At 41.5% G+C, this 60,948-nt stretch overlaps 1 protein-coding gene across 1 annotated transcript; it reads right to left on the bottom strand.

The window, feature by feature from the left end:
* Nucleotides 1–550: 550 nt before the first annotated feature.
* LOC148118487 (carboxylesterase 1E-like) lies at nucleotides 551–30,698 on the bottom strand. The gene is made up of 14 exons (XM_087900217.1): nucleotides 30,568–30,698; nucleotides 20,548–20,752; nucleotides 17,774–17,924; nucleotides 14,954–15,087; nucleotides 13,527–13,680; nucleotides 11,664–11,768; nucleotides 10,959–11,063; nucleotides 10,214–10,252; nucleotides 8,008–8,148; nucleotides 6,319–6,399; nucleotides 5,557–5,704; nucleotides 2,221–2,352; nucleotides 1,148–1,220; nucleotides 551–914 (listed from the first exon to the last, which is right to left on the bottom strand). Exons 1-14 carry the CDS (start codon nucleotides 30,620–30,622, stop codon nucleotides 743–745), a joined length of 1,695 nt encoding a protein of 564 aa, XP_087756343.1. The 5' UTR covers nucleotides 30,623–30,698; the 3' UTR covers nucleotides 551–742.
* Between the last annotated feature and the right edge of the window lie 30,250 nt (nucleotides 30,699–60,948).

Raw genomic sequence — 60,948 nt, 5'->3', positions numbered from 1 at the left:
ACTCTTAACCAGGGCCCTGAAGTAGAGAATGGTGTGTTTTCTCAAGTGGTTGAAAAGCTGCATTCATTAGAGTAGGCATCTGAGCAGGGCTGCATACATGCACAGCTGGAGATGGGCTTTCTAAGGTCTTAAAACCTGTATCCCGTTTTTCCATGAGCACCTGACATACATCCACAGAGAATTCAGTGGTGGGAGTAAACTCCTCCGTAAGTATGTGGTTCCTGGGGATTTTAAACAACTCTAACACTTTATTTAGTAAGCCCTCACGCTGGCCACAAACTACCTGACACTTTCGTAAACTCTCATTCTGGCCACAGACCACCTCTGACGCTTTAGTAAACCCTCATGCGTCCTCCTTCTGTGTTTGATGATCTCTCCCAGCAGGAGGTGGAAGATGAGTCGAAGTTCACATTGTATTCTTCTTGAAAAATATTTCTTCCTAAATTTGGGGGTAAGCATTTGCCAAACTACACCCCTACACAGAGGCATCTTCCTACAATAGTCTCTATTTGTCTTTCTCGATCTAAGGTAGGTGGAGACAGACACTGAGTTGGTCTTAAAATGGACATTTATCCTCCAAATTGAGGCCACAGGTACAACCATTCCCCTCCCTATCCCCTGCCCGTCCCCATAACAAAATTCTCCAATCTTCTCAATGATTCATCTTTGGCCATGAAGCATCTTCTATGGAGTAGCTTTACCTCGACTTTCCTGGGCTCCTGAGGCTGGAAGAGTTTCCCACTCACAGCTCAGTGTGTACTGTCTGTGGTGACTTCCTGGCCCTGAGCTCAGTCCAGAAGGTCACCTCCTTATCTTTCAGTCTCTGAGCTTGCTGGGTGGTGGCTCCAATGTGCAGGTACCCTTCCTTCTGGTCATACTCTGGCCAATATGGCAGCCCCTTCCCATTGGGGTTCCTGGAAACAGAATTTCTTAAAAGTTACTGTGTGGTCCCACATTCATATGACATTTCTAGGGATTCCTGGTTTATCTCTGCCAAAGGCTTGTGCACAACAAGAAATTGGAGTGCACCGTTGTCAGAGAACTGTGGCTACAGGGTGAGAATTGATTGCTTATACCTTAAAATCCACCTCTTCCCAACAGTCACATCCTGCCCAATAACTTGGCAATATCTTTGTACTGTTCTTACCCATTCCGAGCAAAGTTGGCCCAGAATTTCATCACCATCTTGCTGAGGTTGGTCTCCTCTTCTGAGGAATTACCTGTGGGAAATATGATTATTTATATATAATATTATATTACTTATATATAATATATATAATATTACTTATATCTATATAATATATATAATATAATTACATAATATTAAAACTCAATATGCAGTTCATGATCCAGCAACAGCTTGTTATAAATGCAGAACATGGCTTCTAACTCAACAATTGCTGAGTCCAATTATTCATTGCAGGAAGGCCATAGTCAGCTGGTGTGCACTTTCAGTTTGAGAATGAATGATCCAGGACTCAGTAACAGTCATGCTCTTCATTCCTAGCTGGCTTTGTTTTCCGAACTCACCATCCAGTTCTTCCCTACTCTGGCTGCAGATGCTGCAGTTCAATCATGTCTTGTATGAAAGCATTTCTGGTATGTTGTCTTTTCTCAAGATTCCCTTCAAACTTCCATAGTCACAGTTTGAAAAAGATATTTGAATATAAAAACATCCTAAGACATACCAAATTGGGAGATGCCCAGAGTGTGTTATCAGCAGCCATTGAAATGGAACAAATCACACGAACTACTGAGAATTAATGTATTAAAGATGTTCATGAAAGTGTTTTTAAAATATTATATTATTTGCTATAATATAAGTACAAGACAAATTTTAGACAATAGGTAAGCATATAGACAGATGCACATGAGATCAGACTCATGATCAGCAACTGCTTGACATCTTCTTAACTCACATTCTGATATGCCATTTTAAGTGGGAAATCAAGCAGCAGAATTCTTATCTTCAGGTGGGGGAATTTGGAAGACACATCTCTGTTAGTTATATTAGTGGTCAACAACCTGATATAAAGCATGATACCTTCCCTGTGGTGTGCTGGAGTGGGAGAAAGCCTCGGCACCTGACAGTTTAGCTCATTCCTGTTACCCTGAGTTGGGAAATAAATTTTAATAGAGGAGAAAGGTGCTCAAGGCCACAGAAGCAAAACCGGAACCCAGATCTTAACCGCCAGCACACAGGGAGCGAAGCACTGTTACCTCTTAAAATCGGGGCTCCGAAGACGGAGTAGAGTTCATCTCCATGGTCTCCCATCACTGTCTTTGGTTTCGAATCTGATGAGAAGCTTGGGTGATATTGAAACTCGTACATGTAGGTGGTGGCTCCAGCATCTGGGGAGACATGGATTCATGCACAGTTCATGTTACCAGGCGTGTCCTTGGATGGTGTCATGTGAAGGAAGCCCTGCTCTGCAGCGGAGCAGAAGACATCTTACATCACCTGGACGCGCTCAGCTGTCATGAAGGGGAAGTGGAGGTGGTACTTGAGTCAGGCGTTCATGGACTTTGAAACTAGTGAATAAAATACACTCCCCCAAAAAAACCAGATAGGAATTCACGGTAATGTTCTGGTGCAGGTTCATTCCAGGAAGACTCACAACCACGAAGCGTCTTCTAGTCAGACTGGTGTTGAACACTTCCCCATGTTTCACTCACTCATTTCCAGGAGTCCAAAGCAAATCCAAGTACTTGCCGAAAGTGCTATTTATGTTTTTAATTAATGTTTTAAATTAGCATAAAAGTAGTGGGTTCCATTATAATATTTCCACATATATTTTGTTTTATTTGTATCTTTACCACATTGCCCTTCACACCTAATCCTACCACTTGCTTGAGCCTTTCCTTGTAACCACACCCTGCTATTCTACCTTTAGAACAATACCTAACATTGCCCTCTTTCCTCTACCCTCTCCCTGAGGTTTGCCTCTATTCTCATTGTCCTCTTTCTAGTTTATCTCCTCCATGCACATATACATACAATCTTAAGTCTAAACTCCACATATGAGGGATTCTCATCATATTTATCTTCCTAAGTCAAGTTTATTTTACTTAAACATGATTTCTCAGTTTATTTTCTTGCAAATATGATAATTATTTTCTTTATAAAATTCCACTTTGTATATACCACATTTTATACCACGTCCATCCATTTGTGAAGATCTAGGCTAGTTCTACTTCTTCACGATTGTGAATAGTGCAGTACTGAACATGGGTATGCAAGTATCTCTGTGATATTATTATTATTATTAACATTTACATTATGCAGATAGTGAATATAAGTCTTTTATGCATCAGGAATAACACAATGTATAAAGCTGCCATTCAGAAGAATAAAAATAAACAAAAACTTACTGATTAATTAATTGATTATGAGTAGACACATCTTATAGAAATTAGTAGAGCTTTTTAAGGTGAAGTAAAGAGATACTAATGAATAACATGAAACCTGTTAGCACAAATGTCAAAGATATAACTAGAGCTGTAATGATCTTGCATGTGGCAAGTGAATTCCAAGTCCTAAAGTTGAAAGTCAAAAATAGCACTAACAGCTATAACTAATACAAATATTCTATGACTAAAATAAACTGTCCTTACAGAGTGATGTGATTTCTGACATAAAAGACATAAAGTATGTGGAATGGGGATAGGAAGTAGAAAAACAAACCAAGCCTAAAGCTAGAGAAGGGAACAAACAAAGGTCAGACAGAGATGACCTGTGAGGGCTGGGAATGCAGTCCAGTGACAGAGTTCTCACCGAGAATGGTTTGGAAACTGAGTTAAATAGCCAGAAAGAAAAGGTGGGGGTGGGCAGGGAAAGAGACAGAGAGATTTGTGAGAGCATAAAGGGTTAAAAGGTTTTGAGGATAAAAATGAAAAATCTTACACTAGTTGCCACAGGAATTCAAAAGCTCATAAGAGATTATTACAAACAACTGTATGAACACAGACTGGATCGCCTTGAAGAAGAAGATGAACTTCTAGTTCAATAAATATTACCAAAACTGAACTAAGAAGAAACAGACAATCTGGAGATCAATAATGAATGAACTTGAGTTAGTGATTCATGTTTTTCATCCAAGAAAAGGAATGTTTTCCCTGAAGGATCACGGCTAATATTTAAAGAACTGGGAACCATGTATCTCAAATTCTTACCAAGATTCATCAAAAGTCAATGGAATATTTCTAGCTTCTTTTCCATGAGGACAGAAACACACAGATATGAAAATAAGACAAGGCACTACAAGAAAAGAAAACTAAACCAAGTTCCTTAATGAATACAGATGGGAAAATACTCAACAGAACACCAGCAAACCAATTCAGTGACATATTGGACAGATAATTTACCACGGTCAAACAGTACTTAGACTTGTGAGTTTAACGCACATGGAGACTATGCTACATCATGTTACAGTAGAGGACAAAAACAGGCACCTTGTTGTATGCAGAAAAATATTTGATAAAACTTAACTTTCATGATTAAAAAGTTGACCAAATAAAAGAGATGGAACACATTTTTTTTTGAGACACACACATTTTTTTTGAGACAGGGTTTCTCTGTGTTGGAACTCTGTAGACCAAGCTGGACTTGAGCTCCCAGAGATCAGCCTGTCTCCACCTCCTTGAGTGCTGGGATTAAAGGCATGCGCCCCCACAACCTGGTGTGAGATGGAGTATATTTTGACACAATAAAGGTCATGTGTCTGGGGTCAACATAATCTCCCAAAGTACCTACAAATAATAAGTAAATAGAATAAAATTACAGCAGAGGAAATCAACAAACGAAAATCAGATAATGTTTCCTCATACTAAAACTAAATTGTCTCACTAGGAAGATGTCTTTCCTGACCTCTTCCTGCACTTTTCTCCTTACGTGTTGTGAAGTGAGCATATTTGCTCCACTATGCGCCCCAAAATGATGAATCTCACCTCAGGGACACAGCAGAAGAGTCTTCTCTTCACATACTGAATCCATGACTAAAATCTCTTCCCTCACAATGTTTACGGCAGCCATCTTGTCTGGGCAAAGAAGCCTGACTTCTACCCCCAGTCCTGGTAACACTAGGAGCCCTTTGCCTCAAGGTTTTCTCTGGTTACTGTAAACTGCTCTTCCCATATGCAGCAGATCAGAGCACACCAATGACAAATGAGCAATGGTAGATAAATATCCTTTCCTCTTGCTCAGAAGCAATAACCCTAAAATCACTCGTCTGATTATTCTCAGAGTTCCCCAGTGCCAACTGCCCACAGTAGGCAAGTGCTTAGCTGTGCATCACTGACTGACCTCCATCTCCTTCCTGCGTTACTCTTCATCGCCCTCAGTGATGTTCCCTGGGATCAACTTGAAAATTAACTGCTTATAATTGCAACCTGCCTGAAGAGCCTGCTACTGCCAAGAACTAAACAGACAGAAATCTTTCTGTACCAAACTTTGAGGCCTCACCACAAGGAGCTTCCACATCTGCCGAACCTCAGAGGTTGGCAGGTTAGAGACCAAATCTGGGCAGTGTGTTGCCCCCATTCCACTGCTGAACTCACCTCTGTAGTCACGAGACACAATCACAGATGGTACACCAAACATCACATCCGCAATCAACTCTGAGAACAAGGCTCTATTTCTGATTGGGTCATCTGTGTCCATTGAATACTCCTCCATGGCAGCAGGAATCCCACCTTCCGGTATGTTCTGAAATGGATGAGCAAAGTGACCAACTCCAGTTGAGCAGTGTGGCTTTTCCAGCCAGTTGAGAACATTTCATTGGTTGTGAGTTTTCTGTATTCTGTATAGATCCCCCCTGAGGTGACAAAATCATAAAGTTGGAAAACATGGGTACAGAGCCCGAGTGAGTCTCAATTCTTTCTTTGCTAAGACTGAAGTGACGATCGTGAACCTGTGTTAGTCCAAGTTATGTCCTCTGCGTAAACACTATGGTTGTTTAGCTTGAGGTTCTTGTGAGACTCCTCACAGTGGGAGTGGGGCTGTCTCTGACTTTTTGGCCTGCTCTGGACCTTTTTCTCCTACTGGATTGCCTCATGTGGCCTTGATATAAAGGCTTGTGTCTCATCTTATTGTAACTTGTTATGCCATGTTTACTTGCTATTCCTGTGCAGGCTGAGGCCTGATCTTTCTTTGAGGGGAAGTGGAGGAGGAGTGGACAAGGTGGGGGTGATTGGAGGAGTGGAGGGAGGGGAAACTGCAGTCAGGATGTAATGCATGAGAGAAGAAAAAGAAAAAAAAAGAAATGGTTGGTAATTTGGGCCAGTCCCTCAGCCAGTTACCGTGGACTGTAGGATGCTTACAAAGAAATAAGCAGTCTTTGTCAGGAGCCATGTGACCATCTTCCTGTCCAGTTTTACATCAGTTGGTGGGAATTCCATTAGCTGTTTAAAAAATAGTTAAGTGTTTGTGAATTCTCAGGAATAAACAGGAAGAGACAACCAGGAAAACCATCCTGCCCACTGGGAGATGACGGCTCTAGCTCCTCATCCCTGGGTACTTGTTGACAGAGATTTCTGTCCCACCAGGTCCCACAGTCATTCAGTCCTGAAGAAATACACAGAGGCCTACTACATTAACTATAAACTGGTTGGTCTATTAGCTCAGGCTTCTTATTAACTAATTCTTACATCCTACATTAATCCATTATTCTTGTCTGCGTTAGCCATGTGGTTTGGTGTCGTTCATCAGCGAGGCATTCTCTTCTTGCTTCCTCTCTGTCTGGGTGACGACTGAAGACTGAACTTTTCCTCTTCCCAGAATTCTCCCATTCTCATTGCCCTGCCTCTACTTCCTGCCTGGTCGCCCCACCTATACTTCCTGCCTGGCTACTAGCCTATCAGCATTTTATTAAACAAGTACAAGAAACAAATCTTGACAGGGTAAAACCATTGTCTCCCAGCAGGTACGAGTCTCCCATGAGTTTAACAAAGATCAATAAAACAAGGAGATTTGTCTACAGAGACTGAAGGAGTGAGATAAAGACACTTACATACTTATTTATCAGTCTAGGGGAACTATGCTCCCCTAGGCAATGGGAGAACATGTAGACAGGGGTTAAAGTAGAAGCAGAAAGCCCAGTGACAGAGCAAAGGGCTGGGCGCTCACCATCCCCCCTTACAGTCTTTATAGCTGGGTTCTTCAATTACATCTGAAATTCCCCAGTAAGGGTTGCACTCTCAGCATGCGCTGACCCCATCAAGAACTCTACTCTTGGAACCCAGATTCCAGCATGGTTTCAGCAACTTAAGGCACTATGAGCCCCTGCTATGCCTCCCTGAGAAAGTCCAATGCTTTCAAGCAGACATTACACTTTCTCTAAGGACAACCCACTGACAGGAAGACTGGTTTCTGGCATCTTTCTTACATAAGTCACTATTGAAAGTGGCAATTATATTCCATCTTACTGAAAACATCCCCAGTCTTGGTGTCAGGAGTCTGAGTCCAGGTCATCTTTAATCCTTCCCTCCCTGTTATCTATTACTGGGTAAAACCTGCCCTGTTTCAACCACTGTTAGCGAGTTCTGAATCTCTAAGGAAGAAAACCTCTTCTTACCTATTAGAAACAAATCAGTCAGATCACCTTTCTGAACACTGTCCACAGGCACCGAGAGGACCCATGGGATCCATGAGACTTGAGGCGCCGAGTACAAGTGGGTCATTCTGTGCCCAAGCCTGATGCTCCTGAACTCTCAACTGCTTTCTTGATTTATTTTGGTTATTTCACTGGCACAGTTACTGCCTCTCCAGGCCCAACAGGCCTGGGAAAAACAATGACAACATGCTCCCAGGCCAGCACTTCTCAGATGACAGGTGACAGGTAACTGACAGATGAGACCCAGGAACGTTACCATGGAAGACGACACTCATATCAACAGGGACAGTTGCCCTAGACACCAAACAAGACTTGAACAAAGACCTTATGGGTGCACAGTTGGATGGATACTCGGAAGGGGGAGGGGCGCCTGTCAAACAGTTTTATTCATGCTCACGGTTGGCAGGATCCAGGCAAACTCTTGCTTGTTGATTCCCACTATAAAGGGGACAGTGTTGAAATTCTTCTCAGCCAGAATCTTTTCTGGGGCCTTGGGCAGCACCACTCCATCGATCACAGTTGGTGTAAAGGGATAGTACTGGGGAAAGAGCAGAACAGTGTCCAAAATAAATCACCAGCATCTTCTGCTCTGCCTATCTAAGGGGGCAGCTGTAACATAGACCTCATGACTGTAGAGAGTGGCCACAGACACTCAGGATCCTTAGAAGGGAGCTAGAATCTAGAGTTACAAAGGCCTGATTAGGGACGTCTATCTATATCAGGGTAATGGTGGCAAGGAAGGGGTAGAGGGGCTCCTTGACTCAAATTAATCCTGTGTCAGGTATGATATATTTCAACTGTAGCATATTGCCCTAGAATTAATATTTGTTGTTTCTGACACTATTATAGTGAGCTATTCTGCACTATTCCTTAGGTCTGTAAGGTTGTCCTGAATGTTGAATCAGTGGCTCCTAAACCTTTGCTTCAGGGGAAATGCAGAATGCAATTCCCCTGAGCCTCTCACCACAATGCCAACACCCTTATATGATGTGTGAAGTCCCATTTAAAGACACATTATATATCACATAGTTTTTTAAAAAATAATTAGTTGACATAGGATTTAGTGAAACACCAAGTGGGCAGGACTTATTATTTCTCCCATCCTCGGTGACATGACACCACATCTCTTCAGGTTCTCAATTATGCTCTACACTACAAGTTCTTCAAGGCTGTCATCCTTATGTGAAGTTTAAATTCATATATCCAAGAATTTACATGGTTCCTTACCTTTTCTAAAGTGTCATCACACAGTGTAGGTGACACATGACAACTGCCCAGAATGGCCTCTTCTGCAAATATCTTCCCCCTCTTTTGGGTGCTGTTTCATCAACACTGACTTCCTGCAGGTCTAATCCCAGGACTGTCTGACCCATGGGGCAGAACACCACAGAGTGAGAATTCTGTCCCCATTTTTCACTTTCTCTTTTATCGTAACCATGACAAAGACCCAGGACATAGTGCAATATTTTTTCTACAGTACCTTCATCCTCCAGGATGGAATTTCCCAAGAGGGACAGAGCTATGTTCCAGCTCAAAATCATATCCTGCCTCATAGCAAAGTACTTTTTAAAATTTTGTTAAATAACTAAACCAGTCTAATCCTGGCCTCAGAGACATCTAAGGGAAGTGATGGGTTTCTTGGTGAGGGAGTGACCAGGACAGGAGTGTAGGACGCTGATTTCACCATAACTGATTTCACCAGACTCTGGGCATTGCTGGGGGATGCAAGGACAGGAGGCCTGAGATGGAAGAATCTGCTGGAGCTTCCATGCTATAAGACACAGTGTGGTCTTCAGGATTGACATCTCGGGCTCCTACCTACCTACCCCCTGAGCCTTTGTCATGCTAAGAGGTTTGTGCTCAACAATGGCTCCCAGACTCTTCACTATAATCTCATCCTTCTGCTAGTGGGAAGTTCTAGGGTCATCCCTTCTCACAGGGCCACTCTTTGATCAAGAAATGTAATAAGAGAAGGATAAGAAATTGTTGAAATGCAGTGTGGCTCTGAGGGCTTCATCTGTGCTAGTCACATAGCTGATAGGTTGCAAAGCTGGTATTCTGGTTTCTCTGGGCTTTTGATGTTTTGTTTGTTTGCTTGTTTGTTTTGGTAGTAGGTGCAGGGTTGTACTAGAGATCAAACCTAGGGCCTTGTGCACATTAGGCAAAGTGTTCTAGTACTGAGATGAAGCCCAAGTCTGCATTTTGATCTCTTTGAAAGGCAGAAGCATCTCTCCTGGGTACTGTAATCCAGCATTACAGTACTAACTGCTCCTGAGACATCCTGACAACACTGTCAATTTCACGCTCTCATGCCAACATCAAGACCAGAGCAACCAGGAGAAATTTACAAGTCGCTTCAGCTAGATACCCAATACCTTGAGTTAGTCAGAATGGTAACAGTGTGGGAAATGCAATGAATAAAATATTCGAGGAAATTGCTGCGCCAAATGTTTCTGGGGCTGTACTAACGATCCAGTGGCTTTGCTGCTCTTGGCCTCAACAGCACACACAGAAATCCGTACGATTCCACCGAGGGCAATTTTACCAACTGTAGTTAACTGAAGACTAACACTGTAAGGGAGCAAGCTTTAAAACTTCCTTACCTCTTGGGTATCTTCTTGTAAATCAAACTTCCAGAAGTTCTGTGGAAATAAAGGCACATTATGGTGGTCAGCTTTCCTGATATAAAATCTGATCATTTAGTCTGTGCTCCTAGTTCCTCCTTGGCTGATGTAAGAGAACCCAGAATGGGATCCTTTCTGCCAGGAAACAGGCACAGAAGAGCAAGTCACAGAAGAGAAAGCTTAGGAATAGATTCTCAGTAATACCTCCAGAGCCCCCAGATCCAGGCACATATTAAGACATTAACTACTTAAGGATTCTATTCCAATCCATCTATTTTCCTGTCCAAAGCTTCAAAGAATAGTGTGCTCTAACAACAGAAAACTCTGACTCCTAGAAGCTCACGGACACTCATTTTCAGCATGTGTGCATGTGCACACACACACACACACACACACACACACATACACACACACACCAACAACTAAAGAAAGAGAGGTCAAGAATTTGAGAGAAAGCAAGAGAGAGGAGGGGCATGAGGAATGAAAGGAAAGGGAGAAATGATGTAATTATATTTTAACTTCAAAAGCTAAAAAATTATTTTAAAAAAGAAAGCACAAAATTTGTAGGTGGCACCATTGGCTGATACTGCTCCCAAATAGGTAAAAATAAACAAATAATTAAAAGTTAACAAAAACCCCTGTGTCTGGCACTTTAGAGTCAGATGAGAGAAGGCTGGATGAAGCCTGGGTTGAAGCCTGCAGAGAACGTTCACTACTCACTCACCATTTTCAGCGTGACCTCCATGAGTTCATCCTCCGTCTTCTGGCGCAGGCAGTGCACAAGGACAGCAGATGTGGTGGTTTTGCACCCAGCAGTGACAGCAACTTTCTGTAAGAGATTTCAGGCAACCGCAGAGGTCAAGAGCAGCATCAGTATCCAGCATTTGTGTAGACAGTGGGCTCTAACCTAAGTCCCATCTCTAAAGACAGCGAAGTGTTCTTGAAAACACCCTAGAGCAGCTGCTGTGATCTCTGGGGCCCATGAGCTGCTTTTTCTGGCCTAATTACATATCTAATTCTGGTTCCTTGTCTTCAAAATGAACAAAATATCTCAAGGAAAGCATCAACAGACAGTTGAAGAGCCAGGACCCAGGATTCCACCGTTTAGTTCAGACCCGTTCCCTCACTTAGTGATCATTTGACTTCAGCTTCTGGCACCCAGTGTACAGGAACTAACACAGGTGACTTGCACCCTGGCTCAACATGCAACCCGTGCAGAACTGCAGGCCATCTGAGTAACACGATTCAGAGGGAGACTGGCCAGGCACCAGCAGAATGTGGCTTAGGTAAGGCTCTAAAAGCTCCTCCTGTTCAACCAGTCATACTTCAGGAATCCCTTGGGTTGAATCTCATAGGCAGAAAGACAACCCTGCCCAGACCCCAGGAAATCAGGAGAAAGGAGACGAGAGTTGTCCAGTGCGGAGCTTACTTTAGTCAGTGAAGAGACATCCTTCATAAATAAACCAGAAGTGAAGACCACACTGCTCTCAGAAATGGCTCTATGGAAGAGGTTCTTGGCCAGAGGAGACAGCACCTGTGGGGAAAGAGGAGAGGAGGAAAAACTTTATACACACAAGAGAGTCAGCTTATCCTTTTTATAATCATTTTTGAGATTATAGTTAGATAAATTTTCCCCTTCCCCTTCCTCCCTCCAGCCTCTTTCACGTACCCATCCCTTGCTGAACTCTCTGATTCGTGGCTTCTAGTTCTTTACTTAATGCCATTTAAGTCTCCTTCTCTACCCCCTTCCTTCCCCTGCCCACTCATCGAGGGACTGCAGCGCTCAGTGGGAAGGAGGGAACCTCATCTATCCTTGCCTGCTTCTGCGACCTCGGATTGGAGATCCCAAACAAAACCTCAGTGTAGTGGAAGCAGAGTGTCCACTTAGAAACAAAACAGAAAGTGTACAGGTGCCGACACGATGATCAAAACCACCTGAAAGATAGTTTGGGCAATTCCTAGCTGCAAATTCTGCAATAGAATATTTATTACTCAGAACTTACCCTAAAAAAAGGTGTCCTGATAAAAAGGACTGAGGATATAGCTTATGGAACAATGAACAGAAAAGTGAAAGAGAGAGGGGCAGGGAAGTGTGAAATGATCAGAGGTGCAGAGGACATTTAATTAATATTGTACTTATTATAATAGAAACATTTGAAATACTTCAATACCCATATATTACAACATTAGGTAAATAAGCAACTTCTCACTTTTGATGTGGAATAGTGTGAAATTATAAATCAGAATGTTATGTAAGAATGTTTAATGTTTGGGGAGATATTTATACAACATTACATTATTAAGGAAAGTGTCGCTGTAATAAAGAAATATAACTAGACTGTATGAATCAGAGAATGGATAGAGATATGATGAAGAGATGATGAGCGATGGATTGATAGATTATGGGCAGATGCATAGATCAAAGGACACATGATAGGTGTGTATATAGATGTTGTAGATAGATTATATAGATAGACACATACATTGGTTTTTAGATGATCAATAGATGCAGATAGATCATAGATTAGTAAATGTATGGGTTGAATGAGGGGGAAGGGAGAGAGAGCGAGAGAGAGAATAGCAACAGATACCTTTGCTTAACTGTGAGTTAGCGCTTAGTAGTGTTTTTATGGGCCACAGAAATTTTCTATTTCTAAGCTTCTCCTAGAGTTTCCCTAAATTCCATTCCCCACATCAGCAAAGCATTTATATCTCCATGAATTTGTGCCCCACATCCCCTGTCAGGGCTTACTCGTCTCACTTCCACCCACTCTACTTCTCACCAACCCTCCAAGCAAAACCCGTCCCTCTGCTCCAGAGCCAGCTGCCCTGCCTCTTGGGTACTGGAATGTCAGAAGAACCCCTTGGAGTTCCCTGCTGACTTTTGGCACTTGAGGCCATATCCTGTAGACCTGTCTTGGAACCTAGAAACTGCTTCCTGTTTGTGGTTTTTACTCAACTCTATTTCCTATGAGAAGTGGGGAGTCTTAATGTTAAATGATTAACAAGGTGGAAAATCAACCAAGAGAGAAGACTAAGATTGTCGCTGTCCAAGGTTGTAACTGGACTGGCTTATGGCTTTGGAAAACAAAGTTGGATAGTAAACTTTTGAGATGACAAAGACTTAGTTTTTTTTTTCCTTAGCTCCTCCCCATCTAGTGTTCTGTAACGAATATATTCCTGAAATTCTATACTGAAAGGAAAGATGCTCTGATCCTTGGAGATGGCTGACCTCCAAGAGTACCCATAGCAAATTCACAAAAACTAAGTATGGATTGGCAGGGACACTTACAAGAACAGAGACGCTTTCACTTCCTGCCGACTCTCCAAAGATGGTCACAGAGCCAGGGTCCCCTCCAAAACTGGCAATGTTGGTCTGGATCCACCTCAGTGCAGCCACCTGATCCAAGTGACCCCAGTTCCCCCGACTGTGTTCATCCCCTGTGCTACAAGAAAATAAAGGGGGACATAAATAGAAAAGCAAGGCGCCCGGGTCCTTGTATTGTTGGGGAATATTATTCTAAGATGTGTTACTTGTGTTTATGTTGTGTTTGTTTAACTTTGTGAAGCGTGTTACTGTGCCTGTCTAAAATACCTGATGGTCTAATAAAGAACTGAATGGCCCATAGCGAGACAAGAGAGAGAAATAGCTGGGGCTGGCAGGCAGAAAGGATAAATATGAAAAGAAATCTGGGAGAATAGGGATCTGGGAATGAGAAAGGAAGGAGGAAGACTTCAGGGGCCAGCTACACAGCCAGACATTGAGTAAAAGAAAAGAAAAGGTATATAGGAACAGAGAAAGATAAAAGCCTAGAGACCAAAAATAGGATAATTTAAGCTAAGAAAATTTGACAAGAAACAAACCAAACCAAGGCCGAGCATTCAAAAGTAAGAATAAGACTCCATGTGTGATTTATTTGGGAGCCGGGTGGCACCCCTTCCAAACCAAATGAGTAAAACAACCAACAATATCAGATAGACTGGGGGTCCTCAGTGAACCTTCCAGAATTCGGCTATGCTTTAATGCCTGATGTAGAGGATTTCCCCTGCCTCCCATCCCTACACTGACCTTTGTGAGGCTCTCACTGTTTCTTTTAGCTATGGTGTACTGAGTATCCATCATCCATCCCACTGCCCTTAGGGATATAAAAAGACAAACTCTGACTATGTTCATTTTGCACTGCAGAACACAAGCTAATAGATTCAAGGGGTATATGATGCCACTAGGAAAAGGCAGTCACAAGGAAAGAGGCAAAGGTAAAATCATGAGGCAGTAAGAAGCATCCCTCCATGGTCTCTGTTTCAGTTCTTTTCTCAAATCCCTGCCATAACTCCCCTTAATGATCAGCTATGATTGGGATGTAAAAGCCAAATAAACCCATCCTTTCCTAAACTGCCTTTGGCTATGATATTTTCATCACAACAATGAAAAGAAAACCAAGACCATAACCCACCCCTCACTTCTCTCCAGCTTACTGTCTTCCCATGTGCTTTGCCCTTTTATCCTACAGATTTAAGTTCATTTCCTCCACTAACGCATTGTAAAGTGGAGCCATTCATCGCCCGACTCTGCTGAAGTGTCTATTGCTGGCTTTGGGCCACCCAGATTCCGAGCCTAATACTTCTGTCTTCTTTATCATCAATCAGTTTCAGAGATGTTGCTATTTTTTAAAGACCAAGGCAGGTCAAATAAGTCAGGAAAAGAAGTCCAAACCCTACCTGAAGAATCCCCAGATGCCCAGGCGGTACTGAATGGCCACCACCACCACGTTTTCATGTGCAGAGAGGGCCAGTCCATCATAGGTGGATGCCCCACCCACTACTAGTCCTCCTCCATGGATCCACATCATCACCTGGACAACAAGAAAAGAACCATCCTGGTCACAGGAAGTAGAACTGGGGAGGAGCTCATGTGTTTTCTGGCTTAGTTTTCTTGGCCAGACCATGGCTCTGGGAAACCACCACTCAGCTTCCAGGAGTGGCAGCTGGTTGCAGAAGGAGTCTCTGTCCTCATCTCGTGTGGCTAGGCCCGCGAGGCCATCAAAGTCACCATCCTCGACTTTCCTTCACGGGCCTGCCCTTTACAGTGTGTATCCAGGTCTTCCCAAAGTAAGAAGCACTATTACAGGAAACAGAGCGGGCCAGGGATGTCACGTGCTCTCAACCACTGCACCATCCTGACACCTAAAAATTAGCAAGGAGCGGTATTCAAATTTTACTTTCAGCTCTGATAATGCTAGCATATGTGAGGATTGTCTCAAGATCCACACACATCCTCAATGGTACCCCTTCCCAAAGTTTCCTTTCTCTGTCGTCTCTGCACACTCAAGTTCTACCCCACCCTGCTAAACCCAGTTCACATACACATCCTCTATGAAGTCTTTAGTCATTTAAGTACGTAGTGCCTAGAACACATCAAAGACTGCGAGAAGACTTGAGACAGAGGGAGAATACAATAATAATTCACAATTTCTGCATTTAAAAAACTCACGTGACAGAGAACTGAGAGAGGATAAAGTTTATAATGTTGCATAACATTATATATGTTATATATTTATATAACATTACTGTTAAGTTGGGAGCATAGTCCCCAGACCCTGGCATCCATCCCAGACTCCCTGCCCTGGGAGTTGCTTTGGTCTGAACTCCAAATCCCAGCATGCCAGAGGGTATTTAAGTGAGCTCCCAGAGGAGAAACACGTGGTTTGGGGTTTTCATGGGCTTCCTGCTGTCCTGTCTCCCTGCCATGTGCTTGGCCACCCGAGAGCGTCTTACTTAATAAAACGATGGGCATTTAGATTTGGTTTGATTTGACCTAATTGGATTTCTTGTGCCAGCAGAGCTGCCTTTTTTCTTATCAATTACTAATAAAAATAACACAAAATATTCAGTGAGAGTATTCTGGGTAATTTAAAATGACTACCTACAATGTAGTTACTTATACGGTCCACCTTGACAGATAGGAAAATAGATAAACATGAAAGATCACCCCAATGAAAGTTGGAGATGGGACCTGGAAGCTGTCTGGCCCCAGTGACTTCACACTGAGTTCCCATCTCCAGCAATGGTTCATGGTCACAATCCAGTAATATGCTGCTGGACTGAACTGGGGCTCCTGAAACTCTATGGCATTAACAAAGAGTAAGGCCATAATCCCTTCTCTCTGATACATCGCTGCTGCTGTCCTACCTACTGAACCAGGACTGGCTAGACAGTCACATCAAGTGGTCACAGGGATAACTCCTATGTGAGGAGAGGAAACTAAGAAGGTAAGACACGGTTTGGTCTTTCAGCAAGTGAAATGTAGACCACAGATTCAAACCCAGACCCTGAGGTCAAGGTCTTTTGTGCATTGCTGGGGCAGGGGCCTACCCAATACCCCCAGGCTCCCAAAGGTCCCATTTCTCCTCCTATAGAACTTATTATGTCCAAGGAAGGACTGAGTCAAACTCATCTTGAGTAAAACCTGAGGTCAATGACTGGTGGGCAATGACATGCTCAAGATATTATGATGTGTATGTATGTGCAGACCACAGGACAAGTCTCTCCATAATGGTCGGTGTTCCTATTTCCTATGACCCAGAGACTGACTGTGTAGACACACTGAGTCCACAATAGAGGCAAATGATCGAGCGGAGTGAGACTAATTCTCACTGCCTCATGCGAACTACACATGTTGAGGACCAAACACTATTCTCGCGATTACAGCTTCTTCCTTCACCTCTGAGTTCTATCCTAGAGGATTCTGGGAGACGGGGTGGGTTCTCACACCCTGTCTAATTCCACTTCCAGAATCATCTCTTTTACAGCAGTCCTCCCTAGGACTCTGGCCTACAACTGGCAGCCTGCCCTATCCCTGCCTCTTCATGTTTCTATAGGACGTGCTGACTCACTAGGCCATCAGCACCTGCCAAAGGCAACGAGGGAGGGGAGAGAGAAATCATAAAATCACAGGGAGTTGGCAACAGACAAGAAGAGTGCTAATGAGATTGCCAGAGTCCTCCCTCCCTACTGCAATCACGGGCCTTACCTTAGAGTTTCCACCTAGAAGCTGTCACAGCAATGTGGGGGGGGGCAGCACACCTCTCCCTTGTCAGCCCCTGCCCAGGAGCATAGGTGTGAAGATGGAAGACCCAAGCCCTGTCCTGTGACCCCTTCTGTGTGCCCTCTTCCCTACCCAAGCATCAGTTTCTCTACCTGTGTAGAAAGGCTTGAGATATTCATTTTTCTCTTTCTGGCACTGACATCATTGTAAATTGTGTCTTAGCTGCTCTGGGATCAGATTCTAATCTAATAACTGAAAGTCGTCTTCTTCCTGTTAGTAGCATAAGAGAACACACAAAAATCAGGTTGTAATTCCAGGTGGACAGCAAATCTGATGTCTTGGGGCAATGGTGAAATAAGGAATACTGTGATGAGGAGACCCTTGAATCAGTCTGACCATGGTACCCTGTGTCCAGCTGCTGTTATTGCCTTCTAGTGGCCCAGAGATCTGGATGCTGGAGCTCATGAGTCTGAGTCAGTGGGCTGTGCACTTACCGGCAACCTGTCCCTGTTCTTCTTCATCAAGTTGGCAGGAGTGTAAATATTCAGGTAGAGGCAGTCTTCAGAAAACTCGAGATCAATTTTCTCCTTGCGGTTCGTTAGGAGGTCATTGACTAGCTTCCCTGTCACTGCATCTTGGGAACACCTAGGAGGAGAGAAAAAAATAGCAGATGTTCCTCCAGAACAAAGCTTGGGGTGGGCACTGTGCTTGAAGGCTTGGCGCTATGGATGGAGCTAGTTTCACTAGACCAGACTTGGGTGTAATTGGTAAGAGGGTATCTAAGAATGCTAATGGGAACCCTGGGGTCTTAGAGTCTCCCATCCCTGAAGATGGAGAGAAACTTGTTGCCTCCCCCTTTCCAGAGCCTTGGGATGCTCTGGGCCAAGAACAGAAATGCTCATATAGTGCCCTGTTCTGGGAGATGACGTTCCCATACTACCAGTACATGGCTCTGCCCTCCTATGTGCTTTAGACAGTGGGCTGCAGGATATCTGTGGTCCTCTATACTCTACATCTTGGGAGACTCCTATTAATGCAAAGGGTTCCCTCCGATGGCAGCCTGTTGCAGGTCAGGAGTGATAGCTTTGTGTATGACCTCACAAGAACTGCCTTTGAGTCCTGCTTCGGTCATTGATGAGCTAGAAGGCCTTGAGTGAATTCATGCTTTGCTCTGAGTCCTAAACTCCCAGGCCCATGTGAGGTGAGTGCTTAAGGGGGTTGCATATCTGGTCTTTTATCATATTCTTATTCCAGCAGTCACTATTGCATTCTCTGATAACAGATTTCAAAGATGAAAAGGTAGCAACTGTGTCTGGTACTGATATAAATTCTTCTAATGTACAAACTCATGTGGCAAATCATCCCTATACTTGGATTCTACATTTACTTTCAGGTTATAGATAAGAAAACAAAGTCAGGAAAGTTTGAGAGTCTGCCCAAGATCATGCAGCTAAGATAATTCAGGGTAGGCAGTGCTTTAGTTCAAGTAAATTATAAGTAACATTATCCAACCTTATGTGACACAGGTGGTGTGTGTGTGTATGGCCTCTGTATGTACAAGAAACAGTGAGGCTCTCAGTGCCAGGATGACCAAGTTGTCAAGTGGTAATGTGAAGCCAGAAAAGGCATGTGTAGATGCCTATTCTATGTAGGCTTTCTTATATCAACAAAAGTAAGGGGTATAGTACTCATAAAAGCAATAACTCAAATTATCAAAATGAGAAAAATTCAACTTCACTAGTATTCAGATAAATTCTACAACACTAAAGTATATTTATTGTTGTTCCAGTTATTATATTATTTGCTTGCTTACCCAAGATTCACAAATTATTCATTTTTATTTATTTTATTTATACATATGTGTATGTATATATGAGGGTATACACACAGTGTGAGGGTGCCCATGGAAATCAAAAGGTTGCATTGGATAGCCTAGAGCTGGATTTACAGGCAGTTGTGAGTCACCCAGTGTTGGTTCTGGGAAATAAACTCTGATCCTTTGCAAGCTCAGCAACTACTCTTAATTGTTGAGCCATCTTTCTAGTGATCACAAATTATTCTTTTAATAAGCCCAAGCACTGGCAGGTGTCTGTGAATGAATCTTCTCATGTCTAAGGAAGAAGCTGACATACTTGGATATTCCTGGAGGGAAACTTAACAAAAGACTCTTACTCTTTCCTCAGAAATGTTATTGCTTGGCACTGACCCTAAAACAGTTATTAATATGTGCAGTTATTAGTCATAAGATCATAGTGTTATATATACCATTGAGAACCCCAAAGACAACTTAATTACACCATATTAGAGACTGAGTAGATACGTTGCAGTTCATTGTTAGATGTTGGATTGTTATCAACTGTCAGACTGAGATACTTAGTGTCAGAGGGGTATTGACAGAATGAGTAAGCCAGGCAGCCCCCTATGCTATCCAAATGTATGACCCATTTTCTGGAAACAGACCACAGGTAAATAAATAAGATTAATGCTATGACACCAGTTCTGTGAATAGAAACATTGCGTGTGGTTTTTGTTTTCTTACATTTGCTTCTGTATGTTTCTTGACTTGTCTACCATACTCATGAATTATATTTGGTATCAGAACATAAAAACAACAGATACGATTTCGTAAAAGGAAAGAAGGCAGCCAGAGGTGGAATCTTGGATATCCTCGGATAATCCTCACCTAGTAGAGAAATAACATCTTAATTGATATTTGTGAATGTCTTGGGTTCTCTGAGGGTGGCTACAAGGCCATACAGAACTGCCGATTTTTCAGCCATCTGATCAGGATAATTGGGACACACAAACCATTGTTCTGATTGTTAGTGGATAGTTAGACATGTCTTGGACAGGCATTCCCTACTCCATTTCCCCACCAATTCTTGGCAAAGAAGAGAGAGCATTAGGACAGATAACACTGGAATGTCTCGTCTTCTTACCTATCATATTTCAACACGTTGCATTATTTGTTTGTTAACTCCTGTGCTTTCTCTTGTCTCTCGTATGGAAATACAGTTTAGTCATTATAGGACTTTAAGTCTGGTTCATTAACGAATATTCAAACTAGAGAATACAGGTGCTCAATGCATGGTTGCTGAACACAGGACTACAGAAAACTATTATGGTTCTAAAATGATTCATTCTATAGTATTCCCGAAAGATTCCAAAGCAATGTATAGTAGATGAGAGAATTGTTTGGATTCCTTCCTACATCACTCAGAAACATATTTCTTAGGGAAAGAGGCCCCAAACCAGTCCAGTGACTTACATAGGTGGGTAGGAGGTGGCATTCTTCACGAAGCTCCAGGGCTCTGCAGGCTGTGGTGGAGCAAACCTCAGGGATCCAAGAGGAGGCTTGGCAAAGGGGACTCCCAGGAAGATGGCCACAGGTTGTGCGAATCCTTCTAAGCTGACATACTTCCCCAGGACTTTGCCATGAACAGTGTTCACCACAGGTGGTGAGGATGGGTGTCCTGGTAGACAAAGAGAGGGCACATAAATTCATTAGAAGGAAAAGGTCAGACCTGGGTTCTAGGTGGATTGGGGTAGTTTGATGGTGTGGCATTAAATGAGTCACTTGAACTGTCATAGCTCTCATTTGCCTCTGACACAAAAAGACTAAGAAGAAAACTGCCTTTATGACAGAGCACTAAATGAAAAAGTAAGCTGAAATTGGAACTAGAAAAGTATCCATCAAAAGGGCGCGGCAAAAACAGAATAGGCTAAAATAAACAAAACCTTGGCTTGCCTCTTAGAAGCCTCTGGAAACTCTTAGCCAATAAGATCCTGGGCAAAAACACTTGTTGAATGAGGAAACAAACAAGGAGTTACCCCTTATCTCAGAATGGCCAGGCAAATGCTGAGACGAAGGAAGTGCATTCTGAGAGTAGAAACAGGAGTTAGAAGAAAGGAGGAGGCTTTCTGATTGGTGTCGCCACATTGGAACTGGCACTTGAGGTAAAAAAGATGAAAGGTAAAAAATATCAAATGGAAAAAAAAGCATATTTATCAAAGGTGCTGGCATAACTGGATATCAATATGTAGAAGAATGAAAATAGATCCATATCTATCACCATGCACAAAACTCAAGTACAAATGGATCAAAGACCTCAACATAAAGCCAACCACACTGAACCTTATAGAAGAGAAAGTGGGAAAAACACTTGAACAAGTTGGCACAGAATACCACTTCCTAAATATAACCCCAGCAGCACAGACACTAAGAGAAACAGTTAATAAATGGGACCTCCTAAAACTGAAAAGCTTCTGTAAAACAAAGGACACAGTCAAAAAGACAAAACAACAGCCTACAGAATTGGAAAAGACCTTCACTAACCCCACATGAGAAAGAGGTCTGCTCTCCAAATATACAAGAACTCAAGAAATTGGTCACATTTCACAAGCACAACTCAAAGAAGGAAACACATGCACTCTATTACGCAAAAAAAATGACCGGAGTCAACAACCACTGGTCATTAATATCACTTAATATCAATGGACTCAATTCATTTATAAAAAGGCACAGACTTAGAGATTGGATACGAAAACAGGATCCAACATTCTGCTGTTTACAAGAAACACACCTCAAACACAAAGACAGACATCTACTCAGAGTAAAGGGCTGGGAAAAGGTTTTCCAAGCAAACGGACCTAAGAAACAAGCAGATGTGGCCATTCTAATATCTAACAAAGTTGGCTTCAAACTAAAATCTATCAGAAGAGATAAAGATGGACATTTCATACTCATAACAGGAACAATTCATCAGGAGGAAGTCTCAATCCTGAATATCTATGCCCCTAATATAAAGGCACCCACTTATGTAAAAGAAACACTTCTAGAACTCAAGGCAATCATCAAACCACACACACTAATAGTAGGAGACTTCAACACACCTCTCTCACCAATGGACAGATCAATCAGACAGAAACCCAACAGAGAAATAAGAGAATTATTGGAGGTATTGAATCAAATGGACTTAACAGATATCTATAGAACATTCCACCCAAATAGGAAAGAATATACCTTCTTCTCTGCAGCCCATGGAACCTTCTCAAAAATTGACCACATACTTAGTAACAAAACAAACTTCCACAGATACAAAAAAAATATTAGTAACCACCTGTGTCTTGTCAGATCACCATGGATTAAAGTTAGAATTCAACAACAATGCTAACCACAGGAAGCCATCAAACTCATGAAAGTTGAACAGTCAACTACTAAATCACCCCTGGGTCAAGGAAGAAATAAAGAAAGAAATTAAAGTCTTCCTTGAATTTAATGAAAATAAAGACACAACATACTCAAACCTATGGGACACTATGAAAGCAGTATTAAGAGAAAAGTTCATAGCACTAAGTGCCCAATTAAAGAAAACGGAGAAAGCACACATTGGAGACTTAACAGCACACTTGAAAGCTCTAGAAAAAAAAGAAGCTGATTCACCCAGGAGAATTAGAAGACTGGAAATAATCAAACTGAGGGCTGAAATCAACAAAATAGAAACACAGAAAACAATCCAAAGAATCAATGAAACAAAAAGCTGCTTCTTGGAGAAAATCAACAAGATCGACAAACCCCTATCCAAATTAATCAAACGGCAGAGAGAGAACATGCAAATTAATAAGATCAGAAATGAAAGGGGGACATAACCACAGACACAGAGGAAATTCAGAGAATCATTAGATCTTACTACGAAAGTTTATATGCCACAAAGCTGGAAAATGTAAAAGAAATGGACATCTTTTTAGATAAGTACCATATACCAAAGTTGAACCAAGAACAGGTGAACAATCTAAATAGACCTGTCAGTCGTGAAGAATTAGAAGCTGTTATCAAAAATCTCCCTACCAAAAAAAAACCCAGGACCAGATGGTTTCAATGCAGAATTCTACCAGAACTTCCAGGAAGAGCTAATACCTATACTCCTTAATGTATTCCACAATATAGAAACAGAAGAGTCAATGCCAAACTCCTTTTATGAAGCTACAGTTACCCTGATACCAAAACCACACAAAGACACAACCAAGAAAGAGAATTACAGGCCAATCTCACTCATGAATATCAACGTGAAAATTCTCAATAAAATACTGGCAAACTGAATCCAAGAACACATTAGAAAAATTATCCATTATGATCAAGTAGGCTTTATCCCAGAGATGCAGGGCTGGTTCAACATACGCAAATCTATCAATGTAATCCAGCATATAAATAAACTGAAAGAAAAAAACATATGATCATTTCATTGGATGCTGATAAAGCATTTGACAAAATTCAACACCCCTTTATGATAAAGGTGTTGGAGAGACTGGGGATACAAGGATCATACCTAAATATAATAAATGCAATATACAGCAAGCCAACAGCTAACATCAAATTGAATGGAGAGAAACTCAAAGCCTTTCCACTAAAATCAGGAACACGACAAGGCTGTTCACTCTCTCCATACTTCTTCAATATAGTGCTTGAAGTTCTAGCAATAGCAATAAGACAACATAAGGGGATCAAGGGCATTCGAATTGGAAAGGATGAAGTTAAACTTTCGTTATTTGCTGACGATATGATAGCGTACATAAGCGACCCCAAAAACTCTACCAAAGAACTCCTACAGTTGATAAACACCTTTAGTAATGTGGCAGGATACAAGATCAACTCCAAAAAAATCGGTTGCCCTCCTATACACAAAGGATAAAGAAGCAGAGAGGGAAATCAGAGAAACATCACCTTTCACAATAGCCACAAATAGCATAAAATATCTTGGGGTTACTCTAACCAAAAAAGTGAAAGACCTATTTGACAAGAACATTAAGTCCTTGAAGAAAGAAATTGAGGAGGATACCAGAAAATGGAAAGACCTCCCCTGCTCTTGGATTGGGAAAATCAACATAGTAAAAATGGCAATTCTACCAAAAGCAATCTATAGATTCAATGCAATCCCCATCAAAATCCCATCAAACTTCTTCACAGACCTTGAGAGAACAATAATCAATTTTATATGACAAAACAAAAAACCCAGGATAGCCAAAACAATCTTATACAATTAAGGAACTTCTGGAGGCATTACCATCCCTGACTTCAAACTCTATTACAGAGCTACAGTATTGAAAACAGCTTGGTATTGGCATAAGAACAGAGAAGTAGACCTATGGAATCAAATAGAAGACCCAGATTTTAACCCACAAACGTATGAACACCTGATTTTTGACAAGGGAGCTAAAGGTATACAATGGAAGAAGGAAAACATCTTTAACAAATGGTGCTGGCATAACTGGATGTCAACCTGTAGAAGAATGAAAGTAGATCCATATCTATCACCATGCACAAAACTCAAGTCCAAATGGATTAAAGACATCAACATTAATCTGTCTACTTTGAACCTGACAGAAGAGAAAGTGAGAAGTAGTCTACAAGATATAGGCACAGGAGACCACTTCCTAAGTAGAACCCCAGTAGCACAGACAATAAGAGAAACAATGAATAAATGGTACCTGCTGAAACTGAGAAGCTTCTGTAAAGCAAAGGATACTGTCAGTAAGACAAAAAGGCTACCTTCCGACTGGGAGAAGATCTTCACAAACCCCTCATGAGACAAAGGTCTGATCTCCAAAATATACAAAGAACTCAAGAAACTAGACACTAAAACTCTAATTAACCCAATTAAAAAATGGGGTACTGATCTGAACAGAGAATTCACAACAGATGAACTTCGAATGGCCAAAAGACACTTAAGGTCATGCTCAACCTCCTTAGCGATCAGGGAAATGCAAATCAAAACCACTTTGAGATACCATCTTACATCTGTCAGAATAGCTAAACTCAAAAACACCAATGATAGCCTATGCTGGAGAGGATGTGGAGTGAGGGGAACACTCATCCATTGTTGGTGGGAATGCAATCTTGTACAGCCGCTGTGGAAATCAGTGTGGCGGTTTCTCAGGAAACTGGGAATCAACCTCCCTCAGGACCCAGCAATTCCACTCTTGGGAATATACCCAAGAGATTCCCTAACATACTACAAAAGCATTTGTTCAACTATGTTCTTAGCTGCACTATTTTAATAGCCAGAACATGGAAACAACCTAGGTGCCCCTCAATAGAAGAATGGTTAAAAAAGGTGTGTAACATATACACATTAGAGTTTTACTCAGCGGTAAAAAACAATGACATCTTGAATTTTGCATGCAAATGGATGGACATAGAAAACGCTTTACTGAGTGAGGTAACCCAGACCCAAAAAGAGGAATATGGTATGTACTCACTCATAAATGGATTCTAGCCATAGTTAAAGGTCTTTGAGTCTATAATTTGTGATCCTAGAGAAGCTAAATAAGAAGGTGAACCTGAAGAAAATCATATAGTTATCCTCCTGGATATTAGTAGACAAGAGTGCCAGGCAAACTCGGGTGCATGGGGGTGGGGGGATGGAAATAGGGGAAGATGGTTAGGGAGAGAGGAGAGGGGGAGGATTGGGGTTGGCTTGGGGGAATGGGAGGGGGGAGGGAGGAAGGATGTTTCTGGGAGCAGGGAAGTTTATATCTCAACTAAGGGAGCCATTTTAGGGTTTACAAGAGACTTGATTCTGGAGGGGTTCCCAGGCCCAAGGAGAGGTCCCCAGATTGTACTCTGGGCAGCAGAGGAGAGGGTGCCTGAACTGGCCTTGGCCCATAACCATACTGACGAATATTTTGCATGTCACCACAGAACCTTCATATGGCGAAGGATGGAGATAGAGACAGAGACACATATTGGAACACTGGACTTAACTCCCTAGGTCCAAATGAGAAGCAGAGGGAGGGAGATCGTGAGCAAGGAAAGTAAAATCAGAGGGGGCCTTCATCCGACGATGGGTGGAGATAGAGACGGAGACCCACATTGGAGCACTGGAAGTCAGGACCACGAAGGGTGCGTTCACCCACTGATACAAGGAAACTGATCGAATGAGAGCTCACCAAGGCCAGCTGGACTGGGACTGAACGAGCATTTGATCAAACCGGATTCTCTGAATGTAGCTGACATGGGGGCTGACTGAGCCCCCGAGGTCCAAATGAAGACTGAGAAGCCATTGACAATGGCACTGGATCTTGTTTTGTCTGCATGGACTGGCTTTTTGGGATCCTGGTCTGTTTGGATGCTCACCTTCCTGGACCCGGAGGGAGGGGGAAGGAAGTTGGATTCCCCACAGGACAGGAAACCCTGAGTGCTCTTGGGAATGGTGAGGGAGGAGGAGAGGGAGTGGGGGGAGCGGGAGGGTATTGGGAGGAGGGGAGGAAGTAGAAAGAGTGTTTTCGGATACTTGAATAAACAAAAAAAAAAAGAAATTGGTCACAAAAAGAACACATAATCCAATAAAAAAAATGGAGTACAGACCTAAACAGAGAAATCTCAACAGAGGAATCTAAAATGTCTGAAAGACACTTAAGGAAATGTTCAACATCCTTAGTCATCAGAGAAATGCAAATCAAAACAACTCTGAGATTCCATCTTACACCTGTAAGAATGGCCAAGATCAAAAACATGGATGACAACTTATTCTGGAGAGGTTGTGGGGAAAAGGAAACACTCCTGCATTGCTGGTGGGAGTACAAGCTGGTACAATCCTTTTGGATGTCAGTGTGGTGTTTTCTCAAAAAACTAGGGAACAACATTTCTCAAGACCCAATAATACCACTTTTGGGTATATATCCAAAGGGTATGTGCTCAACTATCTTCATAGCAGCATTTTTTGTCATAACCAAAACCTGGTAACAATCTAAATGTCCCTTGACCAAAGAATAAGGAAAATGTAGTACATTTACACAAATTGAGTCCTACACAACAGAAAAAAATAACGACCTTGAAATTTTCAGGCAACTGCATGGAGCTGGAAAACATCATTTTGAGTGAGGTAACCCAGACACAGAAAGACAATTATCACATGTACTCACTCATAAGTGGTTTTTAAACATAAAGCAAAGGAAATCAGCCTATGAATCACAATCCCAGATATCCTAGACAACAATGAGTACACTAAGAGAGACATGCATAGATCTAATCTACGAGGTAAGTAGAAGAAGACAAGATCTCCTGAATAAATTGGGAGCATGAGGACCTTTGGGGAGACTTGAGGGGGTGTGGAGAGGCAGGGAGAGGAGTAGAGAAAAATATAGAATTCAATAAAAAATCAATAAAAAAAGAAAAAAAGGAGGAAAAAGAAAGACGAAAGTCTGAGGGATAGCTGAGCAAGAAGAAATAAGAATAAGACAGAATAGCACAGGTCATGGCTACGAGGGGAAGGTGACCTGAACATGTGACTGTTTGTAGAACTCTGTAGGAAAAGCAAGATAATCTTGGATGAGAAGGCAAAACTCAGGGAAGGGAATAACATTAGGTTTCATGCCATGAACTAGAATACAACAAAAACAGTTTTGGTCCCAAGATCACAATGATCTTCTAAAATATCCTGGTGACTCTATGTAGGGTCATCTAAATGTAAAGAAAACTGGATATCAGGCCCTGTCTGAACCTTTGGCTCCATTCTTGCAAAGCAGACAATCTTTGCTCGTGTCCTCAGTTTCCTCATCTGTCTTCCTTGTACCTGCTGTCAGTATAAGTGAAGTGACAAACTTGATCTTTCTTCAAGAGGCAGAAGGACATTCTACACTTCACCATCAACAATCCCTTTGCTTCCTCGTTTGATGACTAGTTGTGTTGTTAGAATATCATTCATAAGAAATGAGTCCTCTTGCCTTCACATTGTTTCCCATTGTATACAGATGGTGTGGATAAAAAGTATACATCCTTAAAATGTGCATGCAAAAGAAAATTTCACACACCCTCGAATAGAAAAATAGTTTGTGGCACTGAGGAGTCTTCATGGGAAAGTATCTTATAAAATGTCATCCATGACACATGGCTTCAATAACCAACATCATAGTGGGTACATTTGGGTTACTTTTCATTGTTTCTGTTACTACTTACTGTAAATAAAACCAAATGAAGATTGGAGTAGAGATGTTAATGGCATTTAACTAATGAAGTTTTGACTTAATGGGATTTAACTAATGATGTAAGATCTTTAGTACATAAGACCATAACTCGTTCAAATCTAATATGAGCTTTATAGAGATAAGAGCAAGTAACATTGTAAACACTTTGGATAAAATGAAGTTATAAGCTTGGGGCCTTGCCTAATGTCATTAGAAGTCAACCCTACATTTTTCTCCTTTTGTCATTGGTGTTAATTATTCCCATGTCACTTGAACCAGACTTCCTGGAAAACCTGGGCATGAAAAGATCTAAGACGACAACACTGCATGTTGATTGTTTTCATGACTTTAAGAATTTTTTTCCTGAGTATAGGGCCCATGAATAACTAAGAGGAAACTGGTCTGAAGAAATATAAATAAATATATGAGAAATGAAGATTTGTTACCTGCCCTGATGTAGGGCTAAAAGAAAGTAAAAAGCAGTATTCTAAAGCGTGAGCAAGCGATGCTGGCTCCTTATAAGATGAAGGCACTGATCTACCAAGCAAATATCTCGGTAAAAGATGCCATTAGCCAGGTGTGATGGGATGCACTTGTGACTGAGACTGAGCTCTGAGGATCACCTCAAGAGTAGACTAGCTTGGGATAAATAGTAAGACAAAAAGAGGCAAAAAAGAAAGGAAAATGTCTCTGTGTTTGGTCCTCTCGGTACCGGAAGAAGGTGAGGAAGGGGCAGGTGGAGTGGCACTTGCGGTGAGAGTCACAGCATGGGTACACGTGACTCGAAGGTAGAGAGAGAAGGTGTGAGTGAGGAGAGAGATCCAAAGATGAAAAATGGGCACGAATCCGGCTTAGAGTGAGAGCAGTCTCAAGAGCAGTGTCAGGAGGACATGTACCGTGAAAGCCAGGGCAGTAGAAGAGGAAGGATTGGCATAATTGTTAAATGTCAGGTTACAAATCACTTAGCTATAGAGGGACATTAGTTCAGTGATGAACCTTCCCTCATATCAGTCAAAGTAAAGTGTGTTTGGATATAGTGAGAAGAGGTGACAAGAATGTTACCAGCAGTTGACAGTTACCTCCTATATACCAAATTTACATTTCAGTTCATTAATATTCCCCAAAGTCTTGCTAGGTACTGTTAATATACCTGCTTAACAGTATTTGGAAGTATGAACCTCCAAAGGATGGAACTGGAGTGGCATTGCCTGGGTGACCAGCAGTGCAGAGGTATTCGTCTCCATATCCCTTTCTTACTGTTAACACAGTTCTAGGCTTCCTCAGTATCTTATGTCCACAGGAAATATAAACCTAAGAAAGGATGAGGTTGTCAGGTCCCTGATGACTGAGCACTTGCTCTGGATTCATGAGCCAGAGGTGAATTTCTGGACAACGCTGAGGAGAGTATATGTTTTTGCGAGTCTCAATTTCTCAGCTAATGAAATAGAGCGACCATATGTTGAGACTCAATGCTATACTATATACTAACTGTGAATGTAATCTGTGAGTCTGACGCTTTCCCTTGTAGGACCCGTTACTTTGCAGGAACTGTCTGTCACTCTTAGGATCTATCCAATCCAGTCAGTGTTCCTTGCCACTTCCCTTAACTAGACCTCATAGCATGAACTACGTCCTCTGCCTTCGTCCCCTAGAACCTCACACCACACAATCAATGCAGGCACTGCTCCCTACTTTCCCTTGCAAGTCAAACAGATCTTACACCTATGTCTGATGCTTCACCTCTCCGTTCAGAGGAGATCCTACAGAGCAACTTGCCAAGACTTTCCTGACCGAACCTGGTTCTTCCCCTTTGCCCCTCACCCAGTTCTGCGTCCCTTCCCTTCAGAACACCTAATAACAAATGCCTTTCCCGTGGTCATTAGATCTTGATGTGTTGACCTGACCCTATCTTTTCTTTTAATCCACTCCATTTGGAATCTATCCTTATTTATCCATGTGTTTCTTACACTTTCTCTCAACAACCACCATGATACATACTTTAGAAACAACAACAACAACAAAATCTTTCTAATCTACTCTACAGTCCAGTAAAGTAGGAAAACAGCTATCTTTGCCTCTCTTTGTGAGGCACACGGTCGACTACTTGCCTTTCTTCACCATCATGTGCTCCTGGGACTCAGAGTTATTATCCTTTTCTATCCCAGTGCATCCAGGTCCAGGGCAACCCTGGTCTGGGTCACCCCACAAGCAACCCCAGGTCGAGAGAATCAAGACCCTGCAGAATCTATCTCACCTTTGTTATATACTTATCTCTGTCTGCCTCTGTCTGGAGCAAGTATTTTGGCTTGTATTTAAAAGAACTCACCCAATGCCATGCAGGCTGATAGAGGCACCAGAACCAGAGCACAAAAGCACATCATGGTCAAACAGGCTTGCAACCCAGGGAAGACTTCAACTCGGATCTGTAATAAAGAAAAATAGAGTGGCCCCACCCATGTGCTGGAGATCCACCCAGAAATCTTGGCCACTAAACACATTTATATAATCTTAATGACAGAAAACTCCTCCTTCTCTTCAGAAGCTCCCAGGACTTTCCGTGAGATCTCTAAGCTACACCCCCTGTTTACTCTGCTTAACCTGAATGCCCACACACCCACAGTTTGGCCTCTTTTATTTGAATAGTCACAGCCTAACTCTTGGATTACAGATGGCCAGAAACTCTTCCAAAGACTTTTGATTCACCTTCTGCTCCCTGCCATGTTCTCACCTCAGTACTCTGTGAGCTTTCCCAAAACTGGCAGATGCCTGCGGAAGAGCAAGGCTTTGGCTGGGGGTCCTCACCATGGGTTAGGAATGGTGAGCGCCCATCACAGCCCCACAGGTGCTCATCATGGACTTCAGAACACATCTCTTAATTCCCTAAGCTGACAGTTTCAAGGTTCCTCAACTGTAAAAGTGAGCTTAAATTTGATCCAGCCTCCTTAATGACGTCTCAGTTAGCTTTGCAATATTCCTGCCAAGTGGCGTGCTTGGCTTCACGCACAACCAAGGTCAGGGATCTCACTAGGTTTCAGAGCAGGCATTTACATATAGAATTCCCTTATGGTAAATGAATGCCATTTTCCCAAATCCTTGGCTCTAATTATTTTTCTATCCATTGTTCCATGTACATTACAGTTACCAAAATGCATGGCCCTTGAGAGCTTCTGTGGATGGGAAGATGATTCCAAGACACCCAAGACACACACCCTTTTCCCAAGCAACCCTCTGAACAGAAGACAAAACAGACGTGAGAAAGGGGAGAGACTGTAGTGCACATGAATGCTCTAACACAGAGGGGTACAGTGTGAGGGTGCACCGTCAGGGTCTCCTTCACTAGGTGTCAATGATTGAAGAAAGTGGCTCAGGTTCTTCTTAATGATGATTCTAAATGCCCTATAAGAGGGATTCATTTCAAACAGTCTGGTACACCAACTCTTCACTCAAGGCGGAGATGAAAGTCTCTAGGTACTGGCATGGAAATACAGACTTGTATTGTGAAGGGAAAATACAAGTCATAGACTAACCTGGATGCTTTGGAACACAGCCTGTTAGTTCTCTAAAAACTCAATGTACAGTTTTCCCACAGGGTGCAAATACTCCAGGCCTAGGCATATACTCAAGATAATTAAAAATGCCAACCATGCCAAACCTTCTACACAAATAATTCTGTTCCCAAAGTGGAACTACCCCAACTGAAAGACTAAATGAAAATCTATTCACAATGTTGAATGCTGTTGGTAAGAACATCGTCCTGGGTGCTGGAGGATGAGGAAGAAAAATGACGAGGAGGGGATACTAATGGAAGGAGCTGCTCTTTCATTTTAAGCCTTTTCTTTTGAGTGAGGAAAACATGCTGGGTAAGACGGTGATGGGTATAAAATACATTATGCATCTTTAAAACACACCTTATTAGTTTTATTAGAACGTCATGTGTTTTGATCATATTCACCCCACCTCTTCCTATAGCTCCTCCCAGATCCACTCAAACCTTCTTACTCCCTCAACTGCACGCTCTGGTCATTGATTTCAAATAACCCATTAAGTCCAGCTGGGCTGCCCATAGACTTCCGAGTCTGACACTATCCCCTGCAGTCATGCCCTTAAAGAAAGCTGTCTCTCCCTCCCCCAGAAGCCATCAGCTGTCCAGAGATGCTCAGTTAGGGGTGGAAACCCCACTAATCCCTCCCCCTTCATGGTAGAGTGTTGACTGGCTTCAGCTGGCACATGCCTTGTGAAGGCATGCTGGGAGTTCATGGGTGTGGCAGTGCTGTCCGCTCCAGAACAAAGTGCTTCACTTTGATTCTCCTCAGTCTCTGACTCTTCTAACCTTGCCCCTTGCAATGGTCCCAGAACCTTGAATATATAATGTAAAAGGCATATCCTAAGCAAATTATAGTTGCATGAACTAGAGACTTTTAGACACAGTGTGTATAATCTGCCCACGTTTGCACAGCAGCAAACATCGCCAGCTGCACAGCAAACATTCTGGATGCTTTGTATCTAATTATTCATACGACCATGTTTTGACGCTAACATTGGGATTTTATTTATTTACATTTTCTATTTCTACCCATTCTTACATCCTTTTGCCAAATATTTCTTGAGAGCCTGTAGTGTGGAAAACCTTGTGCTTGGTGTTATGTGTGCAAGTCAGCAGTGTTCAGAAAAATCCCCATGATTCATCCTAGAGGATCCTGAGGCTAAACGAGGCTAAGGGCCTGGCCAAGAAAATAAATCACATAAAGGGAAAGGTAAGATTGAACAAAACATGTGTCACCATAGATCCATACACTTACCCATTGTCACATGTGCTGAAATATCTTGGGGGAACCTACTTTGTGAATGGTCTAGGCACACACATAACTGTAGAAGAGTTGGGGTAGTCTCATGCTTTCCTGGGATCTCCTCCCCAACTCCCCATCAAAGTTCCCATACAAGTCTTTCTGATGACCTCTTCTGCATCTTAAGGGTCTCTAAGAAGGATGAATATAGGTTCTGTACGGAACCAGGGTACAGCTATAAGGGGAGGCAGGCATTTGGAAACAGGAGCGCTGGGGTTGTAGGAAAAAGCAATGGATGGATGACAGAGGAGAAGTAAAGCTTCCTGCTTTCCTTCTGCCAGTGTAGAATTCCTCCTGGGAAGGCCCTGTGCAGCCAGGAGTGATGTGGCTGAAGAGTCCTAGTGTGAGATCAGCTATTGCCAATGGAGTAGGAGTGAGAAGAAGATTGCCCTGTGCAGTAAGGAGGCAGCTGACCTTCTCCACAGTGACTTCTCCTACAGTCTTCTAGAGGCAATAACTGTTAGGGATAAAGGATGAGTGAGTTACAAGAGATCAGGAGTCGGTTTCCCTAAGCTACAATCTGGATGTAGGAGGAGGCCGCTAGTTATTTTCAGAAATAGTCAATGAGAAACTGTATTAATTAAATCACTGCTTGGTCCATTAGCAGCTTCTTATTGGCTGGCTCTTACATATTAATTTAACCCATTTCTATTAGTCTATGTATCGCCACTGACTTACTGGCTAATGTTTCGGCATCTGTCTCTGGCACAGCTACATGGCTTCTCTCTAACTCCTCTTTCTTTCTCCCAGCATTCAGTTTAGTTTTTCCCGCCTACCTAAGTTCTTCCCTATCAACAGGCCAAGGCAGTTTCCTTATTCACCAATGATATTCACAGCATACAGAGGGGACTCACACATCACTTGGATAACAGCTGCCCTGTGATATATAACGATTTAGACATCGTATGGGCTAGAATTAAATAGCTATACTTGAGCTGGTACACATTTTTGGATAGCCGATCTGAAAGATGCAGGCAGAGTGCAAACCATTTGCACTGAGTATTGTTGGGAGCTTTGTCACCTTGGTCTCTACCCCCTCTTCTAAGCTGATGTACAAATATGTCTACAGCCTCTGTTGTAGGGCTCAGAGCTGGAATGCTAGAGCAAATGTTGTCGGTGGCTGTCCTTCTGGAACCATGCAACCCAGTGCTCTTGGGTGACTTCCGCCTTCCAGAAACTTCTCTTTGCTTCAGAGATGTCCCTGAGTGGAACAAGACCACAGTATTCATGACGAGTCTTGGTTTTAGGAGATCCATAGCCCTCCAACACCTGAAGTAAGGGTCAGGTGGTGACTGATGGAGTCGATGCATCCATGTTTCTTGTTCTTCTCTCCACTTAGTTTACTTTGACAAACAAATTCTTTCCTGGTGCTTTCACTCCTTGACCCTCAGTAGAAGCTAGTGGCATAATTAACTCCGCATTGGCTGTGTTCCTTCTCCTACCTCTCATTCTTATTCTTGCCACTGTTCTAATCATAAGATCCTTCTGCTTGAATGTTCATCTCAAGTCTGCTTTGGGGGGAAAACCCAAAATTGGTGTGTAAATACCTGACAATTCATATGTTGAAGCTCTACCCTCCCAGCCCAAATCTTTGTGACTATATTTAGACCCAAGCCACTTAAAAGCCTAGAACAACAAACTAAGAGAATGAACGTGGGCACCAATCCAATCTGATGGATGTTATCACAGGAGGAATTTAGGAAATACAAGTTGACACCACTGACAAACACGCATGGAGGGCCCACCCCATTTAACGGCATGAAGGAGACACCCTGCAGTATGCCAGAGAAGAGGGCCTAAGAGAAAACCAATCTGTTGGCAACTTGAAGTTCAATTACCAGTCTCTAGAAATAAAAGAAGGAAGGAGGGAGGGAGGGATGGAGAGAAGAAAGAAAGAAGAAAGACTACACCAACACCCAGTTTGGGATAAACTGTTATGGTAGTCCTAGGACAAAGACATATAAATCAAACCCTGTGCTTTCCTTGTTGTCCAATGGGACATAAAGCCCTGATGTGATTGGATGATGCCTAACATAACAAACAACTCAGTATCAAAGTCAGTAACAGAACCTTCGACATCTGGCTTTCACCCTGTGGTTCCTGGCTGTCATTCATCTTTCATAAGACAGTAGGAAGATGACCTAACTGCAGCCCTTTTCATAAGGCAAAAATTTTTGATTTTGTGCATAATCAGATTTGCCGTTCTGTAACCAAAGATAAAGATGGAAGGGCTAAGGGGTTAGGAACCAAGAGAGGTGTGTTTCTTCATCAGAGCAAACCACTGTTGAAGAGCTAGAATCAGTTCCCAGCGATGATTTACTCTGCAAACACTGCTCTGAATGGGGTTTTCTCTTTTACTTTTATCTACAAAGAAAATTGTGGGGGTTTTCTTTCTGTTGGCCACCAGGTCAAGAGGGGAAGGAGGCAGAAGTGGCAATAGAAAGTTGTGTAACATGACCCTTGAGCATGAACAGACAGCCCCACAGGAGACAGATTTCAATGAATCAGCTCAACTTTGTTCCAGAATATAAGGAATTTATAAAACTGGGGAGCCTGGGGATTAACCCTAATTTGTATTAAGTGGCAAGCTCCAATCACAAGACTTAGTATGTGGCTACAGGGTCCTAAAGGAGAGCTTCCAGCACAAGTCTTCTTAGCAGAGATCTGTATTAAGGGTCAAGCTAAAGATGAATCAGGCATCTGGTTTAGAGACAGCTTTCAGAAAAGGTCAGTCCTCCAGGTTCAGGGACATGCTCCAGATAAGGGCAGGTAAAAAGCAGGAAGCTTTGCTGGAGTGAGGGAGTTCCACATTTTCTGAGTTAGAGAGAAAGCTGCTAGGTTTATGGAAGGCTGTCACCTCTAACCAGGCAACAATGTATCCCAACAGAAAATATGGTCTTGAAGAATGTGTTAGTAAGTGTTCCCCCACCTCAATGCACATAACACAATCTGGGTCAACCTCTTGATTGGACAAAAAGGTTGTTACAAGGCACACACACACTGGTAGGCAGGAAAGTAATTTGTTTACCTTAGATAACTGGTGTTTGAGACCTGGCAAACAGCCTTGGCACTCAATTTATGAAGATTATGCAGTGATTTCCCAATGAAGCTTAAGAGATACAAATGGATTACTCTCATATTTGTTGTTTGACCACAGGTGCATTTGTGACTCCAGAGAATTTGGAAAACACAGGAGGTGGCTCATCTAAAGCTTACCTGCATGTAAGTGTAGTCTTACTGTTTCTCGGCAACTTGGCAGAAGTGACAGAAGAATCGGATATTTCCCACGCCTCACACGACATCACAAAGTTGCTTACCATGTCTAATTTCTCTGTGTCACTCTGGTTAAAGCTGACACATCTCTTTTCTCTTAACTGTGAGTCAGTGTGCATTATCGCTTTTCCCTTGTGGTGCTGTTTACAGATTCCTATGTGGAGCTATATAACCTTAGGAGCAAAATCCTGGGAAATGACCTGGAGTTCTAAGAATTTGGAAGAACACGGATGGTAGTATAGGTGTCTCTGGATGCTTTTAACCCTACAAATCTTTCACATATCTGTTAATTTATTCATATTAAGAATTTTCACACTAGAATACATAAGAGAATAGCCTGAGACAAGAGCAAACCATGCATGTAGCTTTGCCTACCATGCCTCTGACTCATCATGGATGGACTGTAATAGAGGACACCATTCTAATTGCTCTAAAGTCTGGGAATACAATATCCACATTGCATATCCTCTCTTTGAAGGTCTTAAGGAAATCCAAATGAGGTGCTTGTTTACACGCCATCAGCCATGACTCAACATACAGACTCTAAAATTATAAGGCTTCTTCTAATGGGTCACGCAATCCCCTAAATTCTAGTCTTTGGAACTCAAGTACAGGCTGAGCTTCTCTCAGACACCGACTCAGCCTCAGCACCAGACTGACTCCAGGGAGAAGGACATCCAGTGTGGGCAGAGCAGTGAGAGGAGAAAGCTGGAAAAACAACTGGCCTCTGCCCAAGACTCTGAGCACGAGCAGTAGGCATTCTCTGAAACCCGGGAGATGACTGCAGTAATGACAGCTTTAGTGGTCAGGATAGTCACTGACATTTTGCTCCTGAATGGCTGTCAGAGGTCTAGGCTTCATGCTGAGTGACTCACTTGTACCCTTTTATAAGCCAGATGCATTATTTTAAAACCATTATTTCATTTCTGTTTTATGACTATCACAGTAGCAAGTTTCCCAGACAAAGCTTTAATTTACTGTACTTAGTATGTTTCTGCCATTTATGGGACTTACACTAAAGCTCCCCTTTGAGGTGATAAGTTTAAAAAATTAATGAATTTACAGAAAACTAATAGTACAGACAGTAGACTGGTTGGGGTAACACTTAAATGAGAATACCTCTACTTCCCTACCCCTGTCCCACATAGTGGTCCTTAAAAAAATGCTATGTTTTATTTGGGAGTAAGCAGGGGACGTTGTGATACATCAAAATGATGCTGTGGAAATCAGTGATTCATTGAAGGCTGGCTAAGCAACATTTAAGGCAAAACAGTCAGGCTGTATAAGCTGTTTTAAAACAACATTCATTGGTCACAAGGTTAGTAGTGGGCACTCCAAAGGTGGTACTAGTCCAAGTCTGACAGAATGATTGGCAGACTAGCATCCTCTTGGAAGTGCTATTTGCTTGATACAGTGGCATATATACAAGACTATGGCTTTGATAAGCCTTGTAAAATATTGCTTCTTATCGGACAGATAAGTACATATTTAAAAATATTCTCTTTGTGTTGGGGTTTAACAAAGGCAACTTCATTTGTGTCCTAGCAATTCCCAACAGTAAAATTATGAGTTTGAGTGAAAATGTTGGATGCCCCAGAAGCACAACAACGTTTTCTGCACCAGAAGAAGTGGTATTCTAGATTCGCTGTTTGTCACACTAGGGTGGATGAGGTGTGGAGCAGTACCTTCCACAGAGGCTGCTGATAAGAAAAGTTCTGCAAGGACACATGTGAGGTTCCCAGTCTCCTGACTTCCCTGACCAGTGTGCTACACAGTCTACCCTTTATTGATTCCATTACTAGTAGGTAAAGCAAAGTTCAGAACTCGGCAGGACGTGGCTTGCCCCTGTCTCAGGACTATTTCCATATATGCAATCTATTGATTCATGGCATAACTTAAGGGTTAGGGGTGGCTCATGCAGATGACCAGGATTTTCTCCTGTTCTGAGGGTTGCCTATTCATTTATTGCACAGTTCTCCTTGTTATACACAAACGTTTTAGTTTAATGAGATTCTATTCCTTAATTGCTGGTGCTATTTCTGGAGTTTCCAGAGTCCCGAAGCCATATTAGAACGATTTTATCTCATGCTTGTAAGCTGAAGCACACTCCTTACTTCCCCTCCACACAACAGTCTTACAGTATCAGGCCATAGGTTAAGGTCCTTCATCCATTCACAGTTGAGTTTTGTGCAGGGCATGAGGTATAGGCATGATATCATTTTTCTATATGTTAAAATCCAGTATCTCCAGCACCACTTGGTAAAGATGCCGTTTTCATCAGTGTATATTTTTATCATTTTTGTCAAAAATTATGCAGCACTGTTTGTGTGGACTTATATCTGGATCTCCAATTCTATCCCAATGTGTCTATTTTTATGATAGTACCATGTTGTTTTTACTACTGTAGCTGTCTAGTACAATTTGAGACAAGACACAGTGATCCCTCTTTTGGTTCAGGATTCTTTAAACAATCCTTGCTCTTTTGTGCCACCATATATATTTTTGGATTTTTTTTCTGTGTCTGTGAAGAATGGTCCTGAAATCTTTATAGGGATTGCATTGAAACTACACACTGCTTTTGGTAGGGTGGTCATTTCCCCAAGATTCTTCCAATTTATGATCATGGGATTTTTATCTCAGTTAGGGTTTCTATTGCTGTAAGGAGACACCATGGACTCCAATTTTAATTATTATAAAAGAAAAATATTTAATTGGGGATGGCTTATGGTTCAGAGAGTCAGGCCATTATCATCATGGTGTGAAGAAAGGCAGCATACAGGCAGACATGGTGCTGGAGTAGTTAAGAGTTCTACATCTTGATCTGCAGGAAGCAGAAAGAGATGTGTGCCACACTGGGCATAGCTCATAGGACCATAAAGCCTGGTCCCACAGTGGCACACTTCCTCCAACAAGGCTACACTTCCTACTAGTGCCACTCCTTATGGATCAAGCACTCAAATACATGAGTCAATGGGGGCCATTCCTATTCAAACAACCACATTCCCCTTCCTGCCCCCATAGGCTTGTAGCCGTAACATAATGCAGAAGTGCATTCAGTCCAACTTAAAAGGTCCCCATAGTCTGGAATAGTCTCAACCCTGTGTAAAAGCCAAAAGTTCAAAGTTTATCTGAGATGCTTGCAACCTCTTAAACTCTAATCCCCTATAAAAACAAAATCCAAAAGCAAATCACATATTTCCAACATACAATGGCACAGGACATGCATAGCCATTCCAAGAGGTCAGTAAGAGAACATAAAGAGGAATACTAGACCAAAGCAAGACTAAAAACCAGCTGGGCAAACTTCAAACTCTACATCTCCGTGTCTGATGCCGAAACCTTCTCCACATCTCCAACTCCTGTTAGCTTTGTTGACTTCAACACACTTCCTTCTCGTGGGCTGCTTGCAGCCCATTTGAAGCTCTGCTCCGCAGGTATCCCCTGGCTCTGGGGTCTCCAATATTTTGGGGTTTCCAAGGCAGTGTAGGCTTCATCTTTACAACTTTACACAATGGTCTTTCTAGGTAAGATCCAAGAAGGTAAGTTGCTCCTGCCTAATGATAGCTCAAATTTCTGTCTCTCCATTATTTAAATTGAAATGTTGACCAGAGGCAAGCAGGATTGGGACATTGCTGAAACTGGATACAAGTCATATCAAAAGGAATGGGATTGTAGCTTAGAGATACAGAACTCTGCATGAGATACACTCTGCATGAGACTCTGAGGATGGTAATAATTAAATTTATAAAATTTATAACTGCAACAAAGGCAGCAACAGAAAAGAAAAATATGAAAAAATAAAAAGGAAACAGCACCTTTTAAATATAAAGAAAGCAATGCTCCCAGTGTAGATTCTGAATAAGTAAGAGAAAGAAATGAGCACAGCCTGTGCTGAGTAAAGCTTCTCTCCAGATTTTCTAAACCACAGGGGACGGAATGAGCCAGAAGTTTTCACACCTCATTCCATTATTGTGCCCAAAAAGTTCTGAGTGTCAATGAGTAATGGTTAAAGCTAGCTGAAACCATCTCTGTTGAGTTGTGTACTGGAACGAGTTAACATAGGGTGGTGATGTCTCCAGTAATGGATTCTCTCTGAAGCTTATCAGATTGTGCAACTTTTTTTAAAAAAAATAACTTTTTAAAAAAATCTATCTTTTCTCATGTTACATACCAATCCCAGTTCCTATTCCCTGCCCTCCTTCTGCTCCTTCTACATTCCTCCCTACCCTACCCCCCATCCACTCCTCAGAGAGGGTAAGGCTTCCCATGGGAAGTCACCAAAGTCAACCACATTACTTTGAGGCAGAACCAAGCCCCTTCCCACTTTATCTAGGCTGAGCAAGGTATCCCTCCAAAGACAATGGGTCACAAAATGCCAGTGCAAGCAGCAGGGATAAATCCTGGTCTCACTGTCAGTGGCCCCACAGTCTTCCCAGTCATACAACTGCCACCCTTTGCTAGTTTGATATTATACTGAATCCCCTGCTGTCAGTCCAGTTCCCCTTAGCTCAGGGATGCTGTTTCAGTGGGTATCCCTATCATGGTCTTGACCCCTTTGCTCATATTATTGCTCCCTCCGCTCTTCCACTGGACTTTGGGAGCTCAGCCCCGTGCTTCACTGTAGATATCAGCTTCTGCTTCCATCAGTTGCTGTATGGAGGTTCTATGAAGACATTTAAGATAATTATCAAATAGTCAGGCAGTGATGATGTATGCCTTTCATTCCAGCACTGGGGAAGCAGAGGCAGGCAGATTGCTGTGAGTTTGAGGCCAGAGAGAGTTCTAGGACAGGCTCCAAAGTTATACAGAGAAACCCTGTCTTAATAAAATAAAATAAAATAAAATAAAATAAAATAAAATAAAATAAAATAAAATAAAAAGTCATCAATCTGACAGACATCCTCTTCACTATTGCTTAAGATCTTAGCTGGGTCATCTTTGTGGATTTCTGGGAATTTCTCAAGTGTCAGGTTTCTTGCTAGCCTCATAGTGGCTCCCTCAATCAAGATATCTCTTTCCTTATTTCCCCTCTCTATCCTTCCCCCTTTTCAACCATCCCTCTCCCTCAAGTTCTCCCCCCCTTCTGCCCCTCCTCCCCGCACTCCCATGCTTCCAATTTTCTTTTTTAATTTATTTTTTATTTTTCCATTAAAAAATTTACACTTCTTCCCCTCCTCCCATTCCCCTCCCACTTCCCCACTCACCCTCCTCCCTCCCCCTCCCTCCTTAAGAGAGGGCAGGGAACCCTGCCCTGTGGGAAGTCCAAGGCCCTCCCCCCTACATCCAGGATTAGGAAGCTTTGCATCCAAATAGACTATGGTCCCAAAAAGCCAGTACCTGCAGAAGAAACAAGTCCCAGTGCCTTTATCAATGGCTTCTCAGTCAGCCCCCATTGTCAGCCACATTCAGAGAGTCCAGTTTGATCACATGTTCATTCAGTCCCAGTCCAGCCGGATTTGATGAGCTCCCATTAGAACAGGCACACTGTCTCAATGGGTGGACCAACCCCTCGCAGTCCAGATTTCCTTGCTCATCTTCTCCCTCCTTCTGTTCTTCAACTGAACCTTGGAAGCTCAGTCCATTGCTCTGATGAGGGCCTCTGTCTCTATCTCCATCCAGTGTGATAGTGGGGCAAGGCCAGTTCAGGCAACCTTTGCACTGCTGCCCAAGGACCTAGCTGGGGACATCCCTGTGGACACCTGGGATCCCCTCAAGAGCCAAGTCTCTTGTCAACCCTAAAATTGCTCCCTTAATGTAGATATCTTCTTCTCTGCTCCTTTATCCGCCCTTCCACCATCTCCACCCTCCCACTCCCCCAAGTTCTCTCCAGTCTTTCCTTTCTCCCTTCTCTCTCCCCCTCTCCCCTTCTCCCACCCCCATCCTTACCCCCACCCCCATGCTCCCAACTTTTGCCCGGCAATCTTGTTTCCTTCCAATTTCCAGAAGGATCTATATATGTTTTTCTTTGGGTTCACCTTGGTATGTGGCTTCTCCTATTTTCCCTTTTCAGGGAATCCATGTATGTTTCTCTGAGGGTTCTCCCTGCTACCTAGCTTCTCTGGGGTTGTGGACTATAGGCTTGTTATCCTTTGCTTTATGTCTAATATCCACTTATGAGTGAGCTGTTGACTGAGTTTTCTGTGTCAGGGTTTCTGTCCTGTCTGGCTACATTAAGTCCCAAAGAAATCACACAGAGGTCTGAATCAATTATAAACTTATTGGCCTAGTATCTCAGGCTTCTTATTAACTCTTATAACTTATATTAACCTATTATTCTTTTCTATGTTAGCCACATGGCTCAGTACCTTATTCAGCGGGGCAGTCACATCTTGCTTCTTCTGTGGCAAGCTCACAACTGCAGAGGAATGGGCTTCCTCCTTTCCAGAATTCTCCTGTTCTCATTGACCCACCTCTACTTCCTGTCTCGTTGTTCCCGCCTATACTTCCTGCCTGGCTACTGTCTAATCAGTGTTTATTTAAAATATAATTGACAGAATACAGACCAATCTCCCACACCAGTGAGTTCATACCATGCTCATCTTTTGGGGTCTGGGTTACCTCACTCAGAATTTTTTTTTCTAGTTCCATCCATTTGGGTGCAAATTTCAAGATGCCATTGATTTTTACTGCTGAGTAGAACTCCATTGCGTAAACGTATCACTTCTTTTTTCTTCATCCATTCTTTGATTTAGGGGCATCTAGGGTGTTTCCAGGTCCTGGCTGTTATGAATAATGCTACTACGAATACAGCTGAACAAATGTCCTTAGAGTATGATTGAGCATCTTTTAGGTATATGCCCAAGAGTGGTATTGCTGGGTCTTGTGGTAAGTTGATTTCCAATTTTCTGAGAAGCCTCCATACTGATTGATATCGAAGTGGTTGTACAAGTTTGCACTCCCACCAACAATGGGGGAGTGTTCCCCTTACTCAGCAGAGGCTGCTGCATAGATCAACAGGTGCTCAAAGCAACAAGAACAAATGACTTAAGAGCACAGATCTCAGTACATCAACATCTACAGCCTAACTCCCAATGTAAAACTCAGGGAACATCACAGAAGAAGACAGCAAGATTATAAGTGCAAGAAGGCAAGGCTGCTAACTGTAAGATCATATCTCCTAGACATGACAGGGATGCTCCACCCATGAAAACTCAGCATGGTTCCATAAACAATCAACATTCCAATGTGGTTGGGGGAAATTTCACAAGGTTACATGAAGGACTACAGGTTATTAATGGCTGCTGAGAGAGGGAGAACCTGTTTTCTTCAGGGATAAACTCCACTGGTGGCTATCTAATCCCAAATGGTCAGCCTTTATCACATGTCCAAATGAACTTAGTAGGTTTGTGTAAGAGGGAGTGCATGTGTGTATGTGTGTGTGTGTGTGTGGATATTTTCCTTTGTTAAAAAAAAAGAGGGGGAATGGTGTGGGAGAATTGTCTGTAATCTGTCAATCATATTTTAAATAAATGCTGATTGGCCAGGCAGGATGTATAGGCGGGAAAACCAGACAGGAAGTAGAGGTGATGCAATGAGAACAAGGAGAATTCTGGGAAGCAGGAAGCTCCCTCTGCCACTCCTGCCCAGATCACCGAAGAAGCAACCTGTGAGCTGACAGCTGGAAAAGGTACTGAGCCACATGGTTAACACAGACAAGAATTATGGGTTACCGTAAGATGTAAGAATTAGTTAATAAAAAGACTAAGCTAATGGGTCAATCAGTTTATAATCTTATGGAGTCCTGTGTGTGATTTTCTTTAGGACTTGCCAGCTGTGGGGTACTGGGCAGGACAGAAACTCCAACAAGCCGGCCCTCATGTTACATTGCATATGTCAGGCAAGTCCTCTACCACGAGGTAATATCCTCAGCCCCTCTTTTGCATTTTGACACACTCAAGTAATAAGCCATGGTTCTACCAGCCTTCCCAGGATAAGAAACAGGCATACACAAAACACACATTTATCGGGGCAGTGGGGCTGTGTCTGAATGGTTCTTTCTCAGCTGTGGGAAAAGAAGTTCATCATGAAGATGGGCAGCCTGCATCAGAAGCACCAGAAGGGGCACAGTCAGTCACAGGTGCAGGATCAAGTGTGATCTGGCTCCTGCCCAGGGGCAAGGGAGGAAGCTGAGACTTTTGTTCAGACCAGTAACTAAGAGGGGAGAATTAAGCCACAGAAGTAGGCAAAAGATCCACAGATCTATTTTAAATGCAAAATAGTGGGAACTCTCTCTTGTCTCTACCGGGGTTCTTCAAGAACTTACCCAGAAAGCACAAAATTTAAAACCAAACACACAAAAACTGCTCCCCTGCCCTAGCTTCTGTCTGTGAATAAATTTTCAGGTCGTAGAATATACCTTTTCTCTTTCCAAATGCTACAGAAGAAAGATGTGTGTGTGTGTGTGTGTGTGTGTGTGTGTGTATTTATAACTTAGAGATATACAAAAGTTTCTATTCTCTCCAAGTTCAATACTAAGTAAGTCATCAACAGCTGCCCAGGAGCAGCTTATAGAGTGTATTTCCTTGCTGTTGTGCTGCCCCCTGTAGGAGAATGAGAAGATCACAGGAAAAGTGATTTCTTACTTTTGATCTAACGAATAAGATTTTAAAAGGTTTGTTAGCGGGATTCTATTTTAAATGCAATTATTCATTTCGCAATGCTAACAAAGGGCTGTGGCAGAGTACATACACGCCTCTCATGCAAGAGACTCTGCATTCAAACTTCAACACTCTCAATCCAAATGTAACAACATCATTCAATGCTTTGGTCTTCGCAATGGTGAAAAGGCAAAGGGAACTGACATGGGTTATTTATTGAGACTGATTATGTACATAAAGTAATGTGACACCTGAGGAAATCACCCAAGTGTTTGCTCACTTACACTTCCAAAAACCTCAGTTGAGGGATAAAAACGAAAGGCAGATACCAAGTGTCACTTAAGTATAAACATTTATTCCACAAAACACCAGGATGTGTATGGATCAGAAGGAGGAGTGCCCTATACCTGGGAAGCATAGAAAGGGCCTCCATCTAAGACTAAGGTGAGGTGGGCCGTCACGGCCTCTGCAACTACAAAGACACATCTGTACATTGATATTTAGAAAACTGGATGACTACAATTGTCACTTAACATATTTAAAATGTACTGTCATATTAAGGGAAATTACTGACAAATGGATATTTCTGCAGCCTCAGTTTTCTTGACTCTGGTTCTAATACTAGAAGTATTTTCCCTGGGGGCATAAAGCAGCCTTTGATCATGAGCAGGTGGGAGCAGGCGCATCAATAACCCATCTTCCTCCCCTCTGGGGGACACTAACCACTTAGTACCACTTTCTCTTGGTACCCCATGAGCTGCCTTATTCTTCCACTAGAACCTTGCTGCCCCAAGGCTACAATGGCTGACCTCAGTCTATCTCAACTCCCTTTGTTACAGCTTTGCCAGCGTCTGGTGACCGGATGGGAGAGGCCAAAGCAACACGCTAGGTCTCTGGGAATCTGTCACTATCCCTGTATGTTGTAGGTCTGTGATTATTCAGAGATTCACCAGCCTGACTCAAGTTTTGGTTTTAGTATATTACAGAACCCCAAACACTGGCCAGGTCCAAAACAGAGAAAGTTCTCTAGGTAAGGCCCTGGCTATTGTTAGCCAAAGAATTATTAAGGCAAAGGTCCCAAAGTTAGAATTTGGGGGAGACAAGTTAGACAAATTAAAACATATCATGTCTCAGTACAGGCAAGGCTTGACTTTGTAATAGATATCCAGCAGAGGCCTCGGTCAACTGCACAAGCAACATTTCACACAAAAGCAGAGCTTAGCAGCCAGCACGTTTGATCCTATGGCCTTGTGGAAACAACTGAGGCAATGAAACACTTTGTTAAAATTAGCATTTTTTTAAGATCGTGAGAGAAGAATGTATTTTCAATTCTAAAAGACAACAAAAGAAAAAAGAAAAAAAAGAATGTATCACTGACTATAATCCTCCATTCAGAGGATAAGGATACCATATCACTAAGTCATACCTCAGTCCGAAGTTAGGCACATTCTTGAGAGCTAATGATGCTAGAGGCGATACCTGACATTTCCATGTGACATACACACTGCCTCTGAATTACAGCTCCAGCCTCTTTAGATTTTATTTTATGTATATTGTGAAGTATTCCTTAATGTCACTTTTCCAATATGGAATTGTACCAGCATTATTTATTAATTTATAAAAACCGGTGTCTGAATTACAGAATCCAGAAAGAGTGATTTTAAAATGCATTATTACCAAAAGGTTCCCAATGTCTCTGCATCACTTAAGAGTTTATACAGTTTACTTTTTCTCTGGTTTGTCTACATGAGATTATTCTAAAGGATAGCCTTCTGCTTCTGCCTCCTTAGTGCTAGATTACAAGCAAAACCATGTGTGTGTGTGTGTGAGTGTGTGTATGCATATATTGCTGCCCAGTAGAATAATAGTCACAACTCACTTAAAAATCAAAGATGGCTTTGGAGTTGAACAATGGTTATCTTTCTCTAAAACCAAACACGCTATTCATACTATTAAAGGAAAAATTCAGAGTTATGTCTCATGTCAGGAGCCATCTGGTACAGGATGGGAAGAAAGGATTTAGGAAAAATTGTACTTTTCTCCATACCTATTTTTGTCTCTATTGTACCTTTTTTTGAATATATGTCTATATAAGTAATGTTTAAGTTTTCCACAATGAACAAGACATTTTCCTGCAGTAATGTTTGAAGTTTCCAGGAAGAAGATGGGGCCCCACAACAACCACTCCTTCTGGTTGATATGTCATGATGTTGATAGCGCTACTTTAAGACCAGTTATGTGTACCAGCTGCTCAAGATGGTCCCAACTGGATTAGCTGAAATGGTGTACATTCTCACAATGTTCTGACCAGAACTTCAAACAGGAACCTCAGAAAAACCCTACTGACTACTCAGATACTATTTGCAATTATACCAGACAGTTGTCTTGGAACCATCATTTTACTTTCACAGGATCCCATAGAAAGAACACCGCCCCCATGACAACTCGAAGTAATCCTAGAAGATGGCGTCACCTTTCCCAACAAAGGTTGTCCTTGGGGTTAGGGACATCAATTAGGGGTTGATTATAACTGGTATAGGGTTGGGATTGGGGTGGAAATTATGTAGGTTCAAGGATCTCTTTGAAAAAAGAAGGAAGATTGGATGGAATAATAGGTAGATTAGTGCAAGCTTATTTACACTAATAAAAATAGTGAATAATAGAGTGAGCTACTATTTATAGGCAATTTACATTGTTATAGATTCTTGTATATTGATACAAATTCACAATAGATTGAATATGCTCCTATTTCTGTTTACAATATTTTTACACCAAGGCAAAATTATTTTGTCATATTGTATGCATATTGTCTACTTCTGTTTAAGACAATTTATATATTGATATAATTTTAGGATATATTTATAATATTGCACTGTACAATTCTACCTCTGATAAAAATACTTGCGTATTGTTTATATTTTGAGGTCATTGTTCTCATTTGCTGCACAGTTATTTAAAGGTTGTTTAATATTCAAATATGAAGTCTTAGTCTTTAAGCTATATAGGTATTAAGAATTATAGGTCAATAGTCATCCATGTTTGTCATAGTTAGACTAATCAGGTTATTTAGATATATAGAGATTGTATTCCTCATAGATAGGTAATCTTCAACCATTCCAAAAAAAAAAACTGTAGAATATAGCATTTAAATTAATTATGGTTTTGTTGATGTGAGACACAATTGCTCCTGGCAGCACCGATCTATTCCTGAGAGACTGTTGAGACACTCTACTTGGAGCTTGTTTTCTTCTTGGCAAAACTGGCCTCTGGGCAAGGAACTACCCATGCCTCCAACACAGACAAAATTCATGGTGTCTGGACAGGACAAGCAAGATACAAGAAAAAAAAATTGTTAAACATTGCCAAGGTAGGGTGAGATGGTTTTGAAATTTTTCCTGCCTCTGAAAATGGTCTGTCAGTTACTCTAGGCCTTAGCCAAAGTTGGTTGTCCCAACATTGCAAATGAGACTTTGGGTGGTTGCCCAGGTATCCAGACGTCTCTATCATTTATTGCACATTTTGGAAGTTGCTTCATTGCACTTTCTATTTACTTTAGTAATATTATTTCCATTCTCAGGTCTTAGATGGGACTGAAGACTAGACAGTCATAGTTATGTTTCTCTCATGACTTGGTCAAGCTATTTTTAATGCAAGACTTAGACTCCTTAGGATAGGATAACTATTGAAGCATTTAGCCTGTGTTTCTTGCTTGATATTATTTATGCTGGTTGTAATTCTAATTTTTATATTTGATATTTTTATTGTACATAGCTTTATATTAGGCTTAGTACTCTCTTATGTATACAAAAGGTGGAAATGCTGTGGTAACTCTTTCAGCCTTTAAGATACCAGTCGATTTGGGCATGGTCTCTTATACTATAAATGCAGCTATAAAGCTTGCTCATACTCTCTCTCCTGGCTGCTGGATTCAGTTCCTGTTCTACATTTGTGCAGAGGACTGTGATATGTGAGTCTATTCTTAAATAAATTACTCTTTATTATACTCAATTCTCAGCTTGTTTGGGATTACTTTATAGCATCCACCTTCAGAGGGAGACTGGGATCTAGAGCCAGATGAAAGTGAACGACCAGGACACTGAAGCTGATAGGAGAATCTGCTCTTGGTATGCACAGGGCACAGCACTGCCTCTAGTAGTAAATCTCTCTACCTGTTCAGTGCCATGGAGGCATAGGTTGACTTAACAAGTGACTGGGGGCGTGAGAAGAGCCATGGAGCATCTCCATTGGTTGGTTTTGCTTTTATATCAAATTAAAATCTGAGGACTTAAGTCAGTCAAAAGAGGGACACAGGCAGTAAACTTCTTTGCAAAAAAAAAAAAAAACAAAAAACAAAAGCCTTATTCTGGTGCTGATTCATCTAGATGTGCACTGGAGCCTCCTGGTAATAGACCCTCATATAAACAGTATTGTCTACCCAGATTCATTGGTACAGAAAATACCTGATATTTTTGAGATGAGCCTGAAAGTTCCACTGAAATACTGGTGAGACAGAAGGTGGGGGTGAAAGGTTATTTAAGAGCAAATATGAAGCCAATAGAATGCACTTGCTGTGATGAAGCACCCCTATCTAAAGGAAGCCAGATATTTAGAGTTTTGGGTTTATTGGGCCATTGGTGACTGTCTCGAGCCCAGGCATGTACACTGACCATGCTAACGGGAGCTGTGGGCATCAATTTAAACCCTGACTGCTGCAGGGATATGGACCCAATCATGTCTCCATAGCTGCAGTAGCAACATGGGTCATGAAGATCAACAGAGGCCCCAGTGGCCGTGGGACCATGGACCAAGACCTAGCCATGGGCAGCATGTGAGTAAATGTAAAAGGTTATAGAGAGAAGAGGATGAAGGATGTAAGTATATGTTAACTGAAACTAAATTAACTTTTCAAAACAAGAATGTAGGGGCTGAGCAAGTGAGGTTCCACACCCAATTGTTTATCAAGCAGCGGTCCTGCAGAATCTCTGGTTCAGCTCCTACTCTCAGGTTTCCAACTTGATTTCACTGGGTGATGGACTGTCCAAAGCTCTCCTTCTCTGGTGCATTTGGTCAGTGTATTATCTATCATAGAACAGAGAAACAAATTAATACCACTTGATTCTGTGTACAGTCTGTCATCGATACACAAGCATTACACCATACAGAAAATATGGGCTGTTACAAGATTGGAAAGGAGAGGAAGGCACACAGAACAGGATTTTTCCCATCCTCTATGTATATAACAATCATATCAAAGCTGTCATTTGAAAGCTAAGCCATTCTTCTTTTAGGACAAGCACTGCTGAGATAGCTATTTCCTTTCTCATATACCACTGAGCACTATGATGATATGAGCCATTGCAATTGGTCATAACAAAACTGCACTCTAGAGAAGATACAATGGAGGGGTAAGTGTGTTCCTGACCCGCCACACAAGCCCGGTAAGGGAACACACAATTTTCCCGTCATCCTTATCTCCCTGGGTATTCCGAAGGGGCAGTTTCCCACAGCTAAACCCTCTCTCCTCCTACCCCATCCCTGCTTTCAGCCAGGAACCCCTACCCTTCGTCTCTCCCTTTTTGTCTCTCCCTTTTTCAGGGCATAAAATCCTCCAAATCAGCCTGTGTGGGCAGCGCCGGGATGGGGCGGTGAGTGCAAACGGGAGGGAGTTCCTTTGAAGGCGTAAGTCACAGACAATACCACACCAGTTTGGAATTATGATTAATAGAATGGTTATTTATTCAAAGGGGAAAAAACTTACAGACTACTGTCCCAGACAACAGCCCCTCCGAGCGAACAGGAAAGGAGTCTAGAAGCCGGAAGCGGAGCTGGAAGCCAGAGAGCAAGAGGAGGACAGCCGCTGCTTTTTTTAAAGAGAGAGAGACCACGCCCCAATGGGCTGGTAACTCAGCGGAGGTTGGCTGAAGGAGCGGAAGGAGCTCCCGCAGCATCTCCCCCTTTGGTTTAAGTAAGAGAGTTCTAAGCCTACTACGAAATTATATACAATAAGTACAAACTTACGAAATTATATACAATAAATACAACTATCCTATTCTAACTAGCTTAAGTCTTGTATAACAAATAACTTGGCCAAGTCATGAAAGGAAAGTAACTACATTTATATAATCTTCAATCCCATCGAAGATCTGAGAAGGGAAATAATGTTACCTGAGTAATTAGGAAGTGCAATCAAACAACTTCCAGAACATGTAACAAATCAAAGAGACAACTGGCTACCTGGGAAAACACCCAAAGTCACGTTTGCAGCGTAGAAGCACTCAACTTTGGCTAAGGCCTGACGTAACTGACATACCATTTTCAAAGGCAAGAAACTTCAAAACTATCTTACCCTGTCTTGGCAGGATATGACAGTCCTGTTTTATCCATTTACGGATATTCTGTAACTCTCTCAGTAGTTGAGGTATGAGCATTTCTTTACCCAAAGGCCAGTTCTGCCAAGAAGAAAGACTCCAGGTGGAGTGTCTTTGGTGCTCAACATTCTCTCAGGAATAGATTGGTGTTGCCAGGAGCGATTGTGTCTCCCTACAACAGAACCCTGAATTAGATTAAAGGCCATTTTCTACAGCTCTTTGAAGAGGTTGAAGATTATCTATCTATACTGAATATAATCACTATGTATCTAAAGAACCTGATTAGTCTAATTATAAATGACAAACTTAGATGACTGTTGATCTATATAATTCTCAATATCTATCTAACTTAAAGACTGAGATAATAAACAACTGTGCAATAAATGAGGACAATGTGACCTCCAAATATAAACAATGTGCAAGTATACATTGCAATATGGTAAATATATATATCAATACATAAACAATATAAAGTATCTTAATCAGAGGTAGAAGTGTACAATGCAATATGGTAAATATGCATATATCAATACAATATATATATCAATGTTTTAAACAGAGGTAGAAGCATGCATGCATAAAATAGTCAGCATAATTTAACTTTGTATCAATATATAAGAATCGATACCAATATGTTTGTCTAAAAACAATAGCTCACAAGTACAAATCTATTATCTCATAATCCAATTATCCCTCTTTTTTTAAAGATTTCTGCGCTTATAAAATTCCTCCCCCAACCCTCAACCCTATACTAATTATAACCAACCCCTAAATGATGCCCCTAAACCCAAGGACATACTTTACTGGGAGAGGGGACGTCGTTCTCTAGAATTACTTCCAGCTGTCATGGGGGCGACGTTCTTTCTGGGGGATCCTGTGAAAGTAAAATGATGGTTGAATTTCAAGATCAATGTCTTTTAAAATTGCAAATAGTCTCTGAGTATTTTGTGGAGGTCTGGCCAGAATGTTGTACAAGATGTGCACCATTTCAGCTAACCACGTTGGAACCATCTTCTGCAGCTGGTACCCAAAACAGGTCTTGTAGTAGCGCTATCAGTATCATGACGTCATCTCAACCAGGTGGAGTTGTTGTTATGGGGCCCATCTTCGTCCTGGAAACTTCAAATGTCACTGTAGGAAAAACTCATTGTTCATTGTGGAAAACTTAAACAGTAATCATATAGACATATACAGACATACATATATTCAATGAAAGGCATGATAGATATATTTAATGAAAGGTATGATAGATATGAAGAAAAGTAAAGATATTTTCTAAACTCATATTTCTTTCTGTCTCATATCATGGCTCTTGACATGAGACAGAAACTCCAGAAACTCTGGGTTTTTCTTTTAACAACAGGCTTGGAATTAGAGAGGGACTAAGCCAGAGTCCAACTCCAAAACCAGCTCTATAAATTTAGAAATATGATTTAATATATTGTACTTACAGAACCTATTCAGTTTTCTTGATAGTCCCTATTGGGCTGTTATTTTCCATCTGTCAGTATTCAAATATCCAGGGTCCCTTGAACTTTTCAAAGATCAGTGTTTTCCTGTGGAGATAAGAACAGAACCCTGCCCCTATTCTATATGTTTTTCTTACCACCTGTATGAATATCATCATTGTAGATGAGCTGTCATTTCTCCTTTCTAAGAGGTTTCTCCTCTTCAAATCGAACCTTTATTAATTTTGATGGTATCCACAATTTTTCTTCTCCTGTGGAAACAAGAGCAAAACCCCTTCCCCAACGTAGCACATCTCCTGGCTTCCACTGAGAGGTCAGCACGTCTTTGAAATAAACAGGTTGGTTTAGTTCAGAAGTTTTTTCCATTATCCAATGCCTCTCTGCTGCTGTTGTTCCTTTCTCATTAGCATTAAGAAAATTCAAGGTTAATAAAGCATATGCAATCTATTTCTGGGGGTATCTTTTGTCCCTTTCTGTTTGTTTAGCATATCCTTTATAGTACGATTTGATCTTTCTATAACTGCCTGACCTGTAGGATTATTTGGTATACCTGTAACGTGTTTTATATTATAATAAGCAAAGAAGCGTTTCATTTTCTTAGATACATATGCTGGACCATTGTCTGTCTTTATTTGTGCAGGTATACCCATGATGGCCATAACTTCCAATAAATGTGTGATTACCGAATCAGCCTTTTCTGAGCTCAGGGCAGTTGCCCATTGAAAACCTGAATACGTGTCTATGGTGTGGTGTACATATATTAATTTACCAAATTCCATAAAGTGGAACACATCCATCTGCCAGATTTTATTCCTTTTAGTACCCTTTGGGTTACTCCCTGCAGACAACGGTGTTTGATTATAGAAAGAACAAGTAGGACATCTCTTTATAATGTCCTTAGCTTGTTGCCATGTAATGGAAAACTCTTTCTTTAAGCCTTTACTATTGACGTGATGTTTTTTATGAAATTCTGAGGCCTGCAGAACGCTTCCAATCAATAATTGGTCAATTTCAGCATTACCTTGTGTTAGAGGGCCAGGCAGACCGGTATGGGACCGGATGCATGTTATGTACATTGGACAAAGCTTATTCCTAATTATGTCCTGTACTTGGATAAACAATGAAGGCAACTTTGTGTCATCTGGTATGAATTCAGCGGGTTTAATATGCAAGATAACACTTTCTGCATATTGTGAATCTGTAACTACACTAAGAGGTTCTTTAAAATCCCTTAGCACCATAAGAATGGCATATAATTCTGCCTTCTGGACAGAATTATAAGGGCTTTGTTCCACCTTACTCAATTCTTCCCATTTATAACCTGCTTTCCCTGATTTATTTGCATCGGTATAAAATGTCTGGGCTCCAGTTATTGGAGCATCACGTACAATTCTAGGAAGAATCCATGAAGTTCTCTTTATGAGGTTCAGTCTATCACTTTTGGGATAGTTGCTGTTAATTTCTCCCAAAAAATTAGCACAAGCTCTTTGCCATGGTTCATTATCTTCCCATAACTTTCTTATTTCCTCAGTAGTAAAAGGCACTATAATTTCTGCTGGGTCTATACCTGCTAGTTGACGAAGTCTCAGTTTACCTTTTATAATTAATTCAGAGACCTTTTCTACATAAGTTTTTAATTTTTTACTTGGTTTATGAGGTATAAATATCCACTCTAAAATAATATCTTTCCTCTGCATTAAAATCACTGTAGAAGAAATTCTGGAAGGCAGTATGACTAGGATGGAACTAAGATTCGGGTTCACCCTATCCACATGTGCCTCCTGTAATTTTTCCTCAATCATTGTCAGTTACTTTTCTGCTTCAACTGTCAATTTTCTGGGACTATTCAAATCTTTATCACCACTAAGGTTTTGTTTAAATGAACTATTAGATCAGGTGTTATCCCAACAGCTGGTCGTAGACTGGAATGTCACCTAACAATCTTTGGAAGTCATAAAGAGTCCGTAACCAGTCTCTCTTAATTTGTGCCTTTTGCGTTCGAATTTTCTCTAACGCTATACTGTAACCTAGGTAATTAATAGAATCTCCTCTTTGAATCTTTTCATGGGCAATTTGTAATCTCCACCTAGGCAAGACTCTCTTTACTTCTTCAAACATACTTTCCAAAATATCTTTATTTGAATCAGATAATAAAATGTCATCCATGTAATGATAAATTATGGACTTGGGAAATTGCTTACGAATTATTTCCAATGGCTTATTAACAAAATATTGACACAATGTGAGACTATTGAGCATCCCCTGTGGGAGGACAGTCCATTGATATCTCCTAGTAGGCTGAGAATTATTATAAGTAGACACTGTGAAGGCAAATTTTTCTCTATCCTTTTCTTGCAAAGGTTTAGTGAAAAAACAATCTTTCAAATCAATAACTATAAGAGGCCATCCTCTTGGTAATAGAGAAGGCAAAGGAATTCCAGATTGTAGCGGACCCATAGGTTGAATTACCTTGTTGACAGCTCTTAGATCTGTCAGCATTCTCCATTGACCAGATTTCTTTTTTACAATAAACACAGGAGAATTCCAAGGGCTGGTTGATTTTTCAATATGGTTAGCATCTAGTTGCTCTTGTACCAGCTGTTCCAAAGCCTGTAATTTATCTTCAGCTAGAGGCCACTGCTTGATCCATATTGGCTTCTCAGTTAGCCATTTTAAAGGTAGGGCTGTTGGTACCTCTAAAGGTTTGCTACTGGCTATATGTTCTTGTACAGCCTGAATTGCTGGTGACCTTTTCCCACAATACCTCATTATATCCTTCCCAGAATTGTGAGTTCCTGATGCCATTAAAGTGCCGCACTTACAAGGGAAATTTAAAAACAACTCAGAAAAGAGCAAACCAGTCAAGCAGAGACTGTCCCGAGCTTGTGGAGCTTGGGAGGCGTGGGATTTAATTGAACTGCTGGCTCCACACACAGGGCACAGGCCACAGCTGAGGGAGGGCTCGTGACTAGCTGAGCTGGCAGCAAGCAGTTGAGTTGGGGGGGGGTTCTACAACCAAACTTGGGGCGCCAGATGAAGGCGTAAGTCACAGACAATATTCCATTGTTTTAATAGCCTGCCTGCAGCAAGGTAAGACTGCAGGCAGGGAGATTTCTGACCAGCAAGTGGCACTGGTCCTGTAGCAGAAGATACAATGGAGGGGTAAGTGTGTTCCTGACCTGCCACACAAGCCCGGTAAGGGAACACACAATTTTCCCGTCATCCTTATCTCCCTGGGTATTCCGAAGGGGCAGCTTCCCACAGCTAAACCCTCTCTCCTCCTACCCCATCCCCGCTTTCAGCCAGGAACCCCTACCCTTCCTCTCTCCCTTTTTCAGGGCAAAAAATCCTCCAACTCAGCCTGTGTGGGCACTGGTGGGACGGGGTGGTGAGTGCAAACGGGAGGGAGTTCCTTTGTTTTAATAGCCTGCCTGCAGCAAGGTAGGTCTGCAGGCAAAGTGATTCCTGGCCAGCAAGGGGCACTAATCCTGTAGCAGAAGACCCAGCGGAGGGAAGAGCCATTGGAGAGCATCTGAAGGAAGAGATGGGCAGGCGCCAGGGCAAGAATTCCTCCAATAATCTGAAAAACAACATGAAAACACCAGATCCCAGCGATCTTACGACAGAAGGACTTGAACACCCTATTCTGGAAGAAGTGGAAAACAGTGTCATTATGAAAGCAATAGAGTCTCTTAAACAGGGTATGAATAACTCACTTAAAGAAATAGAAGAGAAATATAACAAAAAGATTGAAGAAATGAGTAAAGAAATGGAAGAGAAATATAACAAAAAGTTTGAAGAAATGAGTAAATTTGTAAACGATACCCTGGGAAATCAAGAAAAAACAATCAAACAGGTAATGGAATCAGTTCAAGAATTGAAAACTGAAATGGAGGCAATGAAGAAAACACTAACCAAGGGTCGGCTGGATATGGAAAATCTAGGTAAACAGAGTCTTCAGGAACAAGCATAACCAATAGAATACAAGAGATAGAAGAACGAATCTCAGATTATGAAGACACCATAGAGAAAATAAACGCTCTGACCAAAGAAAACAGCAAATCCAACAAATTCTCATCACAAAACATTCAGGAAATCTGGGACATAATAAAAAAAACCAAATCTAAGAATAATAGGGGTAGAAGAATGAGATGAATTGCAGATCAAAGGTCCAGAAAATATATTCAACAAAATTATATAAGAAAACTTTCCCAACCTAAAGAACGATATTCCTATGAAGGTTCAAGAAGCATACAGAACACCGAATAGACTGGATCAGAAAAAAAATCCCCTCACCATATAATAATCAAAACACAAAGCATTCAGATTAAAGAAAGAATATTAAGAGCTGCAAAGGAAAAAGGTCAAGTAACTTATAAAGGTAAACCTATCAGACTTACACCAGACTTCTCTATGGAAACCATGAGAGCCAGGAGGTCCTGGATAGAGGTACTGCAGAAACTAAGAGACCATGGATGTGCAAGCCCAGACTACTATACCCAGTCAAGCTATTGTTCACTATCAATGGAGAAAACAAAATATTCCAGGATAAAAACAAATTTAAACAATATATAGCTACAAATCCAGCCTTACAGAGAATATTAGAAGGAAAATCACAACCCAAGGAACCCAACATTCCCAACACTGCCTACAATAACTCAGACATCTAGCGACCCTTCAAAACCACAACTCAAAGAAGGAAAACAAATATGCTCTACTACCCAAATAAATGACCGGAGTCAACAACCACTGGTCATTAATATCACTTACTATCAATGGACTCAATTCACCCATAAAAAGGCACAGACTTAGAGATAGGATACGAAAACAGGATCCAACATTCTGCTGTTTACAAGAAACACACCTCAACCACAAAGACAGACATCTACTCAGAGTAAAGGGCTGGGAAAAGGTTTTCCAAGCAAATGGACCTAAGAAACAAGCAGATGTGGCCATTCTAATATCTAACAAAATCGACTTCAAACTAAAATCAATCAAAAGAGATGGAGATGGACATTTCATACTCATAACTGGAACAATTCATCAGGAGGAAGTCTCAATCCTGAATATCTATGCCCCTAATATAAAGGCACCCACTTATGTAAAAGAAACTCTTCTAGAACTCAAGGCAGTCATCAAACCACACACACTAATAGTAGGAGACTTCAACACACCTCTCTCACCAATGGACAGGTCAATCAGACAGAAACCTAACAGAGAAATAAGAGAATTATTGGAGGTATTGAATCAAATGGACTTAACAGACATCAATAGAACACTCCACCCAAATAGGAAAGAATATACCTTCTTCTCTGCAGCTCTAGGAACCTTCTCGAAAATTGACCACATACTCGGTAACAAAGCAAACTTCCACAGATACAAAAAAAATTAGTAACCACCTGTGTCTTGTCAGATCACCATGGATTAAAGTTAGAATTCAACAACAATGCTACCCCCAGAAAGCCAACAAACTCATGGAAGTTGAACAGTCAACTACTAAATCACCCCTGGGTCAAGGAAGAAATAAAGAAGGAAATTAAAGTCTTCCTTGAATTTAATGAAAATAAAGACACAACATACTCAAACCTATGGGACACTATGAAAGCAGTGCTAAGAGGAAAGTTCATAGCACTAAGTGCCCAATTAAAGAAAATGGAGAAAGCACACACTGGAGACTTAACAACACACTTGAAAGCTCTAGAAAAAAAAGAAGCTGATTCACCCAGGAGAAGTAGAAGACTGGAAATAATCAAACTGAGGGCTGAAATCAACAAAATAGAAACACAGAAAACAATCCAAAGAATCAATGAAACAAAAAGCTGGTTCTTGGAGAAAATCAACAAGATCGACAAACCCCTATCCAAATTAATCAAACGGCAGAGAGAGAACATGCAAATTAATAAGATCAGAAATGAAAAGGGGGACATAACCACAGACACAGAGGAAATTCAGAGAATCATTAGATCTTACTACGAAAGTTTATATGCCACAAAGTTGGAAAATGTAAAAGAAATGGACATTTTTTTTTAGATAAGTACCATATACCAAAGTTGAACCAAGAACAGGTGAACAATCTAAATAGACCTGTTAGGCACAAAGAATTAGAAGCTGTTATCAAAAATCTCCCTACCAAAAAAAGCCCAGGACCAGATGGTTTCAATGCAGAATTCTACCAGAACTTCCAGGAAGAGCTAATACCTATAATCCTTAATGTATTCCACAATATAGAAACAGAAGAGTCAATGCCAAACTCCTTTTATGAAGCTACAGTTACCCTGATACCAAAACCACACAAAGACACAACCAAGAAAGAGAATTACAGGCCAATCTCACTCATGAACATTGACGTGAAAATTCTCAATAAAATACTGGCAAACCGAATCCAAGAACACATTAGAAAAATTATCCATTATGATCAAGTAGGCTTCATCCCAGAGATTCAGGGCTGGTTCAACATACGCAAATCTATCAATGTAATCCAGCATATAAATAAACTGAAAGAAAAAAACCATATTATCATTTCATTGGATGCTGAAAAAGCATTTGACAAAATTCAACACCCATTTATGATAAAGGTGTTGGAGAGACTGGGGATACAAGGATCATACCTAAATATAATAAATGCAATATATAGCAAGCCGACAGCTAACATCAAATTGAATGGAGAGAAACTCAAAGCCTTTCCACTAAAATCAGGAACACGACAAGGCTGTCCACTCTCTCCATACCTCTTCAATATAGTGCTTGAAGTTCTAGCAATAGCAATAAGACAACATAAGGGGATCAAGGGGATTTGAATTGGAAAATATGAAGTTAAACTTTCATTATTTGCTGATGATATGATAGTGTACATAAGCGACCCCAAAAACTCTACCAAAGAACTCCTACAGCTGATAAACACCTTTAGTAATGTGGCAGGATACAAGATCAACTCCAAAAAATCGGTTGCCCTCCTATACACAAAGGATAAAGAAGCAGAGAGGGAAATCAGAGAAACATCACCTTTCACGATAGCCACAAATAGCATAAAATATCTTGGGGTTACTCTAACCAAGGAAGTGAAAGACCTATTTGACAAGAACTTTAAATCCTTGAAGAAAGAAATTGAGGAGGATACCAGAAAATGGAAAGACCTCCCCTGCTCTTGGATTGGGAGAATCAACATAGTAAAAATGGCAATTCTACCAAAAGCAATCTATAGATTCAATGCAATCCCCATCAAAATCCCATCAAACTTCTTCACAGACCTTGAGAGAACAATAATCAACTTTATATGGCAAAACAAAAAACCCAGGATAGCCAAAACAATCTTATACAATAAAAGAACTTCTGGAGGCATTACCATCCCTGACTTCAAACACTATTACAGAGCTACAGTATTGAAAACAGCTTGGTATTGGCATAAGAACAGAGAAGTCGGCCTATGGAATCGAATAGAAGACCAGGATTTTAACCCACAAAATTATGAACACCTAATTTTCGACAAGGGAGCTAAAGGTATACAATGGAAGAAGGAAAGCATCTTTAATAAATGGTGCTGGCATACCTGGATGTCAACCTGTAGAAGAATGAAAGTAGATCCATATATATCACCATGCACAAAACTCAAGTCCAAATGGATTAAAGACATCAACATTAATCTGTCCACTTTGAACCTGATAGAAGAGAAAGTGGGAAGTAGTCTACAAGATATAGGCACAGGAGACCACTTCCTAAGTAGAACCCCAGTAGCACAGACAATAAGAGAATCAATGAATAAATGGGAACTCCTGAAACTGAGACGCTTCTTTAAAGCAAAGGACACTGTCAGTAAGACAAAAAGGCTACCTTCGGACTGGGAGAAGATCTTCACCAACCCCTCATGAGACAAAGGTCTGATCTCCAAAATATACAAAGAACTCAAGAAACTAGACACTAAAACTCTAATTAACCCAATTAAAAAACGGGGTACTGAACTGAACAGAGAATTCACAACAGATGAACTTCGAATGGCCAAAAGACACTTAAGGTCATGCTCAACCTCCTTATCAATCAGGGAAATGCAAATCAAAACAACTCTGAGATATCATCTTACACCTGTCAGAATAGCTAAACTCAAAAACACCAATGATAGCCTATGCTGGAGAGGATGTGGAGTGAGGGGAACACTCATCCAT

This window comes from Myodes glareolus, chromosome 22 (genome assembly GCF_982192425.1).
Source record: "Myodes glareolus chromosome 22, mMyoGla1.1, whole genome shotgun sequence".
Classification (NCBI taxonomy): domain Eukaryota; kingdom Metazoa; phylum Chordata; class Mammalia; order Rodentia; family Cricetidae; genus Myodes; species Myodes glareolus.
Note: the sequence above shows the minus strand (reverse complement) of the source record. Positions and strands in the feature narration are given on the sequence as shown.

Excerpts from the sequence above, each read along its gene's own strand:
- LOC148118487 (XM_087900217.1), bottom strand. The coding sequence starts at position 30,622 with ATGATGTGCTTTTGTGCTCTGGTTCTGGTGCCTCTATCAGCCTGCATG. Across the intron at positions 10,253-10,958 it reads TGGAGGTCACGCTGAAAATG|AACTTCTGGAAGTTTGATTT; the intron begins GTGAGTGAGTAG and ends TTATTTCCACAG. Across the intron at positions 2,353-5,556 it reads TGTGTCTCGTGACTACAGAG|ATGCTGGAGCCACCACCTAC; the intron begins GTGAGTTCAGCA and ends ATGTCTCCCCAG.